Raw genomic sequence first — 72,089 nt, forward strand, 5'->3', positions numbered from 1 at the left:
TTCTTACAAGAAGAATTTTAATAGAAGAAACAGTAAAAAGAATCACCTCTGTAAAATCAGGATGGTAAATACCTTACAGGGTAATTAGATTCAAAACATAGAGAATCCCTCTAGGCAAAACCTTAAGTTACAAAAAGCCACAAAGACAGGAATATCCATTCCATTCAGCACAGTTTATTTTCTCAGCCATTTAAAGGAATCATAATCTAACGCATATCTAGCTAGATTACTTACTAAATTCTAAGACTCCATTCCTGTTCTGTCCCCGGCAAAAGCATCACACAGACAGACCCAGACCCTTTGTTTCTCCCCCCTCCAGCTTTGAAAGTATCTTGTCTCCTCATTGGTCATTTTGGTCAGGTGCCAGCGAGGTTATCCTAGCTTCTTAATCCTTCCCTTTATATTTATGACAAGTGCAAAACAAACAAAGCAAAACACTATATTCATACATCAAAAAAGCTGAGAACTTTAAAGCGGCAGGTCAGCCGGTCAAATCCTAAAGAATCCAGGGCTAGATTTTGAAAAAGTATTTACTCTGTAAAAACACAGATAGGCACCTTGACATTTCTGAAAATCATGCTAAGTGCCTTACTCTCATTGAAACCAATGGGAATTAGACACCTAACCTCTTTTCAAAATCCGACTAGGTACCTAGTTGCATCTTTAGGTGCTTAATATCATTACGAATCTGACTCTTATTCTCTTATTACATTATTTTTACTCAGGCAAATTCCCATTGTTTAAATGCAACATGGACTTCAAGATTTAGCCACCGTTTTTGCATAGTTTAGTTTGTATGAGGATGCCATTGAACATACCATAGTAGATATTTTATTGCAGCTAATATGGCAAAAAGATAAATGTTTAGATCCAATCCTGCAAAGATTTAGACAAATGCTTAAATTTGTACACACACTGAGTTGTTCCATTTAACACAATGGACTCACGGTGTCTAAAATTAAGCATGGATGTAGATTTTTGCAGGTTTGGGGCCTTAGAACCTGACCCTTACTCACCTGAGTCTATTTTACTTGAGTAATTCCATGTAAGGAGTAAAGATTTCCTACAAAACAGAATTAACAAGGGAATAATGAAGAAGCATGATGTAACAATCTTTTTCCATTTCAGAAAAAGCCATGGCTGAGCTGGGTGAGTTGAAAGACCATGTTTAATATTACACAGCTTGTATTATTTCAATGTAAAATAAGCCATATGCTATAGCTGAAATTCTGAATTCTTTTTTTTTGTTGTAGACTTCAGGAGGGCTCGTAACAATGCAGGTAAGATGCCTTGTATCTGGAATTATACACAGGTTATTTTCTCCCAGAAGTTTAATATTTTTGGTGCCCTGAGTTCTGAAAGAAGGAATAAAGAATGTCTGCTCAACAGCCCTGAAAGAGCAATGTGACTGGGATTTGACTAGGCACCTAGCTACAGAAAAAAGGGACGATATTTGTTGATAAAAGAATTGGTGACTGTAGTTGAGCGAGTAAGGACAAATAGTTTAACAGTTGAAAAAAGGAGTTTCCAGTCTACTGAAACTATTCATGAATTTGTGTTGAGTTAGCTGAAGAATTTCAACTTCATTGAAAAAGCCAAAATGTTTCATTTCAACCTGAAAAATTTTGTTTAGATCTTCAGGCATTCTGACAAAAACAAAGGAAAGGAGGACTAGATTCACAAAATGGCTGAAGGGGGAGGCCCTTGTGCCTCTCTTGTAGGCTATAGCCTAGTGTTTAGGGCACTCAGCAGGGAGGTAGGAGACCTAGGTTCAGTTGCATTCTTTGCTTGTTGAGGATTGTGGATGCAAGCTTGGGTCCCCCATGTTAGAGGTAGCTGTTCCACTTCTTATAAATAATTAAACAGTAATTGGATGTGGGACTTTAACTTGGGACTCCTAGATCCTAACTACTGGGCTGTAGTCTCTCCCACTCTCTTTCCCTGGCCCATTAACACTCCATTGCCATCATGAATGACTATGAATTGCCATTGTGAAGAAAGTTCTTAGGACCCAGTGCTCCTGGCATTACACATGTGAGTAACTCTATTGGTATCCATGGATCAGGTGAGTAATGGAAGCAGAATAGGGACCTTCATGTTTTGGCTCCCGTTCACTTCAAGGGAAGTTGCATGGCTAAATACATTTTCCTGAAGAATCTTTTGAAATGTGATCCATTCCTTTAATACACATCTGTTTTTTCTCTTACACAATTCACATGAGCATTGCTTATTTATTTTATTCATATTTTCGAAAGCCCCTGTCTCTAGGTACCCTATGTCACAGTTCAAGGCCACTGCATTTTTATGTGCTCTCCATTGTCCCTTGAGGACACCTGCTCAAGGCTCCTGGCTTCTCAGCCATCAAGATGCTTGTCCAGAGACCCATGTCTCTCTCCCTCCTGACCAGAGATTCTGTAGACTGCACAGTTCCCTGCCTACACTGTGTTATTCCCAGCAAGCCAGACTGTCTGAAAGCATCTGCACTTTGCTTTCTCCTTAGAGTCTATGAACAGCTGTAATTGCTCACAGCCAAAAGTTACCACACAGCTCTTTCTAAGCAAGCACATTTATTCTTAAGGTTGTCATTACAGAGACAACATTTAAAACAATAAAAAGACCCTACAAATAGGCTAATAAATTTACTAGAGGTCATCCCAACTTTTGCCTCTGGCTTTGGTTGGTGATCAGTCATTCAAAATGCACAGGAGCTTTCCTGTGGTTACAAATTCAAAACAACCTTAATTAAGAACTAGCACATCCATAAATCTCCTTTATACAGTAGGCGGCTTTGATCCTGAGTCTCTGGGAACAGATAATCAGCAGACAAATGGTCCCTGACTCTGGGTGTAGCTTCAAAAACCTAGATTTTTGCATAGCCAGAGGTGGGGAATTTCCATTCACCTTCCCCTAGAGATTTCCCAGGCAAACCACTTGAACTTGTTTGTCCCAAAAGTCCATTCTTGCTTGGCACATTGTTCAATACAGATCTCTGAAATTCATAACACTTCCCAGGGTTCCCCCCTGTAGAGGTTACATGCAATCCCAGACCACAATAATACATAATCTTTGCATATAATGCAATGGATTCCAAAGATAATTAAACTTAATGCAATAAAATTTTTCAAGGACATTGCGGAAAACAGGTTTCAGAGTAACAGCCGTGTTAGTCTGTATTCGCAAAAAGAAAAGGAGTACTTGTGGCACCTTAGAGACTAACCAATTTATTTGAGCATGAGCTTTCGTGAGCTACAGCTCACTTCATAGCTCACGAAAGCTCATGCTCAAATAAATTGGTTAGTCTCTAAGGTGCCACAAGTACTCCTTTTCTTATTGCGGAAAACTTCCATCTCTCTCACATCGTACAACTAAAACTGTGCAGGAAGCCAAATTTTCATTTTAATGGCAAATACTGACATTTAGAGATTTGGTTTTGTCTTGTAATGGTTTTGTCCTGTAAAGAAAGAATCATATTTAAAAATCTTCTGTGAAATGAATTTTTTTTAAAATTGTTTTGGGTTAGTTGAAACCTATCCTTTTGATAAAATATTTCATTTTCATTTTGATTTTTAAAAGTTTTTATTTTATGTTAAAATTTACATTATAAAATGAAATAGATTTTGAAAGGGAAAATTATTTTAAGGCAAATCTCAAAATATTCCATTATAAAAATGCTGAAGTGGAAAGTGCTTTATGAGCTTTTTTTATTTTCAGAAACAAAATTTCTTCAGAATTGCAGAATTCCACATTCCTGCAGAAAATTCAGAGTTCGATAAACTGGCATTTTCCAATGGACAAACATCTTGGACTTTCAGAAAGGACCCTCACCACAGGCTATTAAGCAAAGCAGACATTCATGGGATAAGAGAGAAGGTACTCATAGATCAGTAACTGGTTAAAAGACAGAAAACAAGGGTAGGAATAAATGGTAATTTTTCAGAATGGAGAAAGGTAAATAGTGGTGTCCCCTGTTTATGTACTGGGGTATGTACTGGGACCAGTACTGCTCAGCATATTCATAAATGATCTGGGAAAAGGGGTAACTAGTGAGATGGCAAAATTTGCAGACAGTACAAAATTACTCAAGACAGTTAAGTCCAAAGCAGCCTGCAAACAGTTACGAAGGAATCTTACAAAACTGGGTGACTGGGCAATAAAATGCAGATGAAATTCAGTGTTGATAAATGTAAAGTAATGCACATTGGAAAACATAGTCCCAACTATACATACAAAATGATGGGGTCTAAATTAGTTGTTATCATTCAAGAAAGAGATCTTGGAGGCATTATGGATTGGTTTCTGAATTCATCCCCTCAGTGTGCAGTGGCAGTTAAAAAAGCAAACAGAATGTTAGGAACCATTAGGAAAGGGATAGATAAGACAGAAAATATCATAATGCCACTATATAAATGCCTGGTATGCCCACACCTTGAATGCTATGTGCAGTTCTGGTCACCCCGTCTCAAAAAAGATACATTAGAATTAGAAAAGGTACAGAGAAGGGCAACAAAAATGATCAGGAGTATGGAACAACTTCCATGTGAGGAGAGATTAAAAAGACTGGGATTTTTCAGCATGGAAAAGAGAAGACTAAGAGGAGATATAATAAAGGTCTATAAAATTGTGACTGCTGTGGAGAAAGTGAATAAGGAAGTGTTATTTACTCCTTCACATAAGACAAATACCAGGGCTTACTTTATGAAATCAATAGGCAGCAGGTTTAAAAGAAACAAAAGGAAGTACTTCTTCACACATAATGCACAATCAATCCATGGAACTTGTTGCCAGGGGATGTTGTGAATGCCAAAACTATAAAAGGGCTCAAAAAAGAGCTCGGTAAGTTCATGGAAGACAGGTCAATCAATGACTATTAGTCAAGATGGTCAGGGATGGAACCCTATGCTCTGGGTGTCCCTAAACCTCCAACTTCCAGATGCTGGGACTTGATGGCAGGGGATGGATCACTCAAAATTGCCCTATTCTGTTCATTCCCTCTGAAGCACCTGGCATTGGCGACTGTCAGAAGACATGATACTGGGCTGGATGGACCATTGGTCTGACCCATTATGACTGTTCTTATGAGATCAAAGATTTCTTTTCTCTGTGCCCATGGCTTTTACTATGGGAGGAGATGATTTGGGCCAGGAGTGTTTGTTAATTCATGCTATAACCATCCAGGGCTGTATGTGCCCTTGCTATTACATATATTAATACATATATTACATATGCTCTTGTTCTGGGCAGTTGTAGTGCATTTTGCTGAGATATTTAATATTTTGTTTGTCTCTCTACTGTGTCTTTAATTTTCTTCACCAGTTTTGATGTTTGTTTATTTCAGTGAGAGTTACTAAGTCTCTAGTTACTGATGAAATGAACATTTTTATTCCTCCCTCCAGTTAACATCACTCTGGATTCTGACTGTAAACATCCCAAACTTTCATTCAAGGATAAAAATCGAGTCATTTCCACGACAGAGAAGAAAGCCTGCAGGGATTTGATAGTGGTGGCAAATGAAGGATTTTCAGAGAAGAAACAATACTGGGAGGTGGAGGTGGGGGACAAGCCAGAGTGGGAGCTGGGAGTGCTGACTCAGAATGAAAGAGGGAAACTGAAAAATGAGAAGATGGAGAAACCTCCTGAGAAGGAATACTGGAGTTTGTGGCTGTCTGAGGGTCAATATCATTGTAGTTGGAAAAGTGACACAATCACCTCTGAGGATAAAAAATGCCCAGTGGTTGGCATTTTTCTGGACTGGGAAGAGGGAATTATCTCATTCTATAATGTAGAGCTAATGTGCCGTGTTGTGTCCATCACTCAAGAGTTTCAGGGAAAACTGTACCCATTCTTCAATCCTGGCAGTGATAAGCAATATCTAGGAATCTGCCCTGTCAGTGTCCCCAGCCCCTTAACCTCTCTCTGAAATCAAACATTGGATCTAATAGTTATGGGAATTTTAAATTCACTCCATCTGAGGAGAGAGGAGAAAGGGGAACCAGGAAACCTGAACCAATATAGAAGAAAGGGAAGGGTTTAATTAGTTAATATAGAATCTGAGAGAAAGAGAGAGAGAGAAAGGGGGAATGGTACAATTTTAACATTTTTGAAGATGGCCCAAAGGCCGAAACAGATACTTCATAACCCCAACCCAGGCAAATTGCCAGTGAAATGACCTGAGTAAAAACTACGACTGGTCAAATGGACCAATAATTTTTCAGTAAATATTGACTTGAATAAAAAAACAAATAAAGGAGGGCTGTGCTTTTGTCCATTTTATGTTCACTTTCATCAGGTATCTAGTGAACTAATTTACTATCAGCAATGTTATGGAAATGATAAATTGTAAGCAAAGATGACAGAATATTGTTGGAAAGTAAATTTTGAATGAGTAAATGCAAATATGCACACCAGAAACTTGATGTCAAATGATATGATCATCTAGGGCACAATGCAGCAAAGGCCATCCCTCTTCAGCAAAATTTAAGACTATACTTAAGTTCCTTAGACTTTAGTGAACCCTAGTGCTTTGCAGAATAGGGATGGTTTGCTGAACCCGGGACCCAATCAAGACAGAATGCTTATCCGTTCAAACAATTCTAACCAGGGCAGCTCAAATATCAAATGTCAGTTACTCACATTGAATAGCTCACAGCCAAGAATTGTTTTGTTGCAATTATTTGGAAAATAACTCTGAATAGTGAATAGGTTTGTGAAAAGTGAGAAATGCTCACAGATAATTCACCAACAGAAAAAGATATAAATATGTTACCTTCTGTGCATAATTTGCTCAGCGTTACTACAGACATTCAAAACTGAGCACTATCTTTACAGCGGTGGTTCTACCCCTGCCATGGTTCTGGCCCTTTTTAACCCAGCGGGCCAGTCATTCAGAGGGGAATAGTCTGCATCCCGTGTAGGAGTGTAGTTTGGAGTGCTAGATCCCTGAGCACCAGGGAGTCCTAGGAGGCAATCTGCCCCCTTCAGCAGAAAATGAGTGTGAAGATGAAAAAAAACCATATAATTTCTGGTAATTTTTTAGCAGAAAACATTTGATTTTTTGACCAAAATATCAAAATTCTGAAAAACAAATATTTCAGCCAAAAACTGCTGACGGTTGAATATTTTCTGGCCACAAACTGGGAAATCTTTGGGTTTTCGATGAAAATGTTCAGTTTTCATATTTTCAGCATTCTGGTGAAAAATCAGAACTTTTCTAGGAAAGCAGACCTTTTCTATGAAATGTTTTGTGTTTTCAAAAAGTTCATTTTTTATAAAAAAAATGTTTTTATGGACAAATTTTGGTCAGCCCTTCTCCCAGCATTCCCCCCGGAATTTTGCAGCCCTGCATTTCCCCTGTCTATACATGTTGTGTGCATTACACAATCAAGACTTGGTGGGAAAGAAGAGACCCTAACCTCCCCTCCTTACTTAGCAGCAAAATAGAGCTCAGCATCTAGACCTGTATTTGCATTTGGGGAGGAATGCATTAGATTGGGAGTTCTAAAGGGATTTAAGGTATTTAGGCACCCAAATCACATTTCCTTTCTGTGCCTTAAAATAAAGATTTCCATCTGTTACCAATCCTTTCCCAACAAAGTGTGTTAAAAGAAAATACTAGAAAGAACCAAATTTAACTATAGCTGAAACAGTTTAGTCCATTTAATTAGAGTGATTTTAAACAAGGTTGGTTGCTGTATTGGAAACTCTACCAGGGAGCATATGCATCCTGGAAGGGTTATATAGGGATAAATTCTGCTTAATAGAGACACAAGTACCAAAAATTCTGATGAAGAGGATGCATTCACCCACTGCTGAGAAGAAATGAGTTATTTTACATGTTGTGAAATTTGACATATTTTCTCTTGAAGAAATAAACTGATAAAAAAACTTAAAATGAATCAGTTTCATTTCTTAATAGCTTATTTCTGACAGCTGTTTTGCAAAGTTACAGAGTGCAGAAAAAAAAATCATAGGAAAAAAATAAACAAGCAAACAAACCCTGTACCTCACTAAATCAGTCTATTGCATTCAGTGGCAAAAAAGGGGAAAAGAGAAAGAAAGTGGAAGAAATAGAAATCCAAATGTTTGATTTTTTAAAGATGTTCTGGTTATTAAGAAATGGAACAGTTCAATTTGAAATGAAACAAAACCAAACATATGTTTATTATCCCTCATGATTACATCATGGGGATTTTTTAAACAAATAGCCTTCACAACATACAAGACTTTTAAGCATAAAAAGGGAAAATCTACTGTCTAAAATTTATCCCCATGAGTCATCAATAAATCCTGACCGCAAACCAGTTTTAGGCACCTGTCTCTGAGACAGGGGAAGGCTTAGCGCACATCACTCACCTAGGCCTCCCCCATTGGCTAGTTTAAACGAAGAGCCACATAGTGCATGGGCTTTTGGGAATCTCAATTTAAGGCGTGTCCCTCCCTCCATTTGTTGAATGTGGATCCTGGATGCCAAACACCAACTTTTGGATTACAGTGATGTTCTAGGAGCCTAACACACACACACACTTATTTCCCCACCACGAGACAGTCACAGTCCCCTGCCCTGTCCCCAGAAATCACTTATTGCCCCTTCCCCAAAATCAGTTGTTGCCCATTACCACCACACTCCAAAATCACTCATTGCCCCTCCCACCCCGAAAATTACTCACTTCCCCCCAACCACCCCAAAAGCACTTACTGCCCACCACCCACAAAAATCAGCTCCTGCCCCTGCCACCGTAACACTGCGGCAGCTGCCCTGCCCTGTGTCTATCTCTCCCTGGCTAGTGCTGTCCCTGGCATCAGGACCAGGGTGCATCTGGCTCTGGGCTGGGATCTCTGCGGGGGGCAGTGGGTCTGAATGCCTTTCCACATGGTGGGGGATGCGGGGGTGTTGCATGGTGTCGGGGGTCTGCATGGGATGAGTGTGTGTGTGGGCTGTATCTGGGCAGGGGCTGCTGGGCATGAACTGGCCCCTGCAGCCTGTGGGACCCGGACCAGAGACGGGTGGAACCAGCCCAAAGACACATGGGGATGGGTGGTTCCATGGCAGGTGGCAAATGGCAGTTGGTTGGGGGAGGAACTGATGTTTCAGCCTGGCCCTGGGGGTGATGGGGGGAGGAGCTGTTGTCTAAAGCCAGCTCTGGGGATGACGGGGGGAGAAACTAGTGTCTCAGCCCAGCCCTTTTACTTTTCACTAATGTCAATATTGTGATCATTGCATAAACCAGCTTTTCTTATTTAGGGTAACTGGAAATAGGAAGATTGACTGTACCCACTCTGACAACACAATTTGCTACTATAGCACAGTATGAAGGGGTAACATCCTACTGGACGTGATGTGACATATATTAAGGTATGTTCTTGTAATGGTCAGTGTATTAACCCTGCTGTCTTAGACAAATTACAATTGTGTTAACCAGGGCTTGTCTACACAAATTCCCGTTGTAGTCTCAGGTGAATGAAGTGTTAAATTCCTGTTCTAGCAGCGTTGTACTTTGTTCTTTGAACAAGGACGTAATTGATATTTGCGTTGGGTATGTTTGTGAAGTCTTTGACGTGAAAAGTACTGCAGTAGCCACACATAAATTGTACTACATGGCCTGATTCTTCCAGGCTCACTCATAGGGACTTTCAGTCCTTACTTCTACAGTACTTCCTCTTTAAATAGGGTCTTATACCAGGTGCATGACTGTCATCTGAGTAGATATTGAGTCAGCATTTCTGGGGGAAAAATACAGCAAATTTGAAGTTTGAGTTTGAAGTTGAATTTTTTTTCTTTTAAATGGTTTTTGTGTTTGTGAAAAGTTCCCATTTGAGCTTAGGCACTGACTCCATGGGTGCTCCAGGGCTGAAGCACTCATGGTAAAAAAATAGGGGGTGCTCAGCACCCGAGGACCATGGACCCGCCTGCACTCTGCCCTGAGGCCCTGTCCCCACTGGGCCTGTTCCTCCATGGCCCCACCCGTGCTGCGCCTCTTTCTGCCCCTGCTCTACCTCTTCTCCCAATGCTCCCACCACTTGCTCCTCTCCGCCCCTCCTCCATCACTCGCCCTTAAGGCAGGAGGGGGCAGAAAGGAGCGTGTGGCAGGTGGGAGGCACTTGGGGGAGAGGGCAGAACAGGGGCAGGAAAAGGCAGAGTAGGGGCAGGGCCACTGGGGAAGAAGCTGAGTGGGAGCGGGTTCTCGGGACAGAGCACCCACTGGCGAAACCAAAAATCAGTGCCAGTGCATTTGAGATTAATGGAGACTAAATTTCTCGATAATATCTGAACAGAATTAGTAAAGGAAGAAGCACAAATTCCCAAACCGAGATCTAGAGAGACCACTTTGGGGAATGTTATGTCATGTCTATATAAGCCCCGTCCCGCAAAGGACCAGATTACTACTCATTTGCTTTTTAACTTTTTCATGGGAACATTTTTCTATCAGAAACTTGTCTGGGACAATCAGCATAGCTCAGAAGAGTCATTGAATGGTGCTGAATTTATGTCACCCACAGCTTGGCCTGCTTTTGATCCATGCAGCCACTGACAGGTGAAAGTGTCCCCGGTTAACTAAATATCAGATGAATTATCTTTTCTTCCCTCAATCTGCTTCCACAAAAGATAATTTTAGCTTAGAGTTTCACTGTTCAGGAAAGTAGAAGTGGCCATGTAAAATGAATGCAGTTTTGTGCAGAGCTGGCCAAAACTCAAAATTTCCATTCCATTGTAAATTCTGAAATTTTGAAAAAAAATTAATTTTGATTTGGAAACATAACTGGAAAATTTGAAATTTCTCACATAAAGGAAATTCAGAAAAACATTTTTTTTAAATCAAATGGTTTTGATTAAATTTTCCCAATATGAAATAAAGCAGCTGAGTGCTCTTGACTCCTGGAGTCTCCCTGGGCTGCACGGGGAGCCACCCCAGAACCATGGATTCTGGAAGCCCAGACTCTCCTGAAACTGGTGAGGTGTGCTGTTTCCATGAAATATTTTGGTTTTGACAAATCAACATTTTCTGATGCAGCCCCGCTGTAGAAAAATTCCTGACCAGCTCTAGTTGTGTGTAAACCTCATGCTACATTTTGTAATGTTTTTTATTTCCCTTAGCAGAGAGTTGGATGGATAAGACTGCAATCACTTCACAATGACTGCATGGATCAAATCAATCGCCATCCCATTTGTTTATATAATTGGGAAATGGCTTTGGGGTAAGAGCACCATTTTTCCTAACTACTGATCAGGAAATAAATGTATACATTGCTGCCTGTGTAAACTGTGTGTATGGAAACCATGATGCAATCTGAAGAGGGGAAACCCAAAGAGAATTTGGGAACTCTTATGGCATTGAGCTGGGATTAACATCATTGTGTGCTGGAGCCTGTCTACCTCCCTGGTTGTTTTTACATGATCTCAGGTGTGTGTAAAGTCTCAGTGACCCTGCTTCATTAAGCAGGGGGATTAACCATACTCCATGTCTGTTACACAATGCTAAAGTTATCATTAGTCACCTCCTCAACCTATGAAAAAGTACAGAGAGCCGTATATCAGGATGAAAGCACAGTGACACTGATGCTTAGATGGGACATTTACCCTGTCCAGGAGTATTGTTTGAAGAAGCCTAAAATAACAGAATAATTGTTAATATTCCAAGTGGCAGAAAGATCGTTACACCCACACTTCACACAATGGTGGCCAGGTACAATTCCTTTTCCTGTACTCAGGGACTTCTCCCTCCTACTTCTTACAGAGGCACAAGCCACCCAAAAGGGTTGGGCAGAAAGCAGGACAATAACTAGGCTTAGATTTTTATCAGTAAATGTTGATAAATGTTGATTGCTTTGCACGCACACAAACCGATGAAAAATACTTCCATTGCTGCTCAATATTCAGAGATACAAAGTAAGAAGTTGGAGTTTGATTTCAGGCTACATTTTTGATATATTCTGTTGACAATTGTGTTTTAATGCTTATAAACTTTAAGTTTTTGAATCCCAGAATATACTGTCATTAAATAATAGTCTGGCCTGCCCCATTCTGTGCTCCTCCATAATTTCCTGTATCTGTGAACATTTAAATTGATACAAATAAAAAAATTCTTAAAAGCCATAAGTCTGCAAAACTCTTAAAATTTCAATAGATAAAAATAGAAAAAATGATTAAAAATAAACATTGATATCATCCATCAAAATTATTTAAAAAAATAGAATTCTGCCAAGTCTAACCCTAGCTTTGCTGTCCACCTCCCCATGCTGGCCAGCCACTGAGAGGAGAACACACTGTAACATCTTTAATGATGGCACAGGCTCCTACTCTGCCTGGAGCTTCAGGGGGGACTATGCATCCTGCACCAACCCCTGAGAAGTTCAGTCTGTGCCACCTTGTGCTCAAATCTGTGCATAGCTGAGCTACTAGTGAGAACCTCAAATGCTCTCTCCATTCTGAAGGGGGATAATTAGGTTAGATGAGGTACATTTCTACCATGAAACATAATACTGCTGTTCACAAAAAGAAAAGGAGTACTTGTGGCACCTTAGAGACTAACCAATTTATTTGAGCATGAGCTTTCATGAGCTACAGCTCACTTAATCGGATGCATACCGTGGAAACTGCAGCAGATTTTATATACACACAGAGAATATGAAACAATACCTCCTCCCACCCCACTGTCCTGCTGGTAATAGCTTATCTAAAGTGATCATCAAGTTGGGCCATTTCCAGCACAAATCCAGGTTTTCTCACCCCCCCACCCCCATACACACACAAACTCACTCTCCTGCTGGTAATAGCTCATCCAAACTGACCACTCTCCAAGTTTAAATCCAAGTTAAACCAGAACATCTGGGGGGGGGGGGTAGGAAAAAACAAGGGGAAATAGGCTACCTTGCATAATGACTTAGCCACTCCCAGTCTCTATTTAAGCCTAAATTAATAGTATCCAATTTGCAAATGAATTCCAATTCAGCAGTTTCTCGCTGGAGTCTGGATTTGAAGTTTTTTTGTTTTAAGATAGCGACCTTCATGTCTGTGATTGCGTGACCAGAGAGATTGAAGTGTTCTCCGACTGGTTTATGAATGTTATAATTCTTGACCTTTGTTAGGACAGGCCTAACAAAGAAAATAACAGAACGCCACTAGCCGTCACCTTCATCCCCCAACTAAAACCCCTCCAACGCATTATTAAGGATCTACAACCTATCCTAAAGCATGACCCAACACTCTCACAAATCTTGGGAGACAGGCCAGTCCTTGCCTACAGACAGCCCCGCAACCTGAAGCAAATACTCACCAACAACCACATACCACACAACAGAACCACTAACCCAGGAACTTATTTAGGCTGTAGACGATGGATTGTGTGGTGTGGTCAGGGTGAAAGCTGGAGGCATGCAGGTAGGAATAGCGGTCAGTAGGTTTCCGGTATAGGGTGGTGTTTATGTGACCATTGTTTATTAGCACTGTAGTGTCCAGGAAGTGGATCTCTTGTGTGGACTGGACCAGGCTGAGGTTGATGGTGGGATGGAAATTGTTGAAATCATGGTGGAATTCCTCAAGGGCTTCTTTTCCATGGGTCCAGATGATGAAGATGTCATCAATATAGCGCAAGTAGAGTAGGGGCTTTAGGGGACGAGAGCTGAGGAAGCGTTGTTCTAAATCAGCCATAAAAATGTTGGCATACTGTGGGGCCATGTGGGTACCCATAGCAGTGCCGCTGATCTGAAGGTATACTTTGTCCCCAAATGTAAAATAGTTATGGGTAAGGACAAAGTCACAAAGTTCAGCCACCAGGTTAGCCGTGACATTATCGGGGATAGTGTTCTTGACGGCTTGTAGTCCATCTTTGTGTGGAATATTGGTGTAGAGGGCTTCTACATCCATAGTGGCCAGGATGGTGTTATCAGGAAGATCACCGATGGATTGAAGTTTCCTCAGGAAGTCAGTGGTGTCTCGAAGGTAGCTGGGAGTGCTGGTAGCATAGGGCCTGAGGAGGGAGTCTACATAGCCAGACAATCCTGCTGTCAGGGTGCCAATGCCTGAGATGATGAGGCGCCCAGGATTTCCAGGTTTATGGATCTTGGGTAGTAGATAGAATATCCCAGGTCGGGGTTCCAGGGGTGTGTCTGTGTGGATTTGATCTTGTGCTTTTTCAGGAAGTTTCTTGAGCAAATGCTGTAGTTGCTTTTGGTAACTCTCAGTGGGATCATAGGGTAATGGCTTGTAGAAACTCGTGTTGGAGAGCTGCCGAGCAGCCTCTTGTTCATATTCTGACCTATTCATGATGACAACAGCACCTCCTTTGTCAGCCTTTTTGATTATGATGTCAGAGTTGTTTCTGAGGCTGTGGATGGCATTACGTTCCGCATGGCTGAGGTTATGGGGCAAGTGATGCTGCTTTTCCACAATTTCAGTCCGTGCACGTCGGCGGAAGCACTCTATGTAGAAGTCCAGTCTGCTGTTTCGACCTTCAGGAGGAGATCACCTAGAATCCCTCTTTCTGTAGTGTTGGTAGGGAGACCTCTGTGGATTAGTATGTTGTTCAGAGGTATTTTGGAAATATTCCTTGAGTCGGAGACGTCGAAAATAGGATTCTAGGTCACCACAGAACTGTATCATGTTCGTGGGGGTGGAGGGGCAGAAGGAGAGGCCCCGAGCCTGGTCCAGTCCACACAAGAGATCCACTTCCTGGACACTACAGTGCTAATAAACAATGGTCACATAAACACCACCCTATACCGGAAACCTACTGACCGCTATTCCTACCTGCATGCCTCCAGCTTTCACCCTGACCACACCACACGATCCATCGTCTACAGCCAAGCTCTGCGATACAACCGCATTTGCTCCAACCCCTCAGACAGAGACAAACACCTACAAGATCTCTGTCAAGCTTTCTTACAATTACAATACCCACCTGCAGAAGTAAAGAAACAGATTGATAGAGCCAGAAGAGTTCCCAGAAGTTACCTACTACAGGACAGGCCTAACAAAGAAAATAACAGAACGCCACTAGCCGTCACCTTCATCCCCCAACTAAAACCCCTCCAACGCATTATTAAGGATCTACAACCTATCCTAAAGGATGACCCAACACTCTCACAAATCTTGGGAGACAGGCCAGTCCTTGCCTACAGACAGCCCCGCAACCTGAAGCAAATACTCACCAACAACCACATACCACACAACAGAACCACTAACCCAGGAACTTATCCTTGCAACAAAGCCCGTTGCCAACTGTGCCCACATATCTATTCAGCGGACACCATCACAGGGCCTAATAACATCAGCCACACTATCAGAGGCTCGTTCACCTGCACATCCACCAATGTGATATATGCCATCATGTGCCAGCAATGCCCCTCTGCCATTTACATTGATCAAACTGGACAGTCTCTACGTAAAAGAATAAATGGACACAAATCAGATGTCAAGAATTATAACATTCATAAACCAGTCGGAGAACACTTCAATCTCTCTGGTCACGCAATCACAGACATGAAGGTCGCTATCTTAAAACAAAAAAAACTTCAAATCCAGACTCCAGCAAGAAACTGCTGAATTGGAATTCATTTGCAAATTGGATACTATTAATTTAGGCTTAAATAGAGACTGGGAGTGGCTAAGTCATTATGCAAGGTAGCCTATTTCCCCTTGTTTTTTCCTACCCCCCCCCCCCAGATGTTCTGGTTTAACTTGGATTTAAACTTGGAGAGTGGTCAGTTTGGATGAGCTATTACCAGCAGGAGAGTGAGTTTGTGTGTGTATGGGGGTGGGGGGGTGAGAAAACCTGGATTTGTGCTGGAAATGGCCCACCTGATTATCATGCACATTGTAGGGAAAGTGGTCACTTTGGATGAGCTATTACCAGCAGGATAGTGAGTTTGTGTGTGTGGTTTTTGGGAGGGGGGTGAGGGGGTGAGAGAACCTGGATTTGTGCAGGAAATGGCCCAACTTGATCATCATGCACATTGTGTAGAGAGTTGTCACTTTGGATGGGCTATCACCAGCAGGAGAGTGAATTTGTGTCGGGGGGTGGAGGGTGAGAAAACCTGGATTTGTGCTGGAAATGGCCCAACTTGATGATCACTTTAGATAAGCTATTACCAGCAGGACAGTGGGGTGGGAGGAGGTATTGTTTCATATTCTCTGTGTGTATATAAAGTCTGCTGCAGTTTCCACGGTATGCATCCGATGAAGTGAGCTGTAGCTCACGAAAGCTCATGCTCAAATAAATTGGTTAGTCTCTAAGGTGCCACAAGTACTCCTTTTCTTTTTGCGAATATAGACTAACACGGCTGTTACTCTGAATACTGCTGTTGTGTCTCAGTAATTGTGTCTAGTTTTTCTTTTGTTCTCTCAACACCAATGTCAAGCCTTTGAAGAAAATTGATGATCATGATTTATTTTCTTTCTTGCAGATGGTTTTACTGTCACTGTACATATTGATCCTACAATTGCCTTGGTTGGACAAGGTGTGATGTTGTCCTGCCAGCCCGGAGGCCACAACCCCACTAACGTTCAAGTGCATTGGTATAAATGGGAAAGGAGCAAAAATATGACATTATATTTTTACAACAGCACAGAAAATGGTACTGAGCTGGGCCAGGCTGGGGACAAGCCCAGGAGTGATGCTCCTAAAGGACAATATGAGAATGGAGTCGTTAGGGTGAAGCTTTTTCCAGTGCAAGTAGAAGATAGTGGGCAGTATGTGTGTGCGGTGACAAACGATGGTGTCTATCAAGAAGCTATTGCCCAGGTGATTGTTGCAGGTAAGCATGGATATGTTCATACAGAAGTGTTGCTGGCAGTAAACAATGCTGCACTTATCACAGTGGCGCTAATTCTCCATTGCAGTGCACTGTGTGTGGCCAGCTGTATTTCCATTTAATCCTTTCCTCCCAACATGGAGGGCTCAGCAGCTGGCAAGGGAAGGAGAAACAGCATCTGTTGTAGATGAACACACATGCGTGTGCAATGTTATGGGAGGTGGGCAGAGGAAGTGCGGGACTGGGAGTCAGGGAAGCTTCAGCAGTTTGGTGTCCATCTCGCATAGTATATGCAAATTATACCCAGTGTATGCACACAACATGAACACATCATGTACATTTTTCTCTGGCTTTTTGCTAGTGGCATGTGCAATCCTCATCCACCTGCATTGTGTGTGCTGCTGTTGCACAACAGCAATAAAATGAATAAAGCGCAGGGGCAAAGCTGGGCCATTACCTCCCGTCACACGCACATATGCATCCAGGCAATAAATTACAGAGTCCGGTGGGATTGTAAGGTCATTGTCAACCTGTGGTTTGTATGCACCGTGCCTGATTCTCAGTTACACAAAGGCCCTTTTACAGGGAAATGAACCGCTGACATTACCCCTTGTACAGAGAAGGTTCTCCTTGGCCAGTGTAGCGCTGATGTAAGGGCTCTATAGTGGCCTTGCTTCTGGACGTGGTGTAAGGGGCATGTCAGGGTTGTGGGAGAGAGGGAGCAGGCTAAGGGCTGGTAGGGGTATGGCTGGAGCACACTGTGCTTTGGCTATGCTCTGCTTCCCAGGGATCATAGGGGACCATGGGAAGCAAAGTGTAAGGTAGAATAGCCCTAAGGTTGCTGTGACTTACATTGGGACCTAGCAGAGCCCCTGAATGAGTCCAAAATATGGGGAGCACAAAGGTGGATCTCCCCTTTTCTGAAAATACTGTTTCCTTATTGACCTTCTACTATCCCAAAAGTGAAGCTGTCACATACATACGATGTAGTCATGTCTAGATACAGTTTGGGATCAGCTTGTGAAGTGTTTGGTGATCTCTTGAGGTGGAAATCTCTCTGCATGAATTTAAGATATTTGGAAATGCAAAATTATAGTGTAGATTCAATAGGTCATGGCGACTGTAATGATAGTGGTGATCATTCATCATTAGCACTCTTTGTTTGGTTTGTTAGCTAGTTCTTCAGCCTGTTTAACATTTTCTGAAATTGGTTTTCACTCTAGGTTTTGGATCTGCACCTCGCCTAACTATAGACCATCAGCAGAATAATTCAGTCACTCTGAGGTGTACGTCCCAAGGGTGGTACCCACAACCTGAAGTATGCTGGACTGACAACACAGGACAAAACATAACTGCTATGGCTGAAACAAGAATCCAAAAAGATGTGACAGATCTGTATCAAATCCAGAGTACGCTCAGGGTCGCAGATACTGCTTCTGACACTATCTCATGCACTATAAGAAACCCCTTGCTGAAGAGGCACCACAAAAAAGTTATTGCAATTTCAGGTAAGAGATGCAGTACTGTCAAAGCAAATATTCCTGCTGATACTTACGAAATCAGGCTAAACGCATCTGCCTTGTGGCCAACCATGTCATTCAAGGCTTGCCTACATGGAGCACCAACACGCATTATTGGGGTGTGATTTCTAAAGTGTATTAATGGGTTGCACGTTAATTAGTCCATGTAGACATCCAGCTGGTACTCACTAAAGTTTCCCTGGTGTGCTTTACTGTATTATTGTTTGAAACAGTAATATGGTAAATCACACTAGGGAACTTTTAGTGTGCATCATCAAGGTCTACACAGACCAATTAATGAACGACACATTGGTGCACTTTATTAATTACACTTCTGTAGTGCCCATTACCCCACTGTGTAGACAAGCCTTTGATACAGCATAGTGAAGACCTGTACAACTCAGCATTTCTTTTCAACTACTATTCTTGAGTTCACCACAGATGTAAAAGATAGTAGAACTCTGATTCTCTTTTCACTTATCTGTGTGTATATTAGGATTGACCCCCTGAAGCTAATGAATTTACACTATTGTAGAAAAAGTATCAATAAGAGGAGAATTAGGGCTGCCTCTTTTTCACTCTCTCTCTTGCACATTAATATGAGGCATTATGTGCTGCTGGTACAAATATAACCCCCTGAACATTTTTCAGGTTTCTTTGATGTGGAGGCAGAATATGACATAATTACCACTGTAACTGGAGAAAATGCCATTCTTCCCTGCCGGCTGATTACGAAACATCTGCCCCCTAGCATGGAGTTGCAATGGAGGAAAGTTGGACCTGGAAAGGATAAGCTAATCTATTTCTATCTCTATGATGAAAGCAGCCCCCTGGTTAATTCTTATCCACAGAGTGACAAATGCCCAATGAGCTATTTGTCTCCAAATGGAGACAACAGCAGAGAATGGCTCAGGAAGGAATATGAAAAAAAGGCAGAAGTTTTTAAAGGAAAAGAGTTTGGGAAAGGAAATATTTCTCTGAAACTGAATAATATTCAGGTGGAAGATGAAGGGAAATATGTATGCTCTGCCTCAGCCAACTTTTTTCACAGAGAGATCATCATTGAAGTCTTGGTTATAGGTAAGAAAAGCCTGGAACTGGAGAAAGCAAATGTAGCAGAACTCTATTATTCTATCTCCCCAAGAGCCAGCATGGGTTTGTCCCTTCTCTACAGCACATTTTCTATTGCTTTGTCTATTATTGCTTTAAAACTCCTAAATAATGGAGTTTCCACTTCTTCCATTGGGAAGCTACTACATGGTCTAATGCATCTCACTGTGAGATCAGTTTCCTGATTTCAGAAGTGATTTCAGACTGTCTGCTATTAGAAGAGGTATCAATAATAATCACTCTCCCCTTTATTTTCCTTTAAAATGACAATTCTTGGAGCCGTATTAGTAAATCTATTTCCCAAAAATTAAAGGGATGTGAGAGTGAAATTTAAACGACTTTTTAACAAGCCTTTTCGAAGTATAATAATAATAAGAAGAAGAAGTAGAAGCCATAACAACATACAATCAAAGAAATGTACGGCTGGAAAGGACCTCAAGAAGTTATTATGAGAGTTATTATGGCAACAATTTGTTTACAACAGAGAACAGATGTTTTTCTTTCCACACTCAGGTTGAAAAAATACATTTTATTCCATGAGGATAAAATTTTCAAAAGTGGCAAAAAGATTTAGGATCTTAAGTCCCATTTTCAAAAGTTACTTAGTTGTTGTCTACACAGAGGCACTCTGGAAAATTAATCCCAATTAACCAAAATTTGAATGTAAAGTGGATTAGTTAAATTTCATTAACCCCCTGTGTGGACATCTCTATTCAGAATTAAAGTTGCCTGAATTCGATTTGTGAACTAAGCTAAATCAAATTGAGGTCACTTTAATTCTGAATAAGAACATCCACATGGGTTTACTGTGGTTTAACTAATCCATTTTAAAAGTTGATTCAGATCAACCTTCCTGAGTGTTCCCAAGCAGACAAGCCCTTAGATACTTTGGAGACTAAATCCCATTAATTTTTCAGGAGACTTAGGCTGGGTCTACACTATAGATCTATGTCAGTATAACTATGTCACTCAGGGGTATGAAAAATCCACACCCCATGCGACATAGTTATACTGACCTAACCCCCAGTGTACACAGTGCTGTGTCCATGGAAGAGCTTCTCCCACCGATATAGCCATTGCCTCTTGGGGAGATGTATTAACTATGCCAATTAGATGTAGGAATGTCTTCATTTAAATGCTACAGCAGCGTAGCTGCATCGGTGTAGCTGCACCAATCCTGCATTTTAAGTGCAGACCTGCCTTTAGGCTCAGAAGTACATAAATCACCTTTGAAAGTGGTTATTATTATTATTATTTGTGCGAGATAGACAGGCTAAGAAAGAGTCCCTGACCCAAAAAGTTTATAATGAAATAGGCAAGACAGACAATGGGTGGAAGAAAGGAAGTGTTATAATTCCCATTTTATAGAAGGGGAACTAAAGAACTGAGAGTAAGTGACTTGCCCCAAGTCGCACTGGAAGTCTGTGGTAGAACCAAGAACAGAGCCCAGATCATCTGCATCCTAGTCCAATGAAATCCTTAACCATAAGCCCATCCTTCCTTTCTATAGAATTCTGATCAGTTTTAAGATATTTTTAAAAAATACTTTTTACCTATGGAGCAAGCACTAGAGCAATGGTTGACCCATGCCATCCTTGTATGAGGAAATTTCTACTACCAGTAACCAGCTATTTTTCTGTTACTGTCTATAAAAGGTTATTATGAAGTGACTGTATCTAGGAAGGGAAGTGCTGGTAAATTGTATAGTCTATTGCTAAACCACACTTTGATTCGGTATGAAATATATTCAAAATACAAAATAACCAATGTCAGTCAGGTTAATTGCTAAAAGTCAATAATAGTGTGACACAGGAAGAAAGGTTCAATGTGGTACCTGTTTTGGGGACGCTGTCTCATGCATTGTTGTTAAATTTGCCTTACGCATTGTGTTTCCAAAGTTACACATTTCAGCCTGGAGTATTCATAAGATGATTTTACAAGTTAAAAAACTCTTTACACATCACTAAAATCCAACCCAACAATTCATCCCGGTTCCTTAACTAGCTGTTTTGTATCTTCCTTATCTTTGTTTTGGATACAACCATTCCAGGTACCAGTCTCCTGCTTGTATATGGGCAAAACATTAATGTGTTTTGCCTTTGACAAGTTTCTTATTTTCTAATGCCAAAACTGAAGTCAGCTTTTAAGTATTATAGGATAGTTAGCATTAATGAACAGGATTATAAAAAATACATACGTCCATTCTGGGCACGTAACTACGAAAAATGTGTATACAGTATAATGTTATATTGAAATTGTGTGCTTAATGAATATTAATATGTGGTATCAATAATAATGATTGACAATGTGATATATAGAGAGATAAATTATTTGTACACTGATGGGAGCTAAGATTTTCTCTTGGTGGAGTACATTCTTCTTAGTGAAAGCTTGTATGGGCAAATTCTGCCCTTAGTTAAACCCCTGTAGCACTACAGACTTCAGAAAGGTCATACGATAGTAAATGAGAGCAACTTCTGTCTTCTCAATATTTTACCCAATGTGTTTATGTTAAATCACTATTAAAATAATCCACCAGCATACACACACACCTTTTTTGGTATAAAAAGGAAAACTGATTTGGGGTGAAGCAGTGAATAAATATCCAGATGTCATGTTGCTGAGATCTCTTAGCAATGTGTCCTTCCTGAACATTTTCTTTTCCATTTCTCTGCACTAGAAGATGTTTTTTCATTGTGATAAGGAAGCCTTTCTTACAGGGTTAGGGGATAAACCATCTCTGCAAATGGATCAGAAGGAGAATGTATGTAGGTATAGATGTAAATCAGGAGGATGGTATCCAAAACCTAAAGTCCTTTGGAGGAATCCCAAAGGGGGAAACATAACCTCAAAGGCTAAGACAACCCTAAGAGAGGATGACCAGAAACTTTTCACAGCAGAGAGCTCCATTACTGTGCCATGTGTGACCTCTGAGGTTACCTGCACCATCATCAACACAGAATTAAAGGTTTCAGAGTAGCAGCCGTGTTAGTCTGTATTCGCAAAAAGAAAAGGAGTACTTGTAGCACCTTAGAGACTAACAAATTTATTTGAGCATAAGCTTTCATGAGCTAAGTGAGGTGTAGCTCACGAAAGCTTATGCTCAAATAAATTTGTTAGTCTCTAAGGTGCCACAAGTACTCCTTTTCTTTTTACAGAATTAAAGATCAGTCAAGAATCAAGCACCCACCAGTTTGCTATGTAACTTTTTTATACCAAGCTATTTTTTTCACTTTGTTAATTCTTGTTGCTAGTGTTTACAGGCTGTTCCAGGCATACAATGGGGTTCTTGTTCTATTTGGCCCTTACGTATTACATTATCATGCCTACCAATAAACATGGAGGCTTATATTCTGAGCTGTCTACTTAAGTCATCTCTATCTCTATCCCCAACCCCATGTCAGTTCGGACTTTGTCCTTCAGGATGCTGAATGCTTTATGCAAGTCTAGCATCTTCTTGCAGAACCACTCTCTGGTGAGAATTGTTTTCTCCTTAGCAGTTCAGGCTTCAGTTGTCAGCATGATATTTTCTGGAGCTGCCTTCCATGAGGTGATATGAAATGGTCACCTAAGAATATGATAAAAAATCATTATATTACCACATTCAATTTGAACCCACAGTTGTTCTGGCTTGAAGCAGTCCAGGTCTCAGGGCAAAAGCAGAAGGGCAGCTTTGCTGTAAACAGGGCATACTGCACAGAGGTGTTTCAGTTGTTCAGGGCATAACAGTCTAGAGGCCAGACACCTATGCTTTCGCACACCACAGCTTAAAGGGTAGTTTTAATTGCTGATCCCTCCTGCTGGAAGGTCAACTGGTTGCAAGGTCTGCATTGCTGGCTTCTCTGGATGTGGCCAGGTCAGCTGCCAGAGTCATGGTAATGGCAGTTACCATCTGTTGCTCATCATGGTTTCAGTCATTGGGGATTTCTGTAGAAATACAACAGACCATTGAAGAGCTCCCCTTTATGGATTGTAGTTTATTTTCTTTGAAGATGGATAAAGCACTGCCAACACTAAAAGATTCAAGGGCACTGCTGAAATCCCTGAGTTTGTGTACACTAGCCCTCAGAAGAACAACATTTTTTTCCTCAGTTTCAACCAAGGAATCAGATGACATGTCTAGACAGGCAGATCAATGCAGGTGGAAGCACATGCAGCAAAGGAGGAGCCCCTGTGCCATCCACCTCTGCTGCCACTTCCTCCTGGCCCACTCTCTGTCCGTCCCTTCCCTACTTTAATCTAGCTGTTTCACAAACATTTTTTGTCCATTCATGTAATTTTGTTTTCTGAATTGCTCATCTGGAAACTTGAACTCACTTATCTACGTGTTGATGGATCTAGTTGTTATTGAAGAGATACAAAAGCAAATACACAAAACCAAAGGTTGAGAGTAGCAAATGAGTTACGATGGAATTGTAGTTTTCTCTTAGTGTGTGAAGTTAAAATTCAGAATAAAGAGATATACAAGATACACTGGTTCGTGAGGGGCCAGGAAGGAGTGGGCTTCAGAACAGGGTTGGAACAGGTATAGGATTCTGTAACCCTAGTGTAATATATTGGCGTACAGCAGGTTACGGTCATTTAACTGCAGATAGAGTCCTGTGGCAATTCCACATATTTTCTTTCTTTTTCTGCCATCTTATTAACATAACCTATTTATCTATAAGCAGAAGGTGGCAATTGAACCCCCTTCTTCCTACACAAAATGAGTCCTTCATGTGCCTTTTTGCTGAACTATGCCAGGGTTAGTATGGCAGCCATCTGTTAATGACAGAGAACAGCGATATGTGTCCATCTTTTCACACTAAAGCTTATTTTTGGTTTATTTTTTTCTTTTAAAGTTTGTAAAGTGTGATGGGTTATTCAGGGTGAGAGACACTATGTAAAGGGGCAGTGATTGGGGATTTGGCTGGAGCTCAGTCTTTCTCTTTGTGGAGCACATTCTGCTCAGTGTAAATATTCTGGGCAAATTCTGCCATCCATGCAGAACTATTAGCTTCACTGAGGTTGTAAAGGTATAAATGAGAGCAATACTTGAACCTTCATCTTTGTTCAGGCAGAACAATTTCCCATTGTTTCCACTGGGATTTATCTTAAATCATATTAACCAAAACATTCACTCTTCGCTTTAAGATGAAACAGTGAACAAATATGTAGATGCCCCTGAGATCTTTTCACACTGTACCCTCTCTGAGCATCTCTCGGCATTGTCAGACATGCATCCATTGTGATAATGCTGCCTTTTTTACAGGGGTAGGGAATGAAACTTCTTTACAAGTGCATCTGCAGAAAGTTTGCAAATATGAATGTAAATGGAAAGGGTGGTATCCAAAGCCCATTGTCTTCTGGAGAAATCACAAAGGACAAAGCATAAACTCATTGGCTGAGACAACAGAAGTGCAGGATGAGCAGAATCTTTTCACAGTAGCAAGCGCCATTGCTGTGTCATGTGATACTCCCAAGGTTACCTGTGACATCGTCAACACAGAATCAGAGATGATTCAACAATCAACTGCTCAAGACTTTGGTATGTAACTTTGTATGTTATTATTATTATTCCAGAAAACTTGCCCTCTTCTGAGCAAGTGTTACTGCTTTTTTTATTTGGTCTATGGGGCATCATCCTGCCTACTAACAAACACAAATCTTTACATTCTGAATCTTAACTCATATCTATCCCCAAATAATTCATCTGTAACAAGTTAGGACTCTATTCTTCAAGATGCTGACCACATGTCTGTGACCTGCTCAGCACCCTCATCTCCCATCGTATCATCTTGCAGTGTTAGTTTTGATTGTGGCTGAGAATGGATTAAAGGGGCAAATGGATGCTCTTGAAATCTATGGGAGTCTAACAGATGAAGGGCTTGCAGGATGATCACACCACAGCATGCAGTGTTTCTGATGTAGAACTGCATCTGCACTCCTCTCAGATGTGACTGCATGTCTATGATGGGTGAGGCATTTCTACTTCGAGAGGGATTTGTTCAATCTCATTCAAAGTGTAGCAGCTTTTGCCAGTCAGGATAGAATTTGGCCTTTCCTCTGTTATGGGGTCACTCAGGATGAGAGATTGCTTAGTGGGTGCACACCAAGGAGGGGTAGCTACCTACCAACAGTTTCATCAATGGTCTAGGAAAGGAGCTACTGGAATAGTAAATAGTACATATACGTATACAGTCGGATCAGAGAGCGACTACAACCACTCTTCCCATCACCTGTGTATTTCTTTCTCTCAAAAACACATACACTCTCACACACACTGCCCTCAAAACCTAGAGCTTATCACAAACACCAATTGCTTAAACTTTTTGGGATGAATTTCAGCCATATTTATGTACCCAGATAAGTGACCTCATTTTCGGAGTTGTTGCGCCCATGCATATGCCATGGAAGTCTATGGGAGCAGCGTGTGAACAGCACTCAAGAATATCTGCTTTTATTTTGCAAAAAGAAAAGGAGTACTTGTGGCACCTAAGAGACTAACAAATTTATTTGAGCATAAGGTTTTGTGAGCTACAGCTCACAATTAAGTGAGCTGTAGCTCACGAAACCTTATGCTCAAATAAATTTGTTAGTCTCTAAGGTGCCACCAGTACTCTTTTTCTTTTTGCAAATACAGACTAACACGGCTGCTACTCTGAAACCTTTTATTTTGGAGTCTCTCTTTAGGTCCCAACTTTGAATATTTTGGTCAAATGCTGCAAATCACTCATATTGTACTAGGGCTGGTCAAAATTTTTTCCATCAAAACTATTTTTGGTAGAAAATTGGGGTTTTGACTAAATTAATTTTTGTGTCGAAAGTGTCTGCTTCCCTCTATCTTTTTCGATGTTTTATTAGACACCCCAAACCTAATTTTTTTCAGGCAAAACTGCTGATTTTTTTAACAAAATTGGGAATTCAGAATGTTCACAAATGCATTTGTGAATATTTTATATCTGAGCTTCAACTTCCACGGTATATTGGTTAAATAACCCAGGTGGTATTGTTTATGTTATGTGACTAGATTATTCACGAGACAAAGTGGGTGAGGTAATATCTTCTATAATATCCTCTATCTACCCAATTACCTCCTTTACTGCTAGTCTCCTTACAAGTTTTGATGGACATGCCTGGGTTCATCTGGATCCCACCTCCAGCTCAGCGGTGTGTAACTTCTTTGTTTTCTTCCTGTATGAATTTATTTGGTCCCCCTCACACATTCCTGCATTCCTGGCAAGGTCACCAGGGCAGCTTAGAAAGAACATTCTAACCACAGAGTAACTCCCACTTACATGCCAGATAGTTGGAGTCTCCCAAGAAATAACACAAACGCACACAACATATTCAACAAAGTAATTATATTAAACAGGAAGTAAATATAACATAACTGGGTAAAACCCTACTCTCCCGGTCACCGGTGCCCATACTGATAATATCCATGAATTTCCCCAAACAGACCTCATTTTTTTATCCCCATACTGATAATACCCATAAAAATTAGAGTCCTGTTAGTATGTGTACTTTGTAGGGACATTTGATGACCTGTGACCACGATATCTTCTGTGCAGCAGCAGTTAGCAATTTGGCTAAATGGGCTCAGTGCAGCCCAAACGACTCACATGTGGGATAAGGCGGTAAGTTCCTCCACATGTTTAATAGGCAGCAGGTAGTGAAATCTCCAAACCCTTACCTGCTGGCTTGAGGACACAGTTCAGGGAGTAGGGGGTCTCTCAAACAATCTCCCTGACTATCTAACTAAAGGATGGTGCACTCACAACTCCATGAATGATCCTCAGGTTCAGAGATGGATCTGGCCTCCTCAGTCACAGCAGAGGGGCTGATGATCGCTGCTGGCAGGAGTTGGGCTACTTCTGGTCCCAGGATTTCCCCTCACCACAAAGGGGTGCAAGGCTCAAGGTGCAGATTACAACAGCTCTACTAAAATCCTCACTTAAGTCTCCCACCCTACTGCTCAGACACACTCACAGCAGGAGGCAGCCCTGAACCAACAGCCAGAGCAGAGATGCCATGTGGTGACTGCTTTTCCCAGGCTGAGTTAGCTGAAAGGCTAACTCAGCCTGGCTGGGTGGTAAGTTTTCCCAACAGAACGCTACAGACCTGGAGTCACCTTGAAGAGGGAAAGGACCAAGCTGTGGGATTTTGCTGCCAGGTGCCCAGATGCCAGTTCTCAGGGGGCTCTGCATGCAGGCCTGGGACTCACCAGCCCCCACAGCCAGTCCCGCCCTTTCTGTGGCTGACCCCAGACTCCTCAAAAATGGCTCCTCCCCTCTCCAGGGCTCCCAGGGGAGGGCATCTCACTTCCTATGTGTAAGGTTAGTTTTTTTTCCTGGGCTTTCACTTGTCAGTCATTTGACTCTTCCCCCTCCTTTCTCTCAGACACTGCCACTCCTCTGAGCAGGCAGAGCTGCTACTCTCCCCACACTGACTAGGCTCCTGATGCTCTAAATAGTGTCTCTCTCTTAGCTGCCAACAGGCTCTGAATCTGCCCTTGGCCCCCCTTCCTCTCAGGGACAGTGCCTCTCCCTGAATTACTAGCACACAGAGCCCCAGGAACCTAGGTAAACGCCTTGGCGGTTACACTTTTATTGTACCATCTTCTCTTGGTGAGAGTTTTCGAGCTCCATAGAGCTCTTCCTCAGACCTGTCTCTCTCACCAAGAAGTCATTCCAGTAAAAGATATTACTCACCCACCTTGTCTCTCTAATATCCTGGGACCGACACAGCTACAACACTGCATAGATGATTTTTGTAAAGTGGTCAGCACAGGGCATATTTTCTATATAAGTGGTTCTGTAATTCCAAACACACTTTATAATAAATATAAGAGAATTCAGCTTTAAAATTTGTTTTTCCTGAGTATTCATACTAACTTGAAAGTTCTCAGAAAGGAAACATGAGAGAGTTGAGACCATGGCCAAATCCAAATTAGTCTTTAAATTTGAACAAATACATGTGAAATATTCTTCACAATTCACTCATCTTTAGTGATAGCCCATCGTAATACCAAAGATAAATAGGCTTGGTAGAATTAGATTTTTTATTGTTTTACAATTTTGATGTATAATATCAATGTTTATTTTTAAGCAATTTTTATTTTTATCATTTAAATTTTCATAGTTATGCAAAATTATGGATTTTAAGGGGTTTTTAGATGTTTACCTATTTAAATTTTCACATTTAGGGAAAATTATGGTGGGTTCAGAGAGGGGGTGTCAGACAATAATTATTTAATGACAGTAGATGTTGAAATTCAAAAAAGATAGAGCTTTATAACCATTAAAATACAAATTGTGAACATTGTATGTCAAAATATACCAAGTAAAATATCCTTATTCAGACTCTAATAAATTCTCAAGCAACATTTTTCTTACTTTGTCTATTTACATATTTTTATTATTATTGGTAGAAATGTTTTCCCTCAGTTTGTTTGTGGACGATGAAACCGAAGTTTATTGACATTTGTCAGTAAAAATTGAATCCTTCCAAACCTAAAGACTAGCTACATGGCTACAGACATTTGGAAGAGACACTCTCCATCATGAGAGTCAGGTCTCACACAGAACCAGAAGAACGATAAATATTCTAGATGAGGGCCAGTTCACTATGAAGTGAATTGGAGGTTATTAGAATACATAAGATTGGGAATGCAGTTCTGTGTGAAGAAAAAAAAAACATTCTGGGACTGGCTGTTTAGCTCATTTATAAGCTTAATGTAAATGTTCACAGTGTAGTCTGATAGAGCAATTAGCAACACAAAAGTAAGTACATGTATTTTGGATTTTGTTATAATTCCCTGGGACACAGAAGGCAGGCCTCTATTATTCCATATGAAATATATTCTCTCTCATTCTCTATCAAGGTATAAAGACAACCATACTTTAGAGAATGAGAAAAAAGTCCATCATTATTTAGGTCCAAAACTGTAACACCTAGAAATACCTCCCATGTTTGAGGCTACATTGTGGTGATAGTAACATGTTCTATCTTTCAGTAGGTTTCTTAATCTGTTTCTTGCTGTTTATTGCTGTGACTGTCGAACATTTTTTTGGAAAATGCAAAAGTAAGTTAACTTATTTTTTTGTTTGTTTAATTTGCATGAAGTGTACATTTTTAACAGTGATGGTGATTAACCATTGGAACAATTTAGCAAGGGTTGCGGTGGAGTCTCCATCCCTGACAATTTCTAAATCAAGATTGGATGTCTTTCTAAAAACTCTGCTCTAGGAATTATTTTGGGGCAGTTCTCTGGCTTGCGTTCTACAGGTGATCAAATTACATTATTAGAATGGTCTCTTTTGGCATTCGGATCAATGGAAAAACTGTCATATTGCCAGTGAATGAGGTTAATTTTCCTTGAAAGAAACAAGGAGAAGCTGACTGAAAGCAGCAGAGAGAACACAATGCTGGTCAAATTTACTGATAGCAAAACTACTGGATCCAAATATTTGTCCACATGAACCTCACTGAAGGTGACTAATTTGATGTTCATGATGTTTAAAATACAATTAGTGAATTTTAACACGAACGAAGTACATTGATCAATTTTAATCTTTTACAGGCCAGTTCCAGAATGTGATTGGTGAGTTTGGCCTCATTTCTAAGGAGTTGCACTCAGATTTTGTTTGCATTTTCTATTTGGTTCATTGAAAAAATGTATTTACTATCATTTAAATTCTCCACACTCGTCGCTCAATAATCCACTTTGCAGGAGGAACTCAAAAACAAACAAACAATCAAAACCCCAAAACCTTTCACTGTAGGGCTCAGATTTTGCAAATGCTCAATTGGGTGAAAGCTCATTTTACCCACCTGAATAGTCCATTGGATTAAGTTTACCAAATGCTGGTTTTATTTAGTCTTTATTGGCACAATATTCTTTTTCTTAAACATGAAGAACATAAGAATGGCCACACTGCGTCAGACCAATGATCCATCTAACCCACTATCCTGTCTTCTGATAGTGGCTGGTGCCAAAGAGAATGAACAGAACAGGGCAATTTATCAGCATTACCTGTTGTCCAGTCCCAGCTTCTGGTAGTCAGAGGCTTAGGGACACCCAGAGCACAGGCTTGTGTCCCTGACCATGTTGGCCAATAGCCATTGATGGACCTATCCTCCATGAACGTATCTAATTTTTTTTAAAACTTATTTATACTTTTGGCCATCACAACATCCCCTCGCAATGAGTTCCATGGGTTGACTGTGTGTTGTGTGAAAAGTACTTCCTTTTGTTTGTTTTAAACCACCTGCTGCCTATTAATTTTATCAGGTAATCCCTAGTTCTTGTGCTATGCAAAGGGGTAAATAATATTTGCCTTTTCTGTTTCTCCACACCATTCATGATTTCTTAGATCTCTGTCATATTCCCCCTTTGTCATCTCTTTTCCAAGCTGAACAGTCCTAGTCTTCTAAATCTCTTCTTGTATGGGAGCTGTTTCATACCCTTAATCATTTTTGTTGTCCTTCTCTGTACTTTTACCAATGTTAACATATATATATTTTTAGATGGGGTGACCAGAACTGCACACAGTATTCAAGGTGTGGGCATACCATGGATCTATATAGTGTCATTACGTTATTTTCAGTCTTATTATCTATCTCTTTCTTAACAGTTCCTAACATTCTGTTAGCTTTTTTGACTGCTGATGCACATTGAGCAGATGTTTTCCGAGAACTATCTATGCTTTTGAGAATTTTATCTGAGTTACATCTGAATAAGACTTATGGGTTTGGCCAAATGTAAATTGAGGGTGCTCAGTACCTCACAGAAGCAGGCGGTGACACACAGAGCTATCGACATAAGCTGCCTACCTAATCTAACTCTCTTTTTTGCAAAAATATTTTTCTCACATCTTTTTCTCCTCCTCCCTTCTTTCTCTGTGTTGTGGCTGGGAAAACTACATTTGCTCTGGAACCAGTGAGATCTGAGGCCTTCTCACCTGCTTTAGAGGCAGCTACTTGGTCTTTTTACAGCTGCTGCTCTCACAAGTTCAACATGTGTGGTTGACCATTTCATTGTTCATGTGGGAGTCCTCAAGAGAGATCTTGCTGTAAGGTTGACAAGTGTATTCTGTCTCATCTTGTGCACATATCAAAAACTTCCTCAAAGATGAGTCTTGATCTGGAATTTGACTGGATTTTATGGGGTGCCAATGTGAAGTACCAGGGTCATGAGGTCTCAGTGACCAGCTTTGTTTCAGTCTTCTTCAGGATCACACCTACAGAACACTTGTGTACAGAAGAAGGCAAAAATATGTATTTATTCAACTCTGTCTTTCCATTGCAGACCAACTGCAAACGGAAAGAGGTACGTTAGTATTGATTTATGTAGCCTTCTAAGCAGGCCAATGTTAAATGGTACATCTGATGGAACTGTGTGTACTTTACATTTATTGACAAGAGCACAACTCTCTCTCAGTGTAGTCCACTGTACTTCACTGGTGAAATTCATCCCTACTGTAATTCCAGTGAAGTCAGTACAGTTAGAAAAAGGAAGGACTAGGTTGCAGCATTTTTTCAAAGTATTTGGGATATTCCTATTGGAACAAATGTAATGTCATTAATTCCCAGAAAGAGGATAACTATGAAGGTTGGATTTCACCTAATCTTTGCATAGTGCTAGATATGCCAGCAGATCGAGGGATGTGATTATTCCCCTCTATTTGACATTGGTGAGGCCTCATCTGGAGTACTGTGTCCAGTTTTGGGCCCCACACTACAAGAAGGATGTGGAAAAATTGGAAAACGTCCAGCGGAGGGCAACAAAAATGATTAGGAGGTTGGAACACATGACTTATGAGGAGAGGCTGAGGGAACTGGGATTGTTTAGTCTGCGGAAGAGAAGAATGAGGGGGAATTTGATAACTGCTTTCAACTACCTGAAAGGGGGTTCCAAAGAGGATGGATCTAGACTGTTCTTAGTGGTACCAGATGACAGAACAAGGAGTAATGGTCTCAAGTTGCAATGGGGGAAGTTTAGGTTGGATATTAGGAAAAACTTTTTCACTAGGAGGGTGGTGAAACACTGGAATGCGTTACCTAGGGAGGTGGTGGAATCTCCTTCCTTAGAAGTTTTTAAGGTCAGGCTTGACAAAGCCCTGTCTGGGATGATTTAGTTGGGGATTGGTCCTGCTTTGAGCAGGGGGTTGGACTAGATGACCTCCTGAGGTCCCTTCCAACCCTGATATTCTATGATTCTATGATATGATAGGAGCCAGATTTCAAATACAGTATGAATTTGGATGAAGATATTATGAAAACAGTGATCCTACACTGTGAAGAATAGATAATTTTGCTTGATGGTACAAGAGATAGTGAGAGAGTGAAATAGTGGCTATATATGTATAACATAAAACAAGTATTAAAGATTAAATACTCCGTCATATGTGGCTCATTAAATAAGGCTGATTCATGTCATTCATTAAGTTAAGAATTCAATCAGCCAATTGTAATGTTAAACCAAATTTCCAATGACAAAACGCACATTTTGAACTGATTTAATCTGTTGCAGAGCAATCCCGCAATGACTATGGTAAGTTTGCAATGATTCTAAGCAGTTGATCTCAGATATTTTTCTCTCTCAGAAATGTATATCCTATTTTACTGAGCTGTCTAATTGATCTAGCTGCCTAGACCCCCTGGGATGTCATCTGGTGTACAGGTATGCCACTGAGTCAGACTATTCTGCCAGCCTGGGCCCCCTTTTACCTGGTCTTGCTGGGCTAGCTTTTCCAGCGAAGCACACAGGCAGGGCCACACACAGCTGCACAGAGGGACAGAGATCCACGCTGGGAAGGCTCAGTTTAAGGGGCTTGCCACAGCCAGATGTCCACCCCCTTTGAAGTACAAACCCAAAATTGTATGAAATTCGCCTCTTCCCTCAATGTGGAGGAGGGTATGCTCAACTTCTTGCCCCCCCAGTTAAAAATCACACAAACTGGGTTATATTGTAAACCAGAAATAAATTTATTAACTATAACAGGTGTATTTTAAGTCGTTAAGGAGGTAGCAGACAGAACAAGGCAGATTATTAAGAAAATAAAACAGAGCATGCAAACTAAGCTTAATACACTAAAGAAACTGGTTGTATGTAAGCTCTCACCCTAAATGTGATTCTAATAATCTTATTCATAGGCCAGATGCCCTTCCAGCCTGGGTCCAGTTCTTTCCCCCAGTTCATAGAATCATAGAATATCAGGGTTGGAAGGGACCTCAGGAGGTCATCTAGTCCAAACCCCTGCTCAAAGCAGGACCAATCCCCAATTTTTGCCCCAGATCCCTAAATGGCCCCCTCAAGGATTGAACTCACAACCCTGGGTTTAGCAGGCCAATGCTCAAACCACTGAGCTATCCCTCCCCCCAACGTTAGTTGTTTCCAGCAGTCATCTTGGATGGGGTAGGAGGGGAGAACTGATGACCTGGATTACCTCACTTCCCACCCTTAAATAGTATTTACATAAGGTGGGAGTCCTTTGTTTCCTAGTTTGACACACACACACCAGCTTCTCCTGGAAAAGTACAGAATTCAAGATGGGTTCCAGCACCAGGTGACATGGTCACATGCCTCTGTTGGGCCCCTGTGGCTATTCTTCACAGGCTGACCCACAAGTTCACGGGAAGACTAAGCTCTTTTACAGTCCATTGTCTCTTGCTGGTTGGCCATCAGCACTGTCCAGCTTTTTCATTATTGTACCTGAAGTATTAGCAGGGGGTGTCATCCAAAGTAGCATAGTTGAAATATAGACACAGAGTCAGTATTCCTAATTTCAGATACAGAAATGATACAGGCATACAAATAGGATAATCATATTCAGTACATTATAACTTTTCCAATGATACCTTACAAGAGTTATCTTGCATAAAGCATGTCTTAATTATGTCATATTCCTACCACAAACATATTTTCATAAAGAATATGGAGTATAACTATGCTTCCAGAGTAATTCAGATTTATAAGAATCCTTCTCATTGTGCCTGTATCATCCTGAACTCATACTCCAGCTTCAGAAGACTTAAAAATCATCTCCAGTCATCAGTGGGACAGACACAACTGAATAATGTAACTGTCCTAATGTTCATCAAGACAATACCAGGGAACTAGATGTAAATAAGATTGACAGTTTCATCCAGAAAGCTACAGTGAGACATAATGTCTTTAAATTGGGACATTAGTTAAGACAGCTTGTAGGTGATTGCAATGGTTTTAATATAATGTAATTCATGATAATGTAATTATGTAGTTCATAACAATTTAATCATTATTAAAATAGTAAAGATAGCAATGATAGACACATTCAATAATTAGAACAGGTAAGAAGTATATAAAAATGCTGAAAATAGCCTCCCCCCAAAACTGGCAGAGTGTACCACCACCCTGCTCAGCACACACACCTCTTCGATAGCACCCACCGGCCAAAAAAAAAAAAAGTCAGTGCCTATAGAACAGGAGAAAAACTCTTCCATTATTCACATCTGTGTCATTCCTTTTCAGACCGACTACGGATGGAAATGGGTAAGTTTGACTTGATTTATGTAGGTTTCCACTCAAGTAGAAAGGGATGGAGCATAAAATGGAATTACAGGTGCTTCATATTTGCTGATCAAAGCAGTGCTCCCTTTCAGAGCAATCCACTGCACAGCGGTGGCCAAGTCCATCTCTGCTGTAACTTCAGTAATGTCAGTGTAGTTACACCAGGGAAAAATAAGCCCCAAGGTTTTTTCTGCAATCTTGTTATAATCGCAGCTAACAAACCCCTATCCCAACTCACTCCCTCCTCCCATTTAAATCATTTTTTTACTAAAGAAAATTGTGTACTTTCTTTTTAGATCAACTGCAGAGGGAATGGGGTAAGTTTACATTGATTTCTGTAAGCTTCTACTCAAGCTACCAAGACAAGGAAAAGTTATTGAAGCTGTATTGGTCCCAGAACATTAGAGCAACAAGGTGGGTAAAGTAAAGTCTCTCATTGCACCAACTTCTGTTGGTGAAAGAGACAAGCTTTCAAGCTTACAGAGAGCTCTTTTTTTTCAGATCTGGGAACAGCTCTGCAGAACCCCTCTGTGTGAGCTTGAAAGTTTGTCTTTCAACAACAGAATTTGGTCCAATAAAAGATATTACCTCACCCACCTTTTCTCTCAAAAAAGCAAGAATATATTTGTAAAAATGTGTTTATTTTATCTCAGCTAAACAATGTGCCCATGTGCAAGCTGTGAGCACCCTGCAAATTATTTCAAAATACAAAATCAGATAAAAATTTCACTCCTTCTGTCTGATAACATCTCAACATATTGGTGCGTTCTGAAGCATGCTCTGAAAGTTTGGCAATCCATGCTATTTCAGACCTAGGTCAGGAGGGTATTCCAAAGCCCCAGGAACTTTATATTAAGGAGATCTAGCCTCAGCTTCTTTGCTGATTGCAGCTGTGGCATGACATGAAGGAACTGTATGTGATATATATTTATTATCTAGAGTGTTGCTCCATATCAGTGGAGTCTACTACACAGCAGTTGCCAAATTCATCCCTTTTGTGAAGTCGGTGCGATTATAGCAAGGATGAATTAGATGACAGTTTTTGCAAGAGGGCTAATCCATAGAGTGGATTTCTGTTAATCTTTGCATAATGTGCTAAACTTTGATCGTATGAGAAGCAAATATTAAATACAGGTGGGAGAGGTAATTAATGCAGTGACCATGGTATATTGTGAAAAAAAAATTACATTTTCTTAGAAGACATGAGAAAGAACCAGTGATGGGAACAGCAGGATGGTGGTAAAATATATACATAGTACAAGATATTTGTCCCTATGTGGGTCATTGAATAAGGTTGATTGGTGCTATTCACAAAGTTAAAAATTCAGTCAGCTAAATGTATTGTTAACCAAACGTTCAAGAACCAAAAAAAAAAAAAATAATAATCTAATTTAATCTGTTGCAGTCCAATTCCGTAATGATTGTGATAAGTTTGCATTGATTTGTAAGTAGCGATATTCAGATTTTTTTTCTGCTTTGCAATGTATATCCTATATTTCTAAACTTTCTACTTATTGACTTACTTATTCTGTCTCATTTACCTCAAAATGTCCAGCAGTTTCATTTCTAGAGTGTCTGATCACCTTACAAATAACCACTCTGATAAAGTGTCTCATATTGTCTATATGCCTCCCAGAAGCTAGCAAGCAATAATTATTAAACATTTTTTTGCAAATTTCCTACTTCTCTCTTTGTTTTCCTTTTTGCAGCTGTGGGAAAGCCAGGCTAAATGAATGGGTTGTCCACTTGCTCTGCATTTTGAAAACTGTGACATGATTATCACAGTTCAGGGCAACTCTCCCTGTATTACCCCTCTGTGGTCTCTTGAGGGCTCATCAGCCATCACCTCTCTAGGGCAGAGATCTGTGTCTCTCTCCCTCCTGACTGGGGTTTGTCCAGGCTGCACAGTTCCCTGCCTACAATGTGATATCCCCAGCAAGTCAGACTGCCTAAACTGGCCTGCATCTGTACTTTACTTTCTCTTCAAAGGCTATGTGCAGCTGGAATTGCCAGCAGGCACCAGTTACTGCATAGCTTTTTATTTGTAAACACATTTCTTTGAAAAGTGAAAGCATTACAGAGAAAACACTGCAGTAAGATATCCCAAAGATATTTTAGGAATTTGCCATATCTGTCACAGTAATATTCATGGGCGACTGGTATGAGTAGAGGATGCAGGGGGAGCTAATTCCTTATCCATCAGCATCCTGAACCATTACGCTTTTCCTGCACCTTTTTATAGCTCCCACCTAACAGCCACCTTTGCCAAGCCATACTATGTAGAAAACATTTGTTTACAGGATAGAACAAAAACTCTGCTGTTACTCAAATGTGTGTCATTCCTTTACAGCCCAACTACGGGGGGAAATGGGTAAGTTTGGTGTGTTCGGGGTGTGATATCACCTGTTTTCTTTTATCTGTGGGATGCAACCTTAAACAGCTTAAGTTAGTTAACATAATAAAATTGTTTATTTGTTTTACATTTTTTCTTGTTTTCAGTAACCCAAATTTAATACACAGATTAAATTAGTTTGTTTACAATGTAGTAGGGACCAAGTCTTTTATAACACAAGCTATACCTTTGCAATCAATTCTGTGAGCAGGGCCTGCCTCTTGCTCACAACTTAACTTTGCTTTATAGCAGCAAGATTTTAACTACTTTAGCCCAGGCCTCAGGCCTCATACCAGGCCTTTGATACCTGGGCTTATGGTTGATACATGGGCTTATGTTTCAGGCCCTCTTCCTACTACACCTTCCATTGATGTAGAGATGGAGCTCATGATGGACTTACATTTGCTTTATATTTGCTGACTGGAGCGCCCCTCCCTCACAGAACAGTCTGCTGCACAGCCATAGCCAGATGTATCCCTGCTGAAAATGCAGAGCTTCTAGTGCAGTCTCACAGTAATTTAAGCCTAGGGTGACCAGGTGTCCGGTTTTCGACTGGAACGCCTGTTTGAAAAGGGCCTCTGGCGGCTCCGGTCAGCACCGCCGACCAGGCCATTAAAAGTCCAGGCAGTCTAAGGCAGGCTAATCCCTATCTGTCCTAGCACTGCGCTGCACCCCAGAAGTCCGGCTTTTAGGCTGGGGTGGCCACAGGGCTTCATGCGCTGCCCCCTCCCCGAGCACTGGCTCCACACTCCCATTAGCCAGGAACCGCAGCCAATGGGAGAAGGGGAGGGCGGTGCCTGTGGGCGAGAGCAACGCGTGGAGCCTCTGCCCCCACACCCCAGCACCTGAACGTGCTGGCAACTTTCGGGGCACATCGCGGTACCAGGACAGGTAGGGACTAGCCTGCCTTAGACCGGGTGTGCTGCTGACTGGGAGCCACACGAGGTAATCCTGTGCCCCAATGCCGAGACCCAACCCTCTGCCCTAGCTCTGAGCCCCCGACCAAACCCGGAGTCCCCTCCCACACCCCAACCCCCTACATCAACCTGCACCCCCCTCCCACATTCTGAATCCCTTGGCCCCACCCCCCAGCCTGGAGCCCCCTCCTGCACCCCAAACTTCTCATCCCCAGCCCCACTCCAGAACCCACATCCCCAGCCATAGCCCTCACCCCCTCCTGCACCCCAACTCCCTGCCCCAGCCCAGAGCCCCCTCCCGCACCCTGAACCCCTCATTTCTGGCTTCACGCCAGAACCCACACCACCAGTTAGAGACCTCACACCCTCCCTCACCCCAACCCCCTTCCCCAGCAGAGTGAAAGTGAGTGAGGGTGGGGGAGAGCGAGCCACACAGTGAGGGGTAATGTAGAGAGCAGGGACAGGGCCTCGGGAAGGAGCGGGGCTCAGGTGTTCGGTTTTGTGCAATTAGAAAATTGGCAACCCTATTTAAGCCCTAATCATGAATTAGGCCTTTCTAAAAAATAAAGAAAAAAATTTGCTGTCTTTTTATAACTCTCACCTAACAGACATCTACCCCCTCTCAACCTCTATAAAAGAATTTTTTTGAAGAAGAGGGAAATTATTTTCTTACTCAAATAGTTGTCATTCTTTTGCAGACCAACAACGGAGAGAAATGAATAAGTTTTCATTGATTTATATAGCCTGCTACTCAAGCAAAAGAAAAAAAAGAGAGGCTATATGGTGGAATTGTGGATGCTGTGTATTTGTTGTTTAGAAATCGGTTCTCTCTGAAAACATTCCACTGCATAGATATGGCTAAATTCATCCCATCTGAAACTACAGTGATATCAATGTAGTTACACTTGGGTAAATTAGCCCCTAGGATTTTTGTAAAACTCCAACCTATTTTTTCCTCCATTTGTATTCAGATGTTTACAGCGCGCGGGGGGGGGGGGAGGGGGAGGGAGTGTAATTATTTCATTAGTCATATGCGCGATATTGCCCACAGCCTCCTATCCACCCGCAGATTTGAGAAGGAATCTTTAGGAGCAGCATGTATTTGAATGTCCAGCAACAGTAAATTCTCCAGAAGGACCTAGAGGTTGATAGTCAAATTCAGTACAGTACTTCTGTCCATGAATCCTCCTTCATTCTTAATTATCAGGAGGGGGTAAATAAAGCAATTTAAAAGATGCTTGAAGAAAAGGGCAAAAATCACATACTTACTCAAGTTTCAGAGTAGCAGCCGTGTTAGTCTGTATCCGCAAAAATAAAAGGAGTACTTGTGGCACCTTAGAGACTAACAAATTTGTTAGTCTGTAAGGTGCCACAAGTACTCCTTTTCTTTTTATAATTACTCAAATGTGTGTCATTCTTTTACAGATGAGCTTCAGAGACAAAGGGGTAAGTTAGCACCGAGTTGTGCAGCTTTCTACTCTTGAGGGGAGAGAGGATATTGGCTAGAAATAACTATATTATTGTTGAAGGAACCAAGGGCAGCAGTGATGAACGGGAGGGAGATTTGAGAAGTTTATTGCAGCTGGTACTTGGGTTACATTGATCATTATTCATCGGGGGATTGTTGGGAGTGGCTGTTATTTGTGCTGGGTTGGGAGTGTTAGATTGTCACAGGAAGCTACAGTTTGTTACCATTTTTGGCACATCTGCTGGGAAATCTATGAGCTTCTCCTGGGGAATGTCCTCTCAAGGGGGATGGGTTTCCCAGCTCACAGAGGAGATAAATTGTGCTGCCTGAAAACCTAAAAATTGAAGCCAAAGCAGGCTCTATCCATGGATACTGGACCATCCACAGAGAGATTCTTCTCCTTCAAGTGTCCTCTGCATACTCTCACTCATGGGAACACTCCAGACCGGTGCAGCCCTGAACAGTTGAGTTCTAGCCAATCATAACCACTGAAGTGCTCATGCACTTCGCTCACCTCTCCCCTCAGTAAACTTGGAGCATTCCAGGGCCAGGGTACAAAAGGGGCAGTGAGCTCCTTCTCACTGTGACCAGATGAATAGTTTTATGTGGAGCTTGCATCTGTGATTAGTGTAGGGTAGTGTTAAAACATAGGTTATCAAATATTTAGGAATTAGTTAACTTTTAGTGATAGGAGATTAGATAGTTACTTGAATGGAAATGAAGAAGAAACCCAGTTTCAAAAGGTGTGCATCTTGTCTAGTGGTGTTCCCAGCATCAGATACATGTTTAGGTGAAGGACACTCACCCTCCAAGTGTTCAGTTTCCTTTACATTTACCAAGAGAGCAAAGAAAGAAAGACAGAATAGGCTTCAGGCACTTATGTTCCAAAACCATCTGGAACTGGGACAGGACAAGGTTCCAGGAAAGCTCACAGACTAGCATTGACTCCCGATGAATCTACAGGGAGGAAAAGTAAACCATCTTCCTGAACCCATAATACTAAAGGATCCAGAGGTCAAGATCAGAAAAAGAATTTGTCTGAGGTGTCAGTCTCTAGGACTAGAGGCAATCCTGTTAATAACAACTGGAAGGGCAAGGCAGGCATGAGGATTCAGCCTGAAGTGGCATTGGCTTCTCTGACAAAAGCCAATCCACAGGGGAAAGATTCTTCTGAATCAGATATGTTTAAGGAGTTGAGCAGTGATGTATTTCCTCCTGGGAAGGTGAGGAGACATTTCTGCTCAGATCCAATACTCTCCGATATGGATGAGTTGGTCAAAAAAGGAGGAATAAGGAATCAGCAAAGCCAGGGAATACTATGTTGCTAGAGACTGATAGTGGTGTTGTACTGCAGCAGACAGTAGTTGAGACACAGGTGCATAGTTAGGATCCATCCCCAACTCCACTAAAAATTGTATCAGTTATACAAATGAAAAGAAGGATGTGGTGAAAAAGGCTCAAAGGTGTGTGTCCACAGGAAGGGGAGGTCATGTAGAGGAATTTAAATTTTCTTCTCTCCTTCGATCACCTAAACCACCTTCTGGTTTCCCAGAGAAATCCCCCCAGCCCCAATTTCTCTTGTTCAGCCAAAGGTATTGCTATCTCTGGTTCCATCTGAACCAAGAATATTCTCACATCAGAGAAGGAAAATGAATCGTGGACTGGATCCATAGAGGGAGGGAAAGAGAGAAAGAGAGATAGTATTATGGACACATACACCTATATATCTCAGATCCATCCGGGCATATATATATTTCGCTGGATCCAGATGTGGGCTTCGGGCCTAACTGGCAATTACTACCTTGGATCCGAATGTCACAATGGCCTTCTCCAGTAATTTACCAAGAATTCCCTATGTATGGGAATAGGTTTTCTGCAGTTAGAAATGAGCACGTCCCAGATCTAAATGATATGGATCAGATAGAATACATAAGCCCTGCTAAATCTCCTACAACAGGGAGAGATTTTTTATCAGAAGAAGAGGAATCAATGGAAGTGCAGAAGTCAGATCCAGAATCTGGAGAAATGACATCCCCAGATGAGAATGTAGGGGACAAGTCAGTCTTGTCACCTTCAGAAGATGTGGTGGCATCCCATGAGTTAGTGGATCATATGGAAAAGACATTGGATATTCCTTAGTTTCAACTAATGTATCTTCTCATCCTGTATTTGATATACTGGGAGCAGCTGCTAGACAAAGAATTACACTTCCCTTATTGGAAGGATTGTGCACCTTTTGATCTCTGTAAATCTCCCTTTACAACCAATGAACTGGGAGATGGGATCCCTCATTTTCTCAACTTTTATTGAAGAAGGCTGAAAAACTGTACTAGTTTCCTCAGAAAGTTTGGTGATGTTCCACACCCACCTATATCCCAATCCATTGGTTGCAAAGGTGGCTTTTCAGAGGTCAAGAGGTGCTCAATCACACTCTGCTCCCTCTGATAAGGAAGGGAAAAGTGTAGATGTCATTGGTAGGAAGACCCTTTCTTCTACCATTTTAGCAATGCAAATTTCAAATTATGAAGCTGACATAGCAGGTTATCAGAACCAGCTATGGGGGGAAAAGCTATCTTTTATCAAAGTTTTACCTGAGGAAGATCAGAGATCAGCAATTGCTCTACTTACAGGAGGACAGAATGTCACTAAACATCAATTCAGAGCAGCATTTCACTGTTCAGATGCTTCTGTTAGGGCAATAGCTTCATCCATCTCTTTCAGAAGGCATGCATATCTTATGTCAGTAAGCCTGTCTCTCAACACTAAGATGAAGACTGAAACCTTCCCTTTGAAGGGGAAAGTCTGTTAAGTGTACAGAAAAATGAAAAATGTGAGAGCTACAGGTGGGTCTCTGGGTTTCTTTACTATGCTAAGAGATTGTGTACAGATCCAGTGTTTAGATATTAAAGATAGTATTTTCAGCTTCATTGATTCCTTACCAGTGTCAGAGGAGGAATTATTATCCTAGGCCTCAATTTCATGCCTCTCCACATCAAGAGCAGAGGAATAAGTCTCATAAGCTTGATAATTAAGAGGGGAAGCTTATGATAGAATCATAGAATATCAGCATTGGAAGGGACCTCAGGAAGTCATCTAGTCCAACCCCCTGCTCAGAGCAGGACCTAATCCACAACTAAATCATCCCAGCCAGGGCTTTGTCAAGCCTGATCTTAAAAAACTCTAAGGAAGGAGATTCTACCACCTCCCTAGGTAACCCATTCCAGTGCTTCACCACTCTCCTAGTGAAAAAGTTTTTCCTAATATCCAACCTAAACCTCCCCACTGCAACTTGAGACCATTACTCCTTGTTCTATCATCTGGTACCACTGAGAACAGTTGAGATCCATCCTCTTTGGAACCCCCTTTCAGGTAGTTGAAAGCAACTGTCAAGTCCCCCCTCATTCTTCTCTTCTGCAGACTAAATAATCCCAGTTCCCTCAGCCTCTCCTCATAAGTCATGTGTTCCAGTCCCCTAATCATTTTTGTTGCCCTCCGCTGGACTCTTTCCAATTTTTTCACATCCTTCTTGTAGTGTGGGGCCCAAAACTGGACACAGTACTCCAGATGAGTTCTCACCAATGCCGCACAGAGGGGAATGATCACATCCCATGATCTGCTGGCAATGCTCCTACTTATACAGCTCAAAATGCCATTGGCCTTCTTGGCAACAAGGGCACACTGTTGACTCATATCCAGCTTCTCGTCAACTGTAACCCCTAGGTCTTTTTCTACAGAACTGCTGCCTAGCCACTTGGTCCCTAGTCTGTAGCAGTTGTGACAGGGTCGGGCCTGATGGCTATAGGAGAGTAATAGAAGGCAGATATATTAGCCCCAGGCTAAGTAGGTCCCTTTTCCCTGAGTAAGGTAACAGGGAAGGTTTTTTTGGGTTTTTTTTTTTTGAAACAGAAAGAAAGTTTATTGGTAACGCTTACAAAATTACCAAAGGAAACAAAACAAACATGCAACAAAACAACGCAATCAGAAGGTATAACACAGCAGCTTTCAGGAGGGAGAAGTGTTCAGGCTAGCCTGGGCCCAGAGCGGGGGGGCTTCCTCAACACTCGTGGTCTTCCACCCTCCTGAGTTACCTGGTGGCCTAGAGCGGGGGGGCTTCCTCGACACTCGTGGTCTTCCACCCCCTCGAGTTACCCGGTGCCGCGCCCAGTGTCACCGATCCTCCCTCTCCTGAGGGTGCCCGGTAAGATGGGCACGGCTGTGGGGTGGGCGGTTTAGGGAGGGGGGTAGACACCCATGTATTATAGGACCCCTCCTAGATGACAGGAATGATGGTATCCACAGCAGCAACGGCTGGGGCTGGCGTCTCTCGCTCTTCCCCTCAATCAAAGGGTCAGACGGAGGGAACCGGACGGGGTCACCGAGCAGAGAACCCCAGACAGCGCCCACTGCTCCTCGAAGGCGTCAAGGGAGTCGGTGGACGCCGCCCAGAGGAACTCCGCCCGGATACGTGAATGTACTGAGGATCGGAAAACGGCCCCACAATCGCAGGACGTTTCATGGGCCAACCTCCTCTCTCTGGTTTTATAAATGGCTGTTTTAGCTAAAGCTAGGAGGAGGTTGACCAGAAGATCCAGCGACTTTGTGGGGCCACGGATGGGAAGTGTATAGATAAAAAGGTGGGGGGAAAAATGAAGCCAGAAGCGTAATAGAATATTTGTGAGGAGCCGGAAAAGGGGCTGCAATCTGGCACACTCTAAATACACGTGCGCCAGGGTTTCCCTCACATTACAGAAAGGACAAGTGTCCGGAATAGGGGTAAACCGTGTCAGAAACACGCCCGTGCTCACAGCTCCGTGAAGGAGCCACCAACTGATGTCCCCGACGGGCCTTGGGACCAAGGTGGAATACAGGCTGGCCCACCGAGGTTGCTCACCCTCCAAAGGTGGCAGGAGATCCCACCACTTTGTATCGGGGCGGGACGCCAGGGTGTGGGCGTGAAGGGTGTGAAGCGTAAGTGTATATAAGTATTTCCGTGGTGCAATTTGAAAGCTAACCGGCTGCAGTTTGTGCAGCCGGCTTGCAGTGAAAGGGTGAGGGGTTTGTTGGGATCTACGGGGTGGGGGCCCAATGGAAAGGTCCGGTGGGCCTGGGGTAAGGGATGGGCAGGGTGCGCCCTCGCACAAGGCTCGGCTAACATAAGCCCGAGCAGCGGGGATCAAGGCGGCCTTCACCTCCTGAAGTACGCGCCGGGGGGTACGGAGGCTGGAGAGCCCCATGCGCCGAGCGAGCGTCAGGGGATCCAGCCAGTCTCTCCGGTCGTAGTCCAGGAGGTCTCCGACCCTCGTGACGTCCGCCAGGACCAACCTCTGGCGCACCGAGCGGGACTCCGCCACCTGCACACGGAGCTGGGGGTTGTGTAGCAGGGGCTCCGTGAGGAGATCTGCTCCCACGGTGGCCGCCACGGACCTGGTTGTTAGAAACAGTTTCCAGGCCCGGAGGAGGTCCTGGTAGAAGACCGGCAGCTCGGAGAGGTCTCGCGGAAAACCCCTCGGAGAAAGATAAAAGAGCTGCCGGTCATATCGAAGCCCTTGGAAACGGTGCAGGAAGGCGTGCGCCAGTATGCTCCACGCCGAACTACGTGCACTATAAAAGAGCCTCTGCAGGGCCTGGGGGCGGAAAACGCGGACCTGAGTGTACAGACACTTCAGACCCTGCCCTCCTTCCTTCAGGGGTAGATGAAGAACTCCAACAGGGGCCCAGTGCATTCGTGACCAGAAAAACTCTAGAATCAATCTCTGGAGGTGGGTCAGGAAACCCGGGGCCGGGGCCAGGGTGTTGAGCCGGTACCAGAGCGTGGACAGGACTAGTTGGTTAAGCACCAGTGCTCTCCCTCGGAGGGAGAGACATCGGAGGAGCCTCGTCCATCTCCGGATCCGCTCTATCACCCCGCCCTCTAAATTTTGCCAGTTCTCTGGCAGGGAAGGATGCGTGGCGGAAAGGTAGACGCCGAGATAGAGCAGTGGACCCGCACTCCACCGGATGGTCTGAAGTGCGGGTGGGAGGGAGCTTACCTGCCGCCAGTTCCCCACCGCCAAGCCAGAGCTCTTGACCCAGTTGACTTGGGCGGAGGAGGCTGCCGAATAGATGGCTTGGCATGCCTCCACTCGCGCCAAGTCGCCCGGGTCCTGGACCACGAGGAGTACGTCATCGGCGTACGCCGACAGGACCAGCCGCAGCTCCGGCTCCCGCAGCACCAACCCTGTCATCCTCCTGCGGAGGAGACAGAGGAAAGGCTCGATCGCCAGAGCATACAACTGGCCCGAGAGGGGGCACCCCTGCCTCACTCCTCGCCCGAAGCTGACCGGTTCAGTCAGGGTCCAGTTGAGCCTAACCAAACACTCCGCGGAGGCGTACAGCACCCGGAGAAAACTCACAAACTGAGGTCCAAATCCAAACGCCTGCAGAGTGCCCAGGAGGTACCCATGGTCTACTCTATCGAACGCCTTCTCCTGATCAAGAGACAGGAGGGCGAATGATAGACCATCTCTCCGCCCGAGTTCCAAAAGGTCTTGGACTAGGAAGAGGTTGTCGAAAATGCTGCGACCCGGGACAGTATAGGTCTGGTCTGGGTGGACCACGTCCGCCATCACGGACCCTAGCCGCAGCGAGATTGCTTTCGCTACGATTTTGTAATCCCTGCTAAGGAGTGAGACGGGACACCAGTTTCGTAGATCGCGGAGGTCCCCCTTCTTCGGCAGCAAAGCGAGCACCGCTCGCCTGCATGACAGAGGGAGGACCCCGCTCTGCAAGGACTCAGCCCAGACGGTGACTAGGTCTGGGCCGAGAATGTCCCAGAAAGCGCGGTAAAACTCCACGGTCAGCCCGTCCATGCCCGGAGATTTATTGGTGGGCATGCGACGGAGGGCTTCCGAGAACTCGGCCAGGGTGAGAGGCAGCTCTAGTCGGTCTCGGTCGCCCACGCTGACCGCGGGGAGTTCCTCCCAGAGCACCTCGCAAGCGTCAGGATCGGTCGGGTCTGGGGAGAAAAGGCTTGTGTAGAAGTCACGGGCCCTCCCACACATCTCCTCCGGATCCGTGAGGGGGGTGCTGTCTTCCGCAAGAAGGCAGGTGACGTGTTTCTTGGCCCCCCTCGTTTTCTCCAGGGCATAGAAGAAGCGGGAGCCGTGGTCCATCTCCCGAAGGAGGCGGATGCGGGACCGAACGAAGGCACCTCGGGCCCGGTGGTCCTCAAGGGCCCGGAGCTCCTCCCGCTTCTCCCGGCACGCTCCGCAGAGGGACGGGTCCTCGGGATCGGCGGCCAGGCGCCTCTCCATCTCTAAGACCTCCCGTTCCAACTGCTCGATCGCCGCATTTCGCCGTCGGCTGGTGCCCCGAGTGTAGTCACGGCAGAAGAGCTTGGCGCGCACCTTCCCGAGATCCCACCATCGCCGCACCGAGGGAAAGGCACGCCACTGCTCTCGCCAGGCCAGCCAAAACTCCCAGAAGGACATCACAAAGCTCTCGTCCTCCAACAGGCTGTTATTAAAGTGCCAATAGGCCGGCCCCGGTCTCTCTGCACGCAGGGAGACCATTACAGTGACTAAATGATGATCGGAGAATGGGGCCGGCCGAATGGCGGAGGAGTGGGCCTGTGAAAGATGGAAACGGGATAAGTAAATACGGTCCAACCGAGAGTGGTGTGACCGATGGGCCTCCACCCGGACAAAGGTAAACGTGGAGGAGTCATCTGGGTGATGGTCACGCCAGACGTCCACTAGGGAGTGATGGTCAACTATCCCTTGGAGAATATTTGCAGCGGCCGGACTCGGTTCGGCCCCTGAGCGGTCCCGTTCCTCGAGGGTGGTGTTAAAGTCCCCTCCCAGGACCAGGCACTCATGTGAATCCAGGGTGCCGAGAAAGTCGGACACCTGTTGATAAAATTGTGGCCGCCTGGAGCTCATTTGCGGGGCATAGATGTTAACAAGATTAACCACGAGCCCCTCCATACGGACTCGAAGGTGCAGCAGGTGGCCCGGCACGGCCTCATTGACCCCTAGCACCTCAGGCCGTAGGTTGGGGGAGAACAGGGTCGCCACTCCAGCTTGCCAGGTTGCGAAGTGGCTAAAGTATACCCCGTCCCCACACTCCAGCCGCCACCTATCCTCGGCAGCCGGGTCCGTATGAGTCTCCTGCAGGAAAACTACAGAGTACCTTCCTTCCCGAAGGTAAGAGAGTACCTGGGACCTGCGGAGAGCCATCCTACAGCCCCTGGTATTCAGGGTCGCAATAATAAAAGGCGTCATGCGGAGGGCTGGGGGGGGTGGGGGCCTCGTATTGGCGGGGGTATTCAGGGCCCCCGGCGGGTTGCGCAGCAACCCGTGACCCATCCCGTGGGTGAGTAGATCGCGTCGGAAGCTGCGGGCTCGCTCGTAGGCCGCAGCACCGCGCCTTCCTTGCCCCCTGCCCTCCTTTATAAGGGCCTTTGTGGCCTGGAGGATTTGATCAAAGTCCCCCCATAGCTGAAGAGCCAGCTGTGCCCTATCGCGGGCGCCACGGGTGTGCTCTAGGAACCTCCGTAGCGCATGCCGCAGCCCATGGGGGGGTGGGGTTACAATTCCCGAGGTATTCCCTGATGGGCCTCTTAATACAGCCTCGTGGTCCGCTAAGGCGGGTAGACAGGGTGCGGACCACCGACGGGGCGTCTGACAGGCTGGGGTTATTAAATTCATTCCACGCCTTGGGGTGGAGGGGGATGGCAGGGGAAAAATTGCCACTCCTAATGGGTCGCGGCTAGAAAGTGCAAAGACTGCTCCCTGGGGGGAATCTGCGAAAGGCGGAAAGGAAATAACCCCAGGGGCGGCATTAACAGTGCAGGAGGTGGGAACTTGGGCAGGGGCAGGAGTGGGGGCAGGGGCAGGGGTAAGGCTCTGGGGTGCAGGAGGCAAGCAGCTAAAGGAAAGTGCCTCCTGAGCAGAGTCAAGGGTTAAGGGGTAAAGGAGGGGGCTCCCAATAATGCTAGGTGCTGGCTCCATGGTGGTCTTAGCGGCCATGGCATCAGGTGGGGGACCACCTTCTGCAGGGTGCTCACCCGGGAAGGCAATTAGGGGGAGGGAGCATGGGGAAAGGGAGGCTGGGGTAAGGCTGCCCAGCTCGAGGCCAGCCGGCAGCAGATCATCCCCTCCCTGGGTGACCGGGGTCAAATCTAGGGCCTCAATCTCCGCGTACACGGGGGAGAGGCCAACTCCTGCCACCCCGGGGGCCTCTCCTCTAGGGCCCGCCTCAACGGTCGCCTCGGGGTCCGCGGGGGGTTCGGGTAGTGTCCAGGCAGAAGGGGCGTCCTCAGAAGTCTCAGAGGGGAGGGTCTCCCGTGGAGGGGGGATTCTGCCCTCCAATGCCAGTCCGTCTTCCCCCCCCGACACCAGCGGATGGATCTCGCTCGTGGCCGTGGCGGGAGGCTCGATAGCAGTGCCTCCTTTCCTGGTCTTCCGGGGGGCTTCCGTGTCGGGTGGATGCAGCGGAGCTCGAGCCTTCCGCTTGCCTCGCTTCCCCTGGACTAGGGTCCAGCTCTCCATAGCGTCATCTGGGGGCTGGTTAGCAGGGGTCGTGTCGGGGGGCGGAGGCGATGATTCGGGGGTTCGGAGAGGTAGCGGTGAGGCAACATGAGGGGCGGGGGTTTCTCCTTGGGGAGGGCCCTCTCCTATACCCGGTAATATCCTTGCCACACCCTCCTCCGTAGGCTCTGTTGGATTGGTACTAGCAAGGGTGGAACTCCCTTGCTCGCCCGGGCGTTGTAGGGAAGGTATCTCTTGGGTCCGGACGGGAGCAGCGATGGGTCGAGTAGGAGGAGGGTTGGTTTCAGGTGCTGGGCAGCCAGGGGCGTCGGCAGCGACGGGGCCGATGTCCTGCCGGGTCTCGGGGGTTTCGGGTGCCCCTCCCCCCGGGCCAAAGGGCAGTCTCTGCGGACATGCCCCGCTGAACGGCAGAGGTAGCACCGGGCCTCTCCGGTAGAATAAAAGACCCGATAGCGGGCTCCCTGGTAGGGGACTAGAAAGGACCCCTCGAGCGCCTCTTCGTCACGCGCCCCTGCCGGTGGTAGAAGCTGCACTTGCCGGCGGAACGAAAAAATGTGACGGAGGGTGGGGTCCTTGCAGCCCAACGGGAGAGGGCTGATGACAGAGACAAGTTTCCCCAGGGTGGAAAGAGCGGGTAACAGGGCAGCATTGGGTAAGAAGGGAGGAACGGAGGTAAGGACAATGCGAACGCCCAGGTCTTCTAACGGTTCTAGGGGGACAAACACCCCCCCCACCGTCAGGCCCCTCTCTACCGCCTCCTGGGCGGCATCCTCCGAGGCCAAGAAGAAAACGACCTTCCCATACATCTTGGAGGCCGCCACAATAGCCGTGGGTCCTACCACCTTCGCCAACGCCTGCACGTATGTCTCCACGTGGGGCGAGGCGGGCACCAGGAGGCAACGGACGCCGTGCTTCCTGGTCAAGGCAGGGAAAGGGCCTCGGCCGCTGGTGATGGTGGCGGAGGCGGGGGGGGGCGAGATGACGAGGCGGCAGGCAGGGGGGAGCCCGCTGCCGCCCGGGCATACGTCCTGGGGGCCGGGGGAGGGACAATCGCAGAGCTGGTGGAGGGAAACGCAGGGAGGGGTGCCACGGTTGATGACAAGGCCACAGCGGTGGGGGCAGCCCCTGCCATGGAGGGCTCAGTGGTTTTAGCAGGGCCCTTTCCTTTCCACCTGCCCTGGCCTTCCGGCGAACCCGGGGGTGGTTTCCTAGAATCTGGGGGGGGGCGGTGGGTGCAGCAGCAGCAGCAATCACCCTGGTGCCTCCTGCTACCGGTGCCCCAGCAGGGGGGGTGGCAAGTATCTTGACAATAGTGGTAGGGAAGGGACCTTGGGGGTCAGGCAGGGGTGGTGGTGGTGGGGGAGGGACAACTAATTTTGTTGAAGCAGTCTCGCCCCTCTCATTCCCCGCCATTGTGAGCAGGGAGAGACAGGGAGACACCGGAAGGAGGAGGGGGGAGGGGAGAAAGCGGAGTAGCCCCTCCTTCCACTAGGCTGCGGGCAGGAAGGGGAGGAAAGCCGAGGGGGGGGACTAGGAGGAGGGGGGGGAACAAAATCGGGGTCCAGTAATAGGGGCAAGTTGTGGGATAAGCAATCCGGGGGAGGGGGTGTAGACCCACACACGTTTGTCCAAAGAGTCTCGGTTGGTCGGCTGTTATGTCCGGTCCGGAAGACAAAGTTCAAAGCGAACAGCTGGATCCGACGGGAGATGGCAGATTGCCAGCAGGGACAGACGGTGGGGGGGCCGTGACAGTTGTAATAACGATGGGGGGGTAGGGGCACCGATGGATCGGGGGTGGGGGTCTCCACGCCACACCCCCTGTGCCGCCACGAATGCAAGTAAACACAGTCAAACTCCCCCCCACGAGAGTATAATTCAGAAAATTACTCAGTCTTACGGCCCCTTCACGATGATTTATAGCTCTCTTGAATTATTTCTTCTGTCTGCTGAAATCTTCTTCTCTGGCTGTGTTGGCTGTGTTCCAAGGCTTCCGGCATGTTAAGAATGTTGTAAAGTCCGAGCTGCTGGCAAAACGGCTGGGTCTGGGGGTTTCCACTCCCCCCTCCGGACAGCAAATCGGCAATCTTCCCCCCCTCCTCCGGGGGCTCAGCTGAGGCAGGTAGCTGCGCCCGAAAGCAGGCGTGGGGGGGGCGGGCGCTGGCGAAGGACGTAGACGGGAAAAAAGAAACAAAGAATCAAGAAAAAACAAAAAAAGCGTCTGGCCCGGTCAGCGGGGGACTAAGGCAGGTGCAAAAAGTAAGAAAAATCCGGGCCAGGGGGCTTTAGGAAAGAACAGAAAGCAGATAGCTGAGGAGCAAGCAAAAGACATTCCGTTTCCCAACAGGGAAGGTTTTGTTTTTTTTTTGTTTTGTTTTAAAACAGAAAGAAAGTTTATTGGTAACGCTTACAGAATTACCAAAGAAAACAAAACAACTATGCAACAAAACAACGCAATCAGAAGGTATAACACAGCAGCTTTCAGGAGGGAGAAGTGTTCAGGCTAGCCTGGGCCCAGAGCGGGGGGGCTTCCTCGACACTCGTGGTCTTCCACCCTCCTGAGTTACCTGGTGGCCTAGAGCGGGGGGGCTTCCTCGACACTCGTGGTCTTCCACCCCCTCGAGTTACCCAGTGCCGCGCCCAGTGTCACCGATCCTCCCTCTCCTGAGAGTGCCCGGTAAGATGGGCACGGCTGCGGGGTGGGCGGTTTAGGGGTGGGGGGGGGTAGACACCCACGTATTATAGGACCCCTCCTAGATGACAGAAAGGATGGTATCCACAGCAGCAACGGCTGGGGCTGGCGTCTCTCGCTCTTCCCCTCAATCAAAGGGTCAGACGGAGGGAACCGGACGGGGTCACCGAGCAGAGAACCCCAGACAGCGCCCACCGCTCCTCGAAGGCGTCAAGGGAGTCGGTGGACGCCGCCCAGAGGAACTCCGCCCGGATACGTGAATGTACTGAGGATCGGAAAACGGCCCCACAATCGCAGGACGTTTCATGGGCCAACCTCCTCTCTCTGGTTTTATAAATGGCTGTTTTAGCCAAAGCTAGGAGGAGGTTGACCAGAAGATCCCACGACTTTGTGGGGCCACGGATGGGAAGTGTATAGATAAAAAGGTGAGGGGAGAAATGAAGCCAAAAGCGTAACAAAAGATTTGTGAGGAGCCGGAAAAGGGGCTGCAATCTGGCACACTCTAAATACACATGCGCCAGGGTTTCCCTCACATTACAAAAAGGACAAGTATCCGGAATTGGGGTAAACCGTGTCAGAAACACGCCCGTGCTCACAGCTCCGTGAAGGAGCCGCCAACTGATGTCCCCGACGGGCCTTGGGACCAAGGTGGAATACAGGCTGGCCCACCGAGGTTGCTCACCCTCAAAGGTGGCAGGAGATCCCGCCACTTTGTATCGGGGCGGGACACCAGGGTGTGCGCGTGAAGGGTGTGAAGTGTAAGTGTATATAAGTATTTCCGTGGTGCAATGTGAAAGCTAACCGGCTGCAGTTTGTGCAGCCGGCTTGCAGTGAAAGGGTGAGGGGTTTGCTGGGATCTACGGGGTAGGGGCCCGATGGAAAGGTCCGGCGGGCCTGGGGTAAGGGATGGGCGGGGTGCGCCCTCGCACAAGGCTCGGCTAACGTAAGCCCGAGCAGCGGGGGTCAAGGCGGCCTTCACCTCCTGAAGCACGCGCCGGGGGGGTACGGAGGCTGGAGAGCCCCATGCGCCGAGCGAGCGTCAGGGGATCCAACCAGTCTCTCCGGTCGTAGTCCAGGAGGTCTCCGACCCTCGTGACTTCCGCCAGGACCAACCTCTGGCGCACCGAGCGGGACTCCGCCACCTGCACACAGAGCTGGGGGTTGTGTAGCAGGGGCTTCGTGAGGAGATCTGCTCCCACGGTGGCCGCCACCTACCTGGTTGTTAGAAACAGTTTCCAGGTCCGGAGGAGGTCCTGGTAGAAGACCGGCAGCCCGGAGAGGTCTCGCGGAAAACCCCTCGGAGAAAGGTAAAAGAGCTGCCGGTCGTAGCGCAGCCCTTGGAAACGGCGCAGGAAGGCATGCGCCAGTATGCTCCACGCCGAACTACTTGCACTATAAAAGAGCCTCTGCAGGGCCTGGAGGCGGAAAACGCGGACCTGAGTATACAGACACTTCAGGCCCTGCCCTCCTTCCTTCAGGGGTAGATGAAGAACTCCAACAGGGGCCCAGTGCATTCCTGACCAGAAGAACTCTAGAATTAATCTCCGGAGGTGGGTCAGGAAACCCGGGGCCGGGGCCAGGGTGTTGAGCCGGTACCAGAGCGTGGACAGGACTAGTTGGTTAAGCACCAGTGCTCTGCCTCGGAGGGAGAGACATTGGAGGAGCCTCGTCCATCTCCGGATCCGCTCTATCACCCCGCCCTCTAAATTTTGCCAGTTCTCCGGTGGGGAAGGATGCGTGGCGGAAAGGTAAACGCCGAGATAGAGCAGTGGACCCGTACTCCACCGGATGGTCTGAAGTGCGGATGGGAGGGAGCTTACCTGCCGCCAGTCCCCCACCGCCAAGCCAGAGCTCTTGACCCAGTTGACTCGGGCGGAGGAGGCTGCCGAATAGATGGCTTGGCATGCCTCCACTCGCGCCAAGTCGCCCGGGTCCTGGACCACGAGGAGTACGTCATCGGCGTACGCCGACAGGACCAGCCGCAGCTCCGGCTCCCGCAGCACCAACCCTGTCATCCTCCTGCGGAGGAGACAGAGGAAAGGCTCGATCGCCAGAGCGTACAACTGGCCCGAGAGGGGGCACCCCTGCCGCACTCCTCGCCCGAAGCTGACCGGTTCAGTCAGGGTCCAGTTGAGCCTAACCAAACACTCCGCGGAGGCATACAGCACCTGGAGAAAACTTACAAACTGAGGTCCAAATCCAAACGCCTGCAGAGTGCCCAGGAGGTACCCATGGTCTACTCTATCGAACGCCTTCTCCTGATCAAGAGACAGGAGGGCGAACGATAGACCATCTCTCCGCCCGAGTTCCAAAAGGTCTCGGACTAGAAAGAGGTTGTCGAAAATGCTGCGACCCGGGACAGTATAGGTCTGGTCTGGGTGGACCACGTCCGCCATCACGGACCCCAGCCGCAGCGAGATTGCTTTCGCTACGATTTTGTAATCCGTGCTAAGGAGTGAGACGGGACGCCAATTTCGTAGATCGCGGAGGTCGCCCTTCTTTGGCAGCAAAGCGAGCACCGCTCGCCTGCATGACAGAGGGAGGACCCCGCTCTGCAAGGACTCAGCCCAGACGGTGACTAGGTCTGGGCCGAGAATGTCCCAGAACGCGCGGTAAAACTCCACGGTCAGCCTGTCCATGCCCGGAGATTTATTGGTGGGCATGCGACGGAGGGCTTCCGAGAACTCGGCCAGGGTGAGAGGCAACTCTAGTCGGTCTCGGTCGCCCATGCTGACCGTGGGGAGTTCCTCCCAGAGCACCTCGCAAGCGTCAGGATCGGTCGGGTCCGGGGAGAAAAGGCTTGTGTAGAAGTCACGGGCCCTCCCACACATCCCCTCCGGATCCGTGAGGGGGGTGCCGTCTTCCGCAAGAAGGCAGGTGACGTGTTTCTTGGCCCCCCTCGTTTTCTCCAGGGCATAGAAGAAGCGGGAGCCGCGGTCCATCTCCCGAAGGAGGCGGATGCGGGACCGAACGAAGGCACCTCGGGCCCGGTGGTCCTCAAGGGCCCGGAGCTCCTCCCGCTTCTCCCGGCACGCTCCGCAGAGGGACGGGTCCTCGGGATCGGCGGCCAGGCGCCTCTCCATCTCTAAGACCTCCCGTTCCAACTGCTCGATCGCCGCATCTCGCCGTCGGCTGGTGCCCCGAGTGTAGTCACGGCAGAAGAGCTTGGCGCGCACCTTCCCGAGATCCCACCATCGCCGCACCGAGGGAAAGGCACGCCACTGCTCTCACCAGGCCAGCCAAAACTCCCGGAAGGACATCACAAAGCTCTCGTCCTCCAACAGGCTGTTATTAAAGTGCCAATAGGCCGGCCCCGGTCTCTCTGCACAGAGGGAGACTGTTACGGTGACTAAATGATGATCGGAGAATGGGGCTGGCCGAATGGTGGAGGAGTGGGCCTGTGAAAGATGGAAACGGGATAAATAAATACGGTCCAAACGAGAGTGGTGTGACCGATGGGCCTCCACCCGGACAAAGGTGAACGTGGAGGTGTCATCTGGGTGATGGTCACGCCAGACGTCCGCTAGGGAGTGATGGTCAACTATCCCTTGGAGAATATTTGCAGCGGCCGGACTCGGTTCGGCCCCTGAGCGGTCCCGTTCCTCGAGGGTGGTGTTAAAGTCCCCTCCCAGGACCAGGCACTCGTGCGAATCCAGGGTGCCGAGAAAGTCGGACACCTGCTGATAAAATTGTGGCCTCCTGGAGCTCATTTGCGGGGCATAAATATTAACAAGGTTAACAACAAGCCCTTCCATACGGACTCGAAGGTGCAACAGGTGGCCCGGCACGGCCTCGTTGACCCCTAGCACCTCAGGCCGTAGGTCGGGGGAGAACAGGGTCGCCACTCCAGCTTGCCAGGTCGCGAAGTGGCTAAAGTATACCCCGTCCCCCCACTCCAGCCGCCACCTGTCCTCGGCGGCCGGGTCCGTATGGGTCTCCTGCAGGAAAACTACAGAGTACCTCCCCTCCCGAAGGTAAGAGAGCACCTGGGACCTGCGGAGAGCCATCCTACAGCCCCTGGTATTCAGGGTCGCAATAATGAGAGGCGTCATGCGGAGGGCTGGGGGGGTGGGGGCCTCGTATCGGCGGGGGTGTTCAGGGCCCCTGGCGGGTTGCACAGCAACCCGTGACCCATCCCGTGGGTGAGTAGATCGCGTCGGAAGCTGCGGGCTCGCTCGTAGGCCGCAGCACCGCGCCTTCCTTGCCCCCTGCCCTCCTTTATAAGGGCCCTTGTGGCCTGGAGGAGTTGATCAAAGTCCCCCCATAGCTGAAGAGCCAGCTGTGCCCTATCGCGGGCGCCACGGGTGTGCTCTAGGAACTTCCATAGCGCATGCCGCAGCTCATGGGGGGGTGGGATTACAATTCCGGAGGTGTTCCCTGATGGGCTTCTTAATACAGCCTCGTGGTCCGCTAAGGCGGGTAGACAGGGTGCGGACCACCGACGGGGCGTCTGACAGGCTGGGGTTATTAAATTCATTTCACGCCTTGGGGTGGAGGGGGATGGCAGGGGAAAAATTGCCACTCCTAATGGGTCGCGGCTAGAAAGCGCAAAGACTGCTCCTTGGGGGGAATCTGCAAAAGGCGGAAAGGAAATAACCCCAGGGGCGGCATTAACATTGCAGGAGGAGGGAACTTGGGCAGGGGCAGGGGTGGGGGCAGGGGCAAGGCTCTGGGGTGCAGGAGGCAAGCAGCTAAAGGAAAGTGCCTCCTGAGCAGAGTCAAGGGTTAAGGGGTAAGGGAGGGGGCTCCCAATAATGCTAGGCGCTGGCTCCATGATGGTCTCAGCGGCCATGGCATCAGGTGGTGGACCGCCTTCTGCAGGGTGCTCACCCGGGAAGGCAATTACGGGGAGGGAGCATGGGGAAAGGGAGGCTGGGGTAAGGCTGCCCAGCTCGAGGCCAGCCGGCAGCAAATCATCCCCTCCCTGGGTGACCGGGGTCAAATCTAGGGCCTCAATCTCCGCGTACACGGGGGAGAGGCCAACTCCTGCCACCCCGGGGGCCTCTCCTCTAGGGCCCGCCTCAACGGTCGCCCCGGGGTCCGCGAGGGGTTCGGGTAATGTCCAGGCAGCAGGGGCGTCCTCAGAAATCTCGGAGGGGAGGGTCTCCCGTAGAGGGGGGATTCTATCCTCCGATGCCAGTCCGTCTTCCCCTCCCGACACCAGCGGATGGATCTCGCTCGTGGCCGTGGCGGGAGGCTCGATAGCAGTGCCTCCTTTCCTGGTCTTCCGGGGGGCTTCCGCGTCGGGCGGATGCAGCGGAGCTCAAGCCTTCCGCTTGCCTCGCTTCCCCTGGACTAAGGTCCAGCCCTCCATAGCATCATCTGGGGGCTGGTTAGCAGGGGTCGTGTCGGGGGGCGGAGGCGATGGTTTAGGGGTTCGGGGAGGTAGCGGTGAGGCAACATGAGGGGCGGGGGTTTCTCCTTGGGGCGGGCCCTCTCCTATACCCGGTAATATCCTTGCCACACCCTCCTCCATAGGCTCTGTTGGAGTGGTACTAGCAAGGGTGGAACTCCCTTGCTCGCCCGGGCGTTGTAGGGAAGGTATCTCTTGGGCCCGGGCGGGAGCAGCGATGGGTCGAGTAGGAGGAGGGTTGGTTTCAGGTGCTGGGCAGCCGGGGCGTCGGCAGCGACGGGGCCGATGTCCTGCCGGGTCCCGGGGGTTTCGGGTGCCCCTCCCCCCCGGGCCAAAGGGCAGTCTCTGCGGACATGCCCCGCTGAACGGCAGAGGTAACACCGGGCCTCTCCGGTAGAATAAAAGACCCGATAGCGGGCTCCCTGGTAGGGGACTAGAAAGGACCCCTCAAGCGCCTCTTCGTCACGCGCCCCTGCCGGTGGTAGAAGCTGCACTTGCCGGCGGAACGAAAAAATGTGACGGAGGGTGGGGTCCTTGCAGCCCAACGAGAGAGGGCTGATGACAGAGACAAGTTTCCCCAGGGTGGAAAGAGCGGGTAACAGGGCAGCATTGGGTAGGAAGGGAGGAACGGAGGTAAGGACGAGGCGAACGCCCAAATCTTCTAACGGTTCTAGGGGGACAAACACCCCTCCCACCGTCAGGCCCCTCTCTACCGCCTCCTGGGCGGCATCCTCCGAGGCTAAGAAGAAAACAACCTTCCCATACATCTTGGAGGCCGCCACAATAGCCGTGGGTCCTACCACCTTCACCAACGCCTGCACGTATGTCTCCACGTGGGGCGAGGCGGGCACCAGGAGGCAACGGACGCCGTGCTTCCTGGTCAAGGCGGGGAAAGGGCCTCAGCCGCTGGTGATGGTGGCGGTGGCGTGGGTGGGGCGAGATGACGAGGCGGCAGGCAGGGGGGAGTCCGCTGCCGCCCGGGCATACGTCCTGGGGGCCGGGGGAGGGACAATCGCAGAGCTGGTGGAGGGAAACGCAGGGAGGGGCGCCACAGTTGATGACGAGGCCACAGCGGTGGGGGCAGCCCCTGCCATGGAGGGCTCAGTGGTTTTAGCGGGGCCCTTTCCTTTCCACCCGCCCTGGCCCTTCCGGCGAACCGGGGGGGGTTTCCTAGAATCTGGGGGGGCAGTGGGTGCAGCAGCAGCAGCGATCACCCTGGTGCCTCCTGCTACCGGTGCCCCAGCAGGGGGGGTGGCAAATATCTTGACAATAGTGGTAGGGGGGGGACCTTGGGGATCGGGCAGGGGTGGTGGTGGGGGAGGGACAACTAATTTTGTTGAAGCAGTCTCGCCCCTCTCGTTCCCCGCCATTGTGAGCAGGGAGAGACAGGAAGACACCGGAAGGAGGTGGGGGGAGGGGAAAAGGCAAAATAGCCCCTCCTTCCGCTAGGCTGCGGGCAGGGAGGGGAGGAATGCCGAGGGGATTAAACTGGGGGAGGGGAGGGAAAACAAAATCGGGGTCCAGTAATAGGGGCAAGCTGTGGGATAAGCAATCCGGGGGGGGGGGGGCGGGTGCAGACCCACACACGTTTGTCCAAAGAGTCTCGGTTCGTCGGCTGTTCTGTCCGGTCCGGAAGGCAAAGTTCAAAGCGAACAGCTGGATCCGAAGGGAGATGGCAGGTTGCCAGCAGGGACAGACGGCGGGGGGCTGTGACAGTTGTAATAACGATGGGGGGGTGGGGGCACCGATGGATCGGGGGTGGGGGTCTCCACGCCACACCCCCTGTGCCGCCACGAACGCGAGTAATCACAGTCAAACTCCCCCCCACGAGAGTGTAATTCAGAAAATTACTCAGTCTTAGGGCCCTCTCACGATGATTTATATTATTTCTTCTGTCTGCTGAATCTTCTTCTCCGGCTGTGTTGGCTGTGTTCCAAGGCTTCCGGCATGTTAAGAATGTTGTAAGGTCCGAGCTGCTGGCAAAACGGCTGGGTCTAGGGGTTTTCACTCCCCCCTCCGGACAGCAAAATCAGCAATCTTCCCCCCGCTCCTCCGGGGGCTCAGCTGAGGCAAGTAGCTGAGCCCGAAAGCAGGCGTGGGGGGGGGCGGGTGCTGGCGAAGGACGTAGACGGGGAAAAAAAACCAAAAAATCAAGAAAAAACAAAAAAAGCGTCCGGCCCGGTCAGGGGGGGACTAAGGCAGGTGCAAAAAGTAAGAAAAATCCGGGCCAGGGGGCTTTAGAAAAGAACAGAAAGCAGATAGCTGAGGAGCAAGCAAAAGACGTTCCGTTTCCCAACAGGGAAGGTTCCAGAACAATCAGGAACCTTCTGGAGACAATTAAGACAGGCTGATTAGAACACCTGCAGCCAATCAAGAAGCTGCTAGAATCAATTAAGGCAGGCTAATCAGGGCACCTGGGTTTTAAAAAGGAGCTCACTTCAGTTTGTGATGTGCGTGTGAGGAGCTGGGAGCAAGAGGCACTAGGAGCTGAGAGTGAGAACGCAGACTGTTGGAGGACTGAGGAGTACAAGAATTATCAGACACCAGGAGGAAGGTCCTAAGGGGAGGATAAAGAAGGTGTTGGGAGGAGGCCATGGGGAAGTAGCCCAGGGAGTTGTAGCTGTCGCACAGCTATTCCAGCAGGCACTCTAGACAGCTGCATTCCACAGGGCCCTGGCCTGGAACCCGGAGTAGAGGGTGGGCCCGGGTTCCCTCCAAATCCTCCCAACTCCTGGTCAGACACAGGAGGAAAAATGGCCAAGTGAGGGCGGCCGTGAAGCTCCAAGGCAAGCAAATCCACCAATAAGAGCAAGACCCACCAAGGTAGAGCAGGAACTTTGTCACACAGTGCATGGGATTCTTCCATCCTAAGTGCAAAACTCTGCACTTGTCCTTGTTGAACCTCATCAGATTTCTTTTGGCCCAATCCTCTAAATTGTCTAGGTCCTCTGTATCCTATGCCTACCCTCCAGCATATCTACCACTCCTCCCAGTTTAGTGTCATCTGCAAACTTGCTGAGGGTGCAGTCCACACCATCCTCCAGATCATTAATGAAGATATTGTACAAAACCAGCCCCAGGACCAACCCTTGGGGCACTCCACTTGGTACTGGCTGCCAACTAGACATGGAGCCGTTGGTCACTACCAGTTGAGCCCAACGATCTAGCCAGCTTTCTATCCACCTTGTAGTCCATTCATCCAGCCCATACTTCTTTAACTTGCTGGCAAGAATACTGTGGGAGATGGTGTCAAAAGCTTTGCTAAAGTCAAGATATGTCATGTCCACTGCTTTCCCCTCATCCACAGAGCCAGTTATCTCATCATAGAAGGCAATTAGGTTAGTCGGGCATGACTTGCCCTTGGTGAATCCATGCTGACTGTTCCTGATCACTTTCCTCTACTCTCAGTGCTTCAAAATTGATTCCTTGAGGACCTGCTGCATGATTTTTCCAGGGACTGAGGTGAGGCTGACTGGCCTGTAGTTCCCCGGATCCTCCTTCTTCCCTTTTTTAAAGATGGGCACTACATTAGCCTTTTTCGGGTCATCCGGGACCTCCCAGGATCACCATGAGTTTTCAAAGATAATGGCCAATAGCTCTGCAATCACATAGAATCATAGAATCATAGAATATCAGGGTTGGAAGAGACCTCAGTAGATCATCTAGTCCAACCCCCTGCTCAAAAGCAGGACCCATCCCCAATTAAATCATCCCAGCCAGGGCTTTGTCAAGCCTGACCTTAAAAACTTCTAAGGAAGGAGATTCCACCACCTCCCTAGGCAACGCATTCCAGTGTTTCACCACCCTCCGAGTGAAAATGTTTTTCCTAATATCCAACCTAAACCTCCCCCACTGCAACTTGAGACCATTACTCCTTGTCCAGTCCTCTTCCACCACTGAGAATATTCTAGAACCATCCTCTCTGGAACCACCTCTCAGGTAGTTGAAAGCAGCTATCAAATCCCCCCTCATTCTTCTCTTCCGCAGACTAAACAATCCCAGTTCCCTCAGCCTCTCCACGTAAGTCATGTGTTCCAGACCCCTAATCATTTTTGTTGCCCTTCGCTGGACTCTCTCCAATTTATCCACATCCTTCTTGTAGTGTGGGGCCCAAAACTCGACAAAGTACTCCAGATGAGGCCTCACCAATGTCGAATAGAGGGGGACGATCACGTCCCTCGATCTGCTCGCTATGCCCCTACTTATACATCCCCAAATGCCATTGGTCTTCTTGGCAACAAGGGCACACTGCTGACTCATATCCAGCTTCTCGTCCACTGTCACCCCTAGGTCCTTTTCCGCAGAACTCCTGCCTAGCCATTCGGTCCCTAGTCTGTAGCTGTGCATTGGGTTTTTCCGTCCTAAGTGCAGGACCCTGCACTTATCCTTATTGAACCTCATCAGATTTCTTTTGGCCCAATCCTCCAATTTGTCTAGGTCCCTCTGTATCCTATCCATGCCCTCCAGCGTATCTACCACTCCTCCCAGTTTAGTATAATCAGCAAATTTGCTGAGAGTGCAATGCACACCATCCTCCAGATCATTTATGAAGATATTGAACAAAACCGGCCCCAGGACCGACCCCTGGGGCACTCCACTTGACACCGGCTGCCAACTAGACATGGAGCCATTGATCACTACCCTTTGAGCCCGACAATCTAGCCAACTTTCTACCCACCTTATAGTGCATTCATCCAGCCCATACTTCCTTAACTTGCTGACAAGAATACTGTGGGAGACCGTGTCAAAAGCTTTCCTAAAGTCAAGATACAATACATCCACTGCTTTCCCTTCATCCACAGAACCAGTAATCTCATCATAGAAGGTGATTAGATTAGTCAGGCATGACCTTCCCTTGGTGAATCTATGCTGACTGTTCCTGATCACTTTCCTCTCATGTAAGTGCTTTAGGATTGATTCTTTGAGGACCTGCTCCATGATTTTTCCGGGGACTGAAATGAGGCTGACTGGCCTGTAGTTCCCAGGATCCTCCTTCTTCCCTTTTTTAAAGATTGGCACTACATTAGCCTTTTTCCAGTCATCCGGGACTTCCCCGGTTCGCCACGAGTTTTCAAAGATAATGGCCAATGGCTCTGCAATCACAGCCTCCAGTTCCTTCAGCACTCTCGGATGCAACTCGTCCGGCCCCATGGACTTGTGCACGTCCAGCTTTTCTAAATAGTCCCTAACCACCTCTATCTCCACAGAGGGCTGGCCATCTCTTCCCCATTTTGTGATGCCCAGCGCAGCAGTCTGGGAGCTGACCTTGTTAGTGAAAACAGAGGCAAAAAAAGCATTGAGTACATTAGATTTTTCCACATCCTCTGTCACTAGGTTGCCTCCCTCATTCAGTAAGGGGCCCACACTTTCCTTGGCTTTCTTCTTGTTGCCAACATACCTGAAGAAACCCTTCTTGTTACTCTTAACATCTCTCGCTAGCTGCAGCTCCAGGTGCGATTTGGCCCTCCTAATTTCATTCCTACATGCCCGAGCAATATTTTTATACTCTTCCCTGGTCATATGTCCAACTTTCCACTTCTTGTAAACTTCTTTTTTATGCTTAAGATCCGCTAGGATTTCACCGTTAAGCCAGGCTGGTCGCCTGCCATATTTACTATTCTTTCGACACATCGGGATGGTTTGTCCCTGTAACCTCAACGGGGATTCCTTGAAATACAGCCAGCTCTCCTGGACTCCTTTCCCCTTCATGTTAGTCCCCCAGGGGATCCTACCCATCCGTTCCCTGAGGGAGTCGAAGTCTGCTTTCCTGAAGTCCAGGGTCAGTATCCTGCTGCTTATCTTTCTTCCCTGTGTCAGGATCCTGAACTCAACCAACTCATGGTCACTGCCTCCCAGATTCCCATCCACTTTTGCTTCCCCTACTAATTCTTCCCGGTTTGTGAGCAGCAGGTCAAGAAAAGCTCCCCCCCTAGTTGGCTCCTCTAGCACTTGCACCAGAAAATTGTCCCCTAAGTTTTCCAAAAACTTCCTGGATCAGAAAGCTGGCTAGATTGTCGGGCTCAACGGGTAGTGATCAATGGCTCCATGTCTAGTTGGCAGCCGGTATCAAGTGGAGTGCCCCAAGGGTCGGTCCTGGGGCCGGTTTTGTTCAATATCTTCATAAATGAACTGGAGGATGGTGTGGATTGCACTCTCAGCAAATTTGCGGATGATACTAAACTGGGAGGAGAGGTAGATACGCTGGAGGGGAGGGATAGGATACAGAGGGACCTAGACAAATTGGAGGATTGGGCCAAAAGAAATCTGATGAGGTTCAAAAAGGATAAGTGCAGGATCCTGCACTTAGGATGGAAGAATCGCATGCACCGCTACAGACTAGGGACCGAATGGCTAGGCAGCAGTTCTGCGGAAAAGGACCTAGGGGTGACAGTGGACGAGAAGCTGGATATGAGTCAGCAGTGTGCCCTTGTTGCCAAGAAGGCCAATGGCATTTTGGGATGTATAAGTAGGGGCATAGCGAGCAGATCGAGGGATGTGATCGTTCCCCTCTATTCGACATTGGTGAGGCCTCATCTGGAGTACTGTGTCCAGTTTTGGGCCCCACACTACAAGAAGGATGTGGATAAATTGGAGAGAGTCCAGCGAAGGGCAACAAAAATGATTAGGGGTCTAGAACACATGACTTATGAGGAGAGGCTGAGGGAGCTGGGATTGTTTAGCCTGCAGAAGAGAAGAATGAGGGGGGATTTGATAGCTGCTTTCAACTACCTGAAAGGGGGTTCCAAAGAGGATGGCTCTAGACTGTTCTCAATGGTAGCAGATGACAGAACGAGGAGTAATGGTCTCAAGTTGCAGTGGGGGAGGTTTAGATTGGATATTAGGAAAAACTTTTTCACTAAGAGGGTGGTGAAACACTGGAATGCGTTACCTAGGGAGGTGGTAGAATCTCCTTCCTTAGAGGTTTTTAAGGTCAGGCTTGACAAAGCCCTCGCTGGGATGATTTAACTGGGAATTGGTCCTGCTTCGAGCAGGGGGTTGGACTAGATGACCTTCAGGGGTCCCTTCCAACCCTGATATTCTATGATTCTATGATTCATTTAGGGAGACATAGGGAGAGGGCAGTTTCTGCAATTGCTTAGGAACAGGGAGCTTTTCACTGATTGGGACAGACTGGCACATGTGAGTAACTCAGTATTGTGCAAACATGGGATTCTGAGTGTTTCTCAGTTGGCTTGAGAGCATTTCTCCCTGGTTAATCTGGGTAATTTCTGCTGCTGGGTATCCATGGGGATTGGGCATTTATCAGTGGGAAAGGGTCGAAGGTGTTTGGTAACTGTGTTGGTAACTGAAATGCTGTCAGGTTGTCCATATGTCAATATAAAAAGTGAGAATAGTTGTTAACTTGGAGCGTGTTCCTGCTGTCAGTGAAATCAGTGGCAGGAGTCCCACTGATGCCAATGGGGCAGGAATGGGTCCCGAATATGAAAAGACAGTGCATTTATTGGCAATATTTTTTTTTTGCAGGCCAGCTCCAGGTGGAAAACAGTAAGTTTGTTCTGATTTCTAGGATTTGGAGGAGGAAGGTCAAATATTTCCCTATTGGTGAATTTCTTTAAGAGGGTGATAATGAGAGATCTTCTCAGTTGTGCATGAAAGGGACTCTAAGGAGGTTCCCTCACCTGAGACAGAACAAATTGAGCTTCATTTCCTTGGCGACCATTGAGATAACTAGTAGATAACTAGAACAAGGCAAAATGTGTAGTTACTAGAATGCATGTCATTCCTTTGCAACCAAGCTACAGAAGGCACTAGGAAAGTGTACATTGATTTTTTGCAGTCTTCTCATCAACCAGAGGTGAGAGGCAGTTTACAATGAGACTGCATTGAATCTGAGATTAAGGAGACAAAACTTCACATGTGACTCCCATTGTACAATATCAAATACAATCTCATTTAATCCTCAAATTGTTTTTCTGGCAGGAAACAAAAGTATAAAGTTTTTTGCTGCTATGATATATCAGATAATTTAGAAGATCCTTTACTTAGAAAATTAGTGACATTCTCTGCATCATTTCTTTTTCAGCAACTCTCCAGCCGATAATCCGTAAGTCAAAGTTGCCTTTTCAGTACTTCCACTCAAATCAACAAGTGTCTGTGAGAAAGTTTTTCAATCTTTCCTTAATGATGTCCTTCATCCTGCTGGCCGCAAAAGTGTGTCATTGTCTTGTCTGTACAAAATCTTAATTCAGCATATGGTAGGCTCTGAGTAAGGCTGCTTCTATTCTCTGATTTTTTTTAAAAAAACCCTCTATTCATTTGTTCTTCCAGTTTCAGTATCAAAAATGGTCTTTCCAAAATACAAGGGACTGTTCTGAGAAACTTTGGGGCTGATTTAAAGCCCATCAAATCCAATGAAAAGTCTCACAGGACCTAATTTATTCACTGTATGTAGGTAATTCTTGCTATTCCATAAATTAAGTATTGACGTAGTAAATGGTATCGAGAACCTAATTTTCAATAACAAAAAAAAATACAAATTGTGATAATTTTTATTCTTTTGCAGAACAACTCCAGCGTGACAATGGTAAGTTTGCTCTGATTTCTAAGCAGCTGAACTGAATTGTTTTCTTTATAAGTCCACTGTACATCCTCTATTTCTGAATCTAAATAAAATCCTGTGAATATTCCATTGTGTAGCAGAGTTTAAGAACAGATACTGCACTGTTACTGCACTCTGAGTTATGTGAGGTATCCTTCCCCATTTAAATAGCCCCTTTGTCAAATACAGATTTTTCTCCATTTTCTTTAATAATGCTGTATTCTATCAATTTGTTTGTTGAGAAATATATAAAATACTGATGGGTAAAGTATCCAAGCACCTTAAAAATCATCGCTTTTATTGTATAAAGCCCATCATGTTGTCTAGATTTCTCCTTTCACTCCTCCAGGGATCTGATACATCCCTTCCTTTTCCTCTTTACAAATTTGATTGATAAAGGTAATAATGTTGATGTAATAGATGTCTATAAGGCATTTGACTTGATGCCACATGACATTTGGATTAAATATGTAGATGAATATAAAATTAAAATGATATACAATCAAGATGACTAACTGATAGCAAAACAAAATAGTAACACAAAATCCTTAGAGAGTGGGTGTTTTTCAGTGAGGTCCCACAGACATCAGTTCTCGGCATTACTCTATTTAACATTTTCATCAATGGCCTGGAAGATGGGAAGATTATTACCCTTCCTATCCACAAAGAAACTTCACCTTCACTAATGGTACATCTACATTGGAGCTGGAGGTGTAATTTCCAGCTTGAATAGACATAACTGCACTAGTTCTGATTGAGCTAGCATGCCAAAATTAGCAGTGTAGTCATGTCTGCATGGGCAGCAGGATGGGCTAGCTGCCCCAAGTTCATAGATAATTTTTCAGATGAGATTCTACTGTTGGCAGCTAGCCCCTCACACTGCTGTCACTGCCACTCTTACACCTTTATTTCTAGTACACTAACACAATCAGAGCTAGCAGAGTCATGTCCACCTGAGCTGTGATTTACACCTCCAAATCTAGTGTATACATACTATGACAGATTTACATAGAATGTACAGGATCTAGAATAGTAGATCATATGACTGGTTAGTGACATTCGACATTGGTGAGGCCTCATCTGGAGTACTGTGTCCAGTTTTGGGCCCCACACTACAAGCAGGATGTGGAAAAATTGGAGAGAGTCCAGCGAAGGGCAACAAAAATGATTAGGGGACTGGAACACATGACTTATGAGGAGAGGCTGAGGGAACTGGGATTGTTTAGTCTGCGGAAGAGAAGAATGAGGGGGGATTTGATAGCTGCTTTTAACTACCTGAAAGGGGGTTCCAAAGAGGATGGATCTAGACTATTCTCTGTGATAGCAGATGACAGAACAAGGAGTAATGGTCTCAAGTTGCAGTGGGGGAGATTTAGGTTGGATATTAGGAAAAACTTTTTCACGACGAGGGTGGTAAAACACTGGAATGCGTTACCTAGGGAGGTGGTGGAATCCCCTTCCTTAGAAGTTTTTAAGGTCAGGCTTGACAAAGCCCTGTCTGGGATGATTTATTTGGGGATTGGTCCTGCTCTGGGCAGGGGGTTGGACTAGATGACCTCCAGAGGTCCCTTCCAACTCTGATATTCTATGATTCTATGAAGTCCAGTGCTGGAAGTACATCAGTTAAATCATTCTTATTAATGAGAAGGAAAATAATGCTCATTGTAACTTACGGAATAATGATGACGGTTGACTTGTGGGACTGGGTGTGTGGTAGACATAGTTCCTTATGCTCTAGTGTCCTGCATGCATGCATCCTTTGTTGCAGTTTTGCTATAACAGGTGAAACAGCTCCTTATCCTAAGTTACCCTGCATAGAAAGAATAGTTTACATTATCTAGAGAGCACATGTATTTTATTCAAATGTATGTCTTTCATTTGCAGAAGAACTGCAAGAGAAATGTGGTAAAGTTTGTATTGATCTGTATAACTTTATTGTGAAGCAGGGAAGGGATAGAACATCTCATGGAATTGCATCTGCTATATAGTTGTCTTGACCATACATCCTCTCAAAATAATATACTACCTATCAGAGGCCAGATACATCCTGTCTGTAACTCCAGTGAAGTCAGCTGAGTTACATGAGGGAAAAACTGGACTTTGATGAAAACTCCAATTAAAACAATATTGATTTGTTTAATTCCCATGGAGTGGATTACTGTCCAGATTAGGTTTATCCTAATCATATGTAAAACTTGATATAATTGAAAATAGATTTCAAATTCACCCTGAATCTCATGTGAGAACCTGTGTATTCAGTAGCCAACTTACATTGCAAAAGAATGAGGATAATTCTTCTAGCAGTAAAACAGTGATGACAGGCAAAATATAGAATGGGAGAGTGGTTGAATATACAGCACACTTCATGGACCAAAATATTTATCTCACTGTATATGAGTTTGTATGAATATGGCTCATTCATACTACTCATCATGAATAAAGTTAATAAATCAAGTAGCCAACTGCAATGTTAACCGCGGGTTCCAAAAACAAAGACATAAATGTCGATCAAATATATTTTTTTTTGCCAAAGAATTTGAGAATGAAATTGGTAAATTTGCATTTTTAAGACTCCCTCCAATTTTTAATCTTTCTATATGCATTTTTAATAGAAATGTATATCCTATGTTTCTAAATTTTGCTTGAAGGAGAGGAGAAAGGAAGAGGTATTGAAAGCAGCAAAAGAGGGAGGGATAGGATATCAGTTTTAATAATGTAATACAATCAAAGCCCATCAAATCAATGGAAAGTCTCACAGGGCCTAATTTGTTCACTGAATGTAGGTAATTCTTGCTATTCCAGAAGTTAGGTATTGACATACTCAATGGTATCAAGAACCTAATTTTCAATTAAAAAAAATGCAAATCTTGATTAATGTTTTTCTTTTGCAGAGCAACTCCAGCGTGAAAACGGTGAGTTTTTCCAATTTCTAAGCAGGTGCACTGAGATTTTTCTTGTTAACTCATCTGTATATCCTATATTTCTAAGTCTAAATAAAAGCCCCTAAATGACCCATTGTGAAAGCAGAATTTAAGAAAAGATGCTGTTCTGTTGATGTGTGAATCTGCAAACGTTGAGTTGCATGAGGTATCCTTCCCTGCATAAATAGTCCCTTTGAAGATAGTTGGGCAAATACAGAATTTTCTCCGTTTTTTGTAACATAAAACATGTGTTCGTATTCACACTTCTACCTTAGTAAGAACTGAATAAATATTTTAAGGATGCAACCCAAAGCTGTCTTGTACTTAATATACTTGATATATAGATTCATACATGTTGATTTGTACTTAACTTTTTCTTTAATAATTTGCCTTAATGGTAGGTATACCATTAATGATTTATTTTGGCACAGGGGAGTTTTTCTTAAATTGCTTTGGGACAAGGAACTTTTTGCAGTGTTTGGGAGAGACTTTCACATGTGAGTCACTTAGTACTCGGCAAAAGTGGGATTCTGAATGGGTTTGAGTGCATTTCTCCCATGTTAATCTCGATATCTTCTGCTTATCGGTATCAGTGTGGATTGGGCATTTATCACTGGGGGAAGGCCAAAGAAGTTTGGTAGCTGTGTTGGATGCTGGAATGCTGTCAGGTTGGCCATATGACAATATAAAAAGTGAGAATACTTGTTTACTTTGAGTCTGTTCCTGCTCTCAGGGAAATCAATGGTAGGAGTCCCATTGATGTCAGGGGAACAGGACTGGATCCCTAATATGAAAAAAAGTGCATTTATTGAAAATAATTGTGTTTTTTTCAGACCGGCTCCAGGTGGAAAACAGTAAGTTTGCTCTGATTTCTAGGGTTTGGAGGAGGAAGGTCAAGTAATGCCTTCTTCGGGAATTTCTTTAAGAGGGTGATAATGAGAGACCTGATCATTTGTGCATAAAGGGAAGTCCAGAAGGTTCCCTCACCTGGAACAGAAGAGATTGATCATTATTTACTGGGGGTCTATTGACATGATTGGTTTACACAATAGGGAAAATATGTAGTTACTTCAAATATGTTTCATTCCTTTGCCACCAAGCTATGGAAGGCACTGGGAAAGTGAAAAATGATTTATTGTAATCTTCTTACCAGGGAGAGGAGAGAGACAGCTTACGATGAGACTGCATAGAACTGAGATTGAGCAGACAAATCTTCATATCTGAATCCCGTTGTACAATATTAAATGCAATCGGGTTTAACCCTCAGTTTGTTTTTCTGGCAAGAAATAAAGCAGACATTTTTCTATTGCTATGATGTGTCTGATCATTTGGGAGAGCCTTAAATTAAAAAAAAATTACGTTCTCTGCCTCATTTAGAGAAAAGCTCTGTGTTATTTCAACTTTTCTTTTTCAACCACCCTCCAGCAGATAATGTGTAAGTCAAAGTTGCCTTTTCAGCACTTCCACTCAAATTGACAACTGTCTGTGAGAAAGTTCTTCCATCCATTTCCTGAATAATTCCCTTCCTCCCGCCAGTCAAAAGTGTGCCATTGGCCTGACCGTGAAACAACATTTTGCAGCATGTGATAAGCTCCGAGTAAGGCTGCTTCTATCCTTTGACATTTTAAAAAATTGTACTGATTTGTTCTACCAGTCTCAATAGCAAAAATGGTCTTTCCAAAATACATTGAACAGTTCAGAGAAACTTTGGGGCTGATTCAAAGCCCATCTAATCCAATGGAAGTTCTTACAAATCCCAATTCTTGTTAATCCAGAAGTTAAGAACTGACATAGTCAATAGTAATGAGAACCTAATTTTCAATAACAAAAACAAAATGCAAATCTTGATCAAGTTTATTCTTTTACAGACCAAGTCCAGCGTGAAAATGGTAAGTTAGCCCTGATTTCTAAGCAGGTGCATTGAGATTTTTCTTTTTAACTCAACTGTATATCCTATATTTCTCAGTCTAAACAGAAGTCCCTAAATCATCCATTATGTAGCTTTAAAAAAAAAAAAAGATACCACTCAGTATGTGTCCAATTCTGCCCACTCTGAGTTATGTGAGGTATCTTTCTCCCATAAATAGTTGCTTTGAAGATAATTGGTCAAATACAGAATTTTGTAAGTTGTTAGTCATATAGAACATCCATTCACATCCACACTTCTACCTGGGTAAGACTTGAACAAATATTTTAAGGATGCAACACAAATTCCCTACTTAATGCACTTGAATTATAGATTCATACATTTTAATTTTTTACTTTTTCTGTAATGATTTGCCATATTATATCAATTTGTCTATCTACAGATATAACACACTGATGCTTACAGTATCCAAGCACCTTAAAAATAATCACTAGTATCATATAAAGTCCCTCATGGTGTCTAGGTTTCTCCTTCCACCCCTGGAAGGGGATGGCACATCCCTGCATCCTCTTCTCTAGATGTTTGTTTGATAAAAGTAATAGTGTTGATATAATAGACTTCTGTATGGTGTTTGACTTGGTAGCACATGCCATTTGGATTAAAATACTAGATCAATGTAAAATTAATGTGACACACATTAAATGGATTTAAAGCTGACTAATTCGTAGGTCTCCAAATGTAACTGCAAACATGAAATCCTCACAGAGTGGTGTGTTTCTAGTGTGGTCCCACAGGGATTGTTTTTTGGCCTTACTCTATTTAACATTTTCACCAATGATCATACCAAAATTAGCAGTGTAGTGACATCTTCAAGAGCAGAAGGATGGGCTAGCTGTCTCCAGCACGTACCTAGTGTTTCAGATGGGATTGTGTTTTGAGTGGATAGCCCCTCACACTGCTGTCACTGCCATGGTTACACTTTTATTTCTAGTACACTAGCTGAATCACTCAGACAAATGAGGTTGGTTACAATTTGCAGGAGATAACGCTGCCTCCTGGCTCTAGTGCAGACATACCCTGAGAGAGTTACATAGACTGTACAGAATCTAGAATGCTGGGTCACATGACTTGTTAGTGAAGTCCAGTGCTGGGGTTTAATCCATCAGTCAAAATACATTTTTATTAATAAGAAGGAAAAACAATGCTCATAGTAATCTGTGGAATGATGCTGATGGTTGATTTGTGGAACTGGATGTGGGGTAGACCCATGTCCTGCACATTTGAATCCTTTGCTGCAGTCTTGCTAGGCAAGGCTGAGAGCTTCTTAGTGAGGCTTTGATCCCTAAGCCCTTTAGCGCCCATCAACCCTTTAACCAGGGGGCCAGGGCTTTAAAAAGCCCACTCCTAAGTGACCAGAGGAGTGAGCGAACAGGACCGGCTAACAGGATTTTTGCGAGGGAGTTGAGAGGGGAAGTGTGAGGGAG

At 45.8% G+C, this 72,089-nt stretch overlaps 1 protein-coding gene across 1 annotated transcript; it reads left to right on the plus strand.

The window, feature by feature from the left end:
• The first annotated feature begins 11,126 nt into the window (after positions 1 to 11,126).
• LOC144279305 (butyrophilin-like protein 2) lies at positions 11,127 to 41,824 on the plus strand. The gene is made up of 12 exons (XM_077840782.1): positions 11,127 to 11,190; positions 16,396 to 16,746; positions 17,967 to 18,251; positions 18,915 to 19,343; positions 24,625 to 24,900; positions 29,374 to 29,439; positions 29,938 to 29,958; positions 31,666 to 31,686; positions 34,870 to 34,890; positions 35,205 to 35,225; positions 39,643 to 39,663; positions 41,643 to 41,824. The coding sequence occupies exons 1-12, from the start codon at positions 11,127 to 11,129 to the stop codon at positions 41,822 to 41,824; spliced, it is 1,758 nt and encodes a 585-aa protein (XP_077696908.1).
• The last annotated feature ends 30,265 nt before the right edge of the window (positions 41,825 to 72,089 follow it).

The sequence above is a fragment of the Eretmochelys imbricata genome, chromosome 23 (assembly GCF_965152235.1).
Source record: "Eretmochelys imbricata isolate rEreImb1 chromosome 23, rEreImb1.hap1, whole genome shotgun sequence".
Lineage (NCBI taxonomy): Eukaryota > Metazoa > Chordata > Testudines > Cheloniidae > Eretmochelys > Eretmochelys imbricata.

What these genes read in the sequence shown, in the direction of transcription:
- LOC144279305 (XM_077840782.1), top strand. Translation starts at nt 11,127, where the DNA reads ATGACTGCATGGATCAAATCAATCGCCATCCCATTTGTTTATATAATT. An exon ending in AATTGGGAAATGGCTTTGGG is followed by an intron (nt 11,191 to 16,395) that starts GTAAGAGCACCA and finishes TCTTTCTTGCAG; the next exon opens with ATGGTTTTACTGTCACTGTA. An exon ending in TTTTTTTGGAAAATGCAAAA is followed by an intron (nt 29,440 to 29,937) that starts GTAAGTTAACTT and finishes AATCTTTTACAG; the next exon opens with GCCAGTTCCAGAATGTGATT.